This window comes from Eubalaena glacialis, chromosome X, assembly GCF_028564815.1.
Source record: "Eubalaena glacialis isolate mEubGla1 chromosome X, mEubGla1.1.hap2.+ XY, whole genome shotgun sequence".
NCBI classification, from domain to species: Eukaryota; Metazoa; Chordata; class Mammalia; order Artiodactyla; family Balaenidae; genus Eubalaena; species Eubalaena glacialis.
The window spans coordinates 87,874,370-87,946,458 of NC_083736.1; the positions used below are offsets into that span (position 1 = coordinate 87,874,370).

At 34.7% G+C, this 72,089-nt stretch overlaps 1 pseudogene; it reads right to left on the reverse strand.

Annotated features, from left to right (window-relative positions):
- Nucleotides 1-13,049: 13,049 nt before the first annotated feature.
- On the reverse strand, nt 13,050-16,484 carry LOC133081838 (vigilin-like; annotated as a pseudogene).
- Between the last annotated feature and the right edge of the window lie 55,605 nt (nt 16,485-72,089).

Genomic DNA, 72,089 nt, shown 5'->3' on the forward strand with positions numbered 1-72,089 from the left:
TCTTTATCCATTCACCTGTTGATGGACACTTTGATTTGCTTCCATGTCTTGGCTATTATAAGTAGTGCTGCTATGAATATTGGGGCATTGGAGTGCATGTATCTTTTCAAATTACAGTTTTTGCCTTTTCCAGATATATGCCCGGGAATGAGATTGCTGGATCATATAGTAGCTTTATGTTTAGTTTTTTAAGGAGCTTCAATACTGTTTTCCATAGTGGCTCTACCAATTTACATTTCCATCAACAATATAGGAGGGGCCCCTTTTCTCCACACCCTCTCCAGCATTTATTATTTGTAGACTTTTTGATGATAGCCATCCTGACTGATGTGAGGTGATATCTCATTGTAGCTTTGACTTACATTTTTCTAATAAATAGCAATGTTGAGCATATTTTCATGTGTCTGTTGGCCATCTGTATGTCTTCTTTGAAGAAATGTCTATTTAAGTCTTCTGCCCATTTTTTGAGAGGGTTGTTTGTTGTTTTGATATTGAGTTGTATGAGCTGTTTGTATATTTTGGAAATTAGCTCATTGTTGGTTGCATTGTTTGCAAATATTTTCTCCCAGTCCATAGATTGTCTTTTTGTTTTGTTTAAGGTTTCTTTTGCTGTGCAAAAGCTTTTAAGTTTGATTAGGTCCTATATTTAAATTTTTGTTTTTATTTCTTTTGCCTGAGATTGGTCTAAGAAAATATTGCTATGATTTATTTCAGAAAATGTTCTCTTCTAGGGGTTTTATGGTGTCATGTCTTATATTTAGGTCTTTAAACCATTTTGAATTCATTTTTGCATATGATGTTTGGGATTGTTCTAATTTCACTGATTTACATGAGGCTCTCCAGCTTTCCCAACACCACTTGCTGAAGAGACTCTCTTTTCTTCTTTGTATATTTTTGCCTGCTTTGTCAGAGATTAATTGACCATAGCTGTATGGGGTTATTTCTGGGCTTTCTATTCTGTTCCATTGATCTATATGTCTATTTTTGTGCCAGTGCCATGCTGTTTTGATTACTGTAGATTTGAGTATTGTCTGAAGTCTGAGAGGGGGTCTGGTGACATCTTGATTACCTTTTCCTTCTATAAGAAATCACATTGACCTACTACATCAATGATATTAAGCTGATTGGATCTCATGGGGAAGAAATAGCAACTGCCCAGGACTTATTGGTAAGACATTTGCATGTCAGATGATAAGACATTAACCTGACAAAAACTCAGACCCTTCTGCATCAGTAAAATTTCTAGTGGTCTAGAAGTATGGGCCATGTTGAGATATCCCTTCTAAGGTAAAGGATAAGGTGTTGCATCTGGTTCTTGTTACAATCAAAAGAAAGGCACAATGACATATGGGCCTTTCTGGATTTGGGGACAATATATTCCTAATTAGGGTGTGCTTTCCTAGAAGCTATTAGTTTCGAGTGGGGCCCCAAAATAAGAGAAGGCTCTGCAACTGGTACAGGATGCTGTGCAAGCTGCTGTGCCACTTGTGCCATATGATTTATGAGACTCAAAGTTGCTTGATATTTCGGTAGCAGATAGATATGCTCTTTTTAGCCTTTGGCAGGTCCCTATTGGCGTCACACAACAGGTCCTTGGGATTTTGAAGAAAAGTCCTCCAATCCTCTCCAAATAACTACTCTACTTTTGAGAAACAGCCTTCGGTTTTCTACTGGGCCTTAGTAGAGACTAAATGCTTAACAATGGGACATCAATTTACCATGCAATCTGAGCTTCCATCTTGTAGTAGGTGTTATCCATCTCACCAAGCCATGAATTTTGGTATGCAGAGCAATGTTTCATGGTATAGACTTAATATTTGTGCCCCCCAACCCAAATTCATATGTTGAAACCTAGTGATGGTATTAGGAGGCAAGGCCTTTGGGAGGTGCTTAGGTCATGAAGGTAGAGTTCTAATAAATGGGATTAGTAATCTTATAAAAGAAATCCCACAGAGCTCCCTATCCTCCTTCCACCATGGGAGGTTACAGTGAGAAGATGGCTATCTATGAGGTAGCAGACCCTCATCAAATCCCAAATCTGCCAGCACCTTGATATTGGATTTCTCAGCCTCCAGAACTTGGAGAAATAAATTTCTGTTGTTTATAAGCTACCTAATTTATGGTATTTTTGTTATAGCAGCCCAAATGTATTAAGACAGAAATTGGTACCAATAAGTATGGTACTATTGTAACAAACACCTAAAATGGGGAAGTGGCTTTGGAACTGGATAATGGGTAGAGGCTGGAAGAATTTTGATGTGAATGCTAGAAAAGGCCTACTTTTCTGTGAATGGCCTGTAAGGGCAATTTTGATGAGAGTTGAGAAAGAAAAGAGGAGAGCTATAGAGAAAGCCTCAAGCTTCTTTGAGAATACATGTTGTTTATTGCTCTGATATGATTTCAGATCCATTTGTTATGACTTAAGTGAAGTTGTTTTAATTTACTTGTTTATGACAAAGACAAAAAAAAGGGTCATTTTTAGAAGTAAAGTTGCACTGATATAAGAATGAAGTAAGTTGTGTCAGGATGTCAGCATCTCATGTCTTCTCGATAAAAACTTAATAGCTCAGTTGCTGAGGGGCCCAGCTAGGGGCTTATCGATAAGAACATGTGGAGAAGCAATAGTTATTGCAAGGAGACATTAGAATAAATACTGAGAATTTGTTAGTAATATCTGAGAGTGTTCGTCTGGGCAAAAGCTACCCTTTGCTGATCTAGCTCTCTGAAGCTCTTGAGGAACTTGCTCCTGCCATGGCCAGGCTACACTTGGTTGATAGTGGTGATAAACCATGCAGCAGTCTCAGGAAGAGAAGGAACATCTATTCCTGTCTTGGAGAGGCACTCCATGCAGGCAGTGGAGAAAGCCAGGCAATGGTCCCTGGAGTGATAACCCTCAGAACAAGGGACTTTTATTTTTGCTCTGGCAGGTAAATGTCAGCTGTTGTTGGCAAAGCTGTCTTTCCTGAGAATCTAAAGCTTGTAATAAAGGTATACCTTGAACTTAATTTGGACCTTATTTCCATCATCTCACGTTGCCTGGAACAATAGTGTAGTTAATTTGTCATTTGTTTGGAGTATGTTTATTAGTTTATTGGTTTATTAAAATACATGACCCTGTATGTTATTGGCTTGTGAAATTTCCACAGTGAACCTATGTTAAATAAACTATTGGCAAAGACAATTTCAGTGTCTGAGCATATTTGCCACCCCCAAAACAAAACAATACCTAAGTTGTTGTGAATACAATGTTGGTAAGAATATGAATGGCAAAGGCCATTCTGATGAGGTCTCAGATGGAGATAAGAAACATGTTATTGGAAACATGAGAAAACGCAATCCCTGTTTTAAAGTGGCAAAGAACTTGGCTAAACTGTGTTCATGTTTTGAAGAGTCAGCCTTTGTTTCATTAATTTTCTCCATCATTTTCCTGTTTTTATTTTCATTTATGTTTATTCTTAGCATTATTTTTAAATTTATCATCTTGCTTTCATTTATCTTGCTCTTATGTTTATAGTTTCTTGATGAAGGAATTTAGATGATTGATTTCAGAACTTTCCTCTTTCTAAAGCAAGTATTTTGGACTATAAATTTCCTTCTCAATACGTGTTGTCGTGCTCCATATTTTGATATGTTGCATTTCCATTTCATTTAGTTCTATATTCTTGTTTTTCTCCTCTGAAACATTCTCTTTGACCCATATATTGTTTAGAAGTGTACTGTTTAATTTCCAATTGTTTGTAGACTTTCTTGTTATCCTTCTGTTATTTATTTCTATATTGATTCCAATGGGGTCAGAAAATATGTGCTGTATGACATCATTTTCAAAAAAATTATTGAGCTATGTTTTCTGTCCCAAGATAAGTTGGATCTTAGTGAAGGTTCCACGGGCAACTGAAAAAATATTCTACTCTGATTGGGTGCGGTATTCTATATATGCTAATTACCTCATATTGCTTGATTTTGTTCTGTTGTTTTACATTCTTGTTCATTTTCTGTCTAGGAATTCTACAAGTTACTTTTGAATTCAACAAGTATAATTGTGTATTTTTCTCTTTTTTTCTGAGGTCTACTGTATCTATTATTAACAGAGCCATTTCTGATAAGTTTCAGTTAATGTTTGTATAACACATCTGTTTTCATCTTTTTACTTTCAACCTACCTATACCATTGTATTTGAAGTGAGTTTTTTTTAGACAGCTTTTTGAGGGATCATTTTTTAAATATTTATTCTGTCAATGTTTGTCTTTAATTGGTGTATTGAGACTATTACATGTAAGGTCATTATTGCTACATTATGGCTTAAATATGTCATCTTATTATTTCTTTTCTATTTCGGTCTTCCCCTTCTCTTTCCTCTGTTTCTCATTTCTTGCCTTCCTGTGGATTGCTTGTACTCTGTTTTTGTGATTCCATCTTGATTTACATGCAGTATTTTTGAGTATATCATGTTATTTATATTTTTCTTAGTGGTTGTTCTAGTCATTACAGAATAAATATATAACATCACAGTTTACTGGTATCGACATTTTATCACTTTGAACCAAATCTAAATACTTTGCTTTAATTAATTACCTTTGTTCTTACCACATTTTAAATATAATTGTCTTATTTCCTGTGTGTACATTAAGCACTACATCACATGGTGTTATAATTTTTACCTCAACCATCAAATATGATATAATGAACTCATGAGAAGGATACTCTATTATATTGCTCCTGCTTTTAAACATCCCAGCATTCTTAAGTTTCATTTTTTCAATACTTTTTGTTTAGATAACTTTACCTATTAGTTATTGTTTTTTTTTTTTCTTTTTTTGGCCTTGCGGTATGTGAGATCTTAGTTCCCCAGCCAGGCATCAAATCCGTGTCCCTTGCAGTGGAAGTGCAGAATCCTAACCACTGGACCGCCAGGGAATTCCCATTAGTTATTCTTTAAGATTAAGTTTACCAGTAGTGAATTTTCTCAATTTTCCTTTGTCTGAGAATGTCCTTTATGCTTTCTGGTGAAAACGATTATATTAGGAAATTAGAAAGCCACTACCTTTTTCTGCTGTGCTGGAGTCAGGTGATGTGGAAAATCTGCTAACCTCTATGACTCTTGGTAAACATGAGGAGCTATTTGGGGAACAGATTTTCAATTGGTGTTCAGCTGGAGTATGATGGGTATCATTTAAAAGCTTTTATGTTCTGTTAGACCACCCTTTCCCCTATCTTTTGGTTAGGGAGAGTAGGCTTTTCTCTTAGTGTTTCTTGTCTGTGATTATTGATGGTTTGGGTTACAGATTTCTGCAGTATGCGGTCCAAGATATATGATATGTTTGTATACGATATAGTTTATATGATGAAACATGAAGTATGCATAAAGTAAATCTGCTGCACACTGAAGTACAATGCTTATTTCAAGGAACAGCACTTGTGTGATTGTTTTAGTTGCAACCTGAATAAGCCATTTTTTTCATGGCTACAAATTTTACTTGAAAAAATGAGTAACAGACAAGCTACATTTATTGATACTTTGGTATCTAGTATAAAATTTCTTAAAAATTAATGAAGGGAGCCTGCCAATCAAAGAAAACTACATGCATCATTTGTTACTAATAATAAAAGATTTCAGCTTTTAAGTAAAAATTGGAATTTTGGAAAATGTATACCTGCCAGTAGGAGCTTGACATCTCTCTATTACTAAAGTTTTTTTAATGATGAGATCAATGGTGATATCAATAAATACAATGTTAAAAATATACACTGAAATGTGTCAATAAATGGAAGTCCTGCATGACTTAGAGGACTGTTTTCCAAATTACTAATGCATGATGTTACGAATTCTTGCATGGTAAAAATTTCATTCAAAGTGCAAGAGGGTCCAATATACTTTAATTTAACAAAGTAAGAAGAGTTTATTGATAGTTTCACATTGCAACTAACTTTTAAGAAATGATCACTTGTTGAGTTGTGGTATTGTATCTAAGATTAACCACAATTAGGCAATCGAAATACTCTTCTCCGTTTCCACTATATTTCTGTATGAGGCCAAGTTTTCTTCATATCAGTCCATTGTAATAACATATCAGAATAGATTACAGAATACAGAATCAGGTATGAGAATCCACCTGTCTTTTATTAAGCTAAATATTCAAAAGACTTACCAAAAATGTCTTAGACAAAATATTTGCAAATCAGAAGTTTATGTTAAATAACTGTGGCAAGTACAAGTTCAGAATCAACTTCAATTTTCAACAAAGATCATGAATTGCTTTGGGGAGATGCAACAGCAGCAAATCAAAGCTGTAAGCCTACTTTTCCAATGGCTCAGAAACTCCCAGGATAAATATCCACTTTCCCTTCTTTTTTGGGGGGAGGGTGCTTTTACATCCTATGCCTGAGGATTCTTTACTTGCTTGCCTATCGAATCTACGCCCAGCTCCCACATGTTGAAGCACCTGAGTACAGCAACAAATCATCTGAGGTGGATATCCTTTGTCCACAATTTACCCACATATTTCCACCTACTGGCATCTCCCTGTTTATTATCTACAAATAAACCACTGAAAGGCTAGGCTTGACCTTATAATTTCAAAATCTTTAGAATTCTGTGATTAAGTAGGTCTTTTGGGGGACAGATGATCTTAGCCCATACTCTAAAACATATTTGTGTACCCATCCCAACCTCCGATTTCAAGCTGCATCCACATTTCTATCCATATCACCTCTATAGTCAAGGAGAATTAACACCAACTACACAATCCATCTTTGGGAACATAGACCCTATGAAGTGGACAAATGAATTCTGAGGTGTTGGGTACCCAGAGTATAATCTAGTATATGAAGTAGTGGGTGTGTGTTGCTGTGTGTGCGTATATAAGCAGTCTCTTTGTCTTGCAAGATCCTTGCCAAGTGAAGAGAGCTGTCCATGGACGAGTCACAAAACAGGGTCTTTAGGACAGTGCTTCTCAAATTATCTATAGTTAAGGATAAGTTTCTTTCTTTTCCCCAATATGTCACAAACCAATAATTTTGGAAAATACAATAAAAGTGAAAGAGTAAAAAAGACTAAAAAGACATAGAGAGTTTACATCCATAATGAGAGCGTAAGGAGCTCAGTAGACCCACTCCCTAATTAAATAAGCATAACTGCTGAAAATTAGCAAAAATAAAACAAAAACAAAACAGACTAAAACAAAAGTATAAACACTTAAAGCATCTTGAAATTATTGTAAACACATACAGAAAATAAAAGAAAACATTTATTCAAGAAAATCACTTAATCTCAGTAAGATCAGGAGGAATCTATGGCACTTGAGCCACAAAACACTCCCTCCCCTTCTATCAGCTTGATGGAAACTGAACTCCAGATTGCTGAGGCTAAGAAGATAGGGCTTCCTTTACCCTCAGCTCTCAACAAAGGTATTTGGTATCTCACCAGGAGAAGCAGGCCACAGGCATTTCTTATTCTCTCCAAATGTGAGTTGAAGCAGTTAAATTCCTGGTGAGTGCAGCCAAGAAGTTTGAGGTTCCCTTCTCCTACTCCTTTCCTACTAGCAAGATAAAAGTTATATCCCAGGAATCATGTATATCATTATTTGTTATGGCTGAATAATATACAGACCTCAAATTTTCTTTATCCATTTATACACTGATGGGCACTTAGGTTGTTTCCATATCTTTGCTATTGTAAATAATGCTTAAATAAACTTAGGGGTACATATATCATTTCATGTTTGTGTTTTTGCTTTCTTGGGATAAATACCCATAAGTGGAATCACTGGATGATATGGTAGTTCTAATTTTAGTTTTTTGAGGAATCTCCATACTGTTTTCCATAGTAGCTGCACCAATTGGCATTCTCACCAATGGTGCACAAGTGTTCCTTTTTCTCCACATCTTTGCTAGTAAGTTCAACATCTGTGTTTCCTCAGAGTCACCTTATATTAATGACTTTATTTTCTGTGTATGGGCCATACTTTCCTATTTCTTTTCTTGTCTTATCATTTTGCAAAAACTAGATGTTTTAAGTAATATAGTTACAACTATGGAAATCAGATTCTATTCCTTCTGGAGTTTGTTTTTGTTACTGCTGTTGTTGTTGTTGTTGTTGCTCTTATGAGTGGTCATTTGAAGACACAACCTTATAGAAGAAAATGAACAAAAGCTATGAGGTGATCATTTATTTTTCTGCCCATCAGTGGATAGAACAATATTCTATCTCTAAATGAAAAATAGTCAATTCCTCTGTACTATGGCGTACTAGTGATATTCTAGCATTAAACTGTGAGTACTCACTTCTAGGTAGACATCTTTAGATGCACTCCCTAACCATTCTTAGTTTAAGGTTAGAAGAGGATCTAAAAAATCTACTATGATCCATTTCTCTCCTGTATCAAAGAAAGGTCCAAGAAACAAAGGAAACTAGTCATTAGAACTCACTTTTAAACATGTTGGTCAATGGATTGATACCAGTAGAGAGGCATGTCCTTATCAATGAAATGTTATTAGCAGGATGTCCTTGGTTTGAAAAACAGTTAATGGTAAATAATCCCAGAATGTATGAATTTTTGAGGAATTAATCCTTGTAAAATAGTATAGAATCTCTCTAACTATCTGAGTATAAAATGCAGGTGGTTCATAACCTAAAATGCTCTGGGCTGTGTGAGGTCACTGATAACCTTACTTATAGCACTGTCCTTTGAACTCAGACCAAAAACACATCTGTTGTGGGAAGCAAATATCTCAGGAATTTATCTCAATGTTCCAGACTATTTTCCTCTTTTTATGGGCCTGTTGATTGCTGGGATCCTTGAAATTATTCATAAAGCTTCATATTACATAAGCGTGCTTATTCAAGTAAGGCTGAGTTGGTAATCTTATCCTGTGAGTTATTTCAAGGACCAAGAAGGGAACTAAAGGGACAAGTTTTGAATTCGTTTCACTTGTCCACTATCTCTTGGGTGGAAAATAATCAAGTAATTAGAATATGAGCTTCAAAGATATGTCACAACGTGGGCTTGCTGATCTTGTCTGGCTCTTGATGAAACGTCAAAAATGTTCAAAAAATAAAGAAAAGGCAGAATTATTAGTTTTCATAAAGTCCTTTGGGGCTCAAGATACAGAAGCATCATCATCTCCAGTTCAGGAAACTGTTAATTGTGATTCTCCAGATGAAACAAATTTGAAATAGGGGGAATTCTTCCTAGTGATTTCACAGACCTATGATTTTCCTTAGCATATGGCAATGGACTAAATCATAAAACTGAAAATATCTGCTCAGAGGAGATAGTGAAGGCTATGTTACTAAGCTGAGACTATATTCCTATAGTACTGGAGTGGCAGATATGTTGGGCTCAAAAGGAACAAGAAAGTTTGTATAAGGAAAGTTGTTCAAATTAGACTTGGGCTACAACCACTGCAACTATATGAACTGTACCTGAAGTAAAAAATGTCTCAAATGACAAAATCTGGGATGTACACAATTTGCTAAGGTAAATATATTTCCCAAGATATGGTGATTTTATAATGTCAAAGCTATCCTCACACTTACTCATGGAGAAGCTACAACCAAGATTTTTCTCTCTCTACTTTCTATTACTCAAGTACTACTGAGCATCTGTTATAGAATTTGACTTTATTAATTACTAATCTTGTGAAATTATATGATTTCATCCATGCTTTCTTCTGGAACTTTCACGTTTGATTTTATGTTTTACGTTTTTTCCACTTAAAGTTTCTAAAATTGTTTGGAATGAGGAAAAGATAATTTTATTGTTTTCCATATGACTTTTCAGACATCCAAGCTGTAGTGGGTTGAATGGTGACCACCCCCCCATAAGGCATCCTTTCATTCTCACCCTTGGAGTTTGTGAATATAACCTTATTTGGGAAAAGGATCTTTGCAGATATAATAGAGGTTCTCAAGATAAGATTATCCTCAATTACCTTGGTGTGACTAAATCCAATGACTAGTGTCCTTATAAGAAAAAAAGGGGGGAGGACAGACACATACAATAGAAAGGAGATGTGAAGATGGAGTCAGAGCTTGGAATGATGGGTCTAAAAGCCAAAGAACATTAAGGATTGCCAACCATTACCAAAATCTAGAAAAGCCAAGGAACAAAGTATCCCCTAGAGCATTGTGAGGGAATATAGGCCTGCCAACACATTGATTCCAGACTTCTAGTGTCTAGAACTGTGAGAGAATAAATTTCTGTTATTTCAGACCACGAAGTTTGTAGTACTTTTTTACAGAAGCCCTGGGAAAATATAAAACTACAAATGAATGAGATAATTTCCAGAAACATAAAACATCAAATTTGACCCAAGTAGGAAAAAAAACTCAATAGACCAAATGAACATGATAGAAAATACAGAACTTTCCCTTAAGAATCTATGAGGCCTAGATGGTTTCAGAGAGTTCATTCTATGAACGTCTAGAGTGTAAATAATCCAATTCTACTTAAAATATTTCAGAACATAGAAAAAGAGGGAAAACATCCAAATTTAACTTTCAAGTGTATTTAATCTTTGGAGTTTTATTTATTTTTGGAAATTTTATGAGAAGTTTATTTTTGAATTTGTGTTTATTTCTATAATGCTGGTTTTGTTTTTATTGTTATTGCTATTGTCTTTACATAATTTATTTTTATTTTATATTTTTTCCCCTTAAAACTCACTGGCCTTTTTTTTTTTTAACATCTTTATTGGAGTATAATTGCTTTACAATGGTGTGTTAGTTTCTGCTTTATAACAAAGTGAATCAGCTATACATATACATATATCCCCATATCTCTTCCTTCTCTTAATATTCCATCTAATCTCATTGCAGATACTCTGATGGTTTTGTTGAATAACATGGCTAAACATATTTAAAAATAAAATATAGAAGAGGAAATTATTTATTTAACCTTGGCGTAAATTTAATTAATGCATCAATCTGACTCATTTCAGTGCCCAATAGTGGCAAAATCTAAATTAACATCCAGTGGTTCTAGTGATCAATTGTTGATATTGGGGATGGAGCTCATAAGGGTAAAACATAAATATCTGGTATGTTGCTAGTAATGTTTTCCAAGGATGGATAAACATAACTCAGATTCACCTGAAGAATAATGGTTAAGCTTAATGTGTTAGGACAAAAAGCTAGGGTACATGTCTATCTATAATCATAAAAGACATTGACTCAGTGGCATAAAATCAATATTATGCTAAAATAATGTCTACCAGGTCAGGCTAGTAACACCAGTTGTTGATGAAGATGTGGACCCCCAGGAACTCATATACTTCTTGTACAAAGAAAATTTGGTAAAGCTTAGTTAAATTGCATATACATATATCCTAACCTAGGTGTGTATGTCCGTTACCTTGACCGTAGCATCCTTCCTCCCCAACCTGCTATCTAGGCCCACCTTTGTAAGAAGAGCAGCTTGGCATGATGAAGCAAGTGATGGTATCAGAATTTTCACATTGTCATGCAAAGTCTTTAATTCTAAATGCCAAAGCAAAAACAAAACAAAAAATTGAGATATTAAATGTTCGGTAACACTAGACATTTGCGGTGTTTTGGAAAGGCAATATGCACGTATACAGAAGCTTGAGACTATTTAAAAGAAAGTGAGCCACTCCTTAAAATTTGGTCATCATCATTGATATTAAGGTCTGTCTCCATTTCCCCTCCCTTGACAAACCCTCATATCCCATATAAGGGTGTTTTTCAGATCAATTCATCTAACTATAGCTGCATCAGACCCAGAGAGCATTTGGCTATAGAAAGTTTACTGGAAAATCATCTTAGAGTGAACACCTGTTGGGGAATGAACAAAGCAGAATTGGGCAGAACGTTTAATGTTGATGCAGTCCCAACAAAGGAGTCATCTGAGCTCACAGTGAGCGCTAGACTTAAGATGGCCAAGCAGAATTGTCCTAAAATGAGGAAACAGTGCTGGGTTGACTACTCATTGGATTGATGCTACCCCTGGGAAGGAGACATGCCTTGGGCAAGGTGGCTCACTTCAGATGAGGAAAATGCTGGTGGTGGGTAGATGTAAACACTAGACATCGGCTGTTTACAGCAGCATCTGAATGAGTAGTAAGTGCTTCTATCCCACAGGGAGGATCTTATTGGTGACCCACAGAATTCACTAAAATAACACTTGTTACCATTACCCTAAGGTTTTACCAGACTTAGTAGGTCACTGGAAAATAGATGAAAATACAGTCTCTTCTTGGGTTTGACATTTTTCCCCAAGGAAGCCTTTTGTAAAGTATGTCTGGGGAATGAAAAAAAAATCATGGAAGTCTCAATTTACCAAATTGCAATTAGAAACATCATCTGAAAAACCAAAGCAATTCTAAGTAACCTGATAATTTTTTTACATTCCTTGGCCTTTCATATCCCTTCTAACATCACTGCTATGTTAATTTTGATATGCAATCACTCCAACACCACAGCCAGCACCTAATCATGATATCCAAAGTTTATTTTTCTTTCTATTCTATAAGCCACACTAAATGAACATTTTGGTTGTTGGCAAAGAATCTGTTTGCACTCTACAAAAGAGAAGATCAGGAGTAATGCAAATAAGAATACATGAAAAAAAGGGTAAAAATAGCACAATCAGTTTTAGTTTTTGTGAAGTCAAATTTTACGCCTTGGGACGATGACACAGATGTAATCTCCTTGCCACATTATTGAGTTCTCATAATGAAAGTTAAGTGAACAATCACATGCTAAGCAGATCATGAAATTCAGGAAGCATATGGTAGTTGTTTAATATTTTAATGAAATACGTTTAAAACTTTAAAACAATGGAAAATTTGTCCCATAAATGAAATTTCAAAGGCAGATCCTGAGTGGAAATTAGACACTACATTGGTAATTACTGGACTCACACAGAATTGAGCACTTCACTTTCACTATAACATATTTTGGAGGATTTAAGGAGAGATGTATTGGAGTCAAAATATAAGAAATGTACATATGATCCAGAAGCTGGGTCTGTTTAGAGATAATTTTTGACATCTTTCAGTAAGCTTGCTGGAACAATTTCTGGGTTTGGTCATTATTTGCATCTCCAAGGGTGAGTCTTAGGGTCCACTTGAAGATCCAAGCTGGGAAAATCTTCAGAGCTGTTCATGTCAGGGATCTTTTGAATGGTGTTTGCAGTACAGGGAACATATTTTTTCTGCAAAACTCTTGGATGGAGTATAGACTAAATCACACAGAGTGACCTTCTTCATATGCTCCTTCTGTGACTCATGCTTTGGAACAACAGCCATAAAATATTCCTCAAGACTGAGGATGTGATCAATTGCTTTTGTGACTTTATTAGGGAGTCCAGTCACAGTGACGATGCTTGCATCTTGGACTCCTCTAGGAGGGAAAGAGATGTCGACCTGAAATTGATTCATGATTTTATGAATGGCTTTTCCACGGGATCCAATAATGTGGCCATGAACACGATTGTTTAGTGAAATTTGCTTAGTAACTGTTTTTTCAAACTTTTGCACCATTTCCATTATTGTTTCCCAAGCGGCTATGGTGTTATTTTTATATCCAATGATTGTGATTTTGTCTTGTATCTCATTGCTCCCTTTACTTGGAAAATAGATAGTAACTTTATGCTCTAAACAAATCTGAGCAATAGCTAACCCCTTTCAACCAATGATCTTGGGGTACTATTTGGGGTCTACTGTGAACTTGAGTCTGAAATTTCTTAATGATCGATCTTCTATTTCAGTTTGTAAAGCCTTGACTTGTTCTTGTAATCTAGCCTTGGCTTGTTCTACATTTGCAGCAAGGCCAGTGATGGAAATGATATCAGACTCTAATTCAAGTGCTGATACCTGTATATTAACTTCAAACTCATCCATTATCTTGCGTATCCCACTTCCTTTCTGACCAATGATGTAATGATGTAGATCAAAGGGCACATCTACTTCAGCAGTGACAGGAATTAAAGCCTTAAGGGCTTCCATGGCTGCTTCACACTTTTCCTTTTGGCCTGAGATAAATATGGTGTCACATTTTGTTGGGGAAATAGAAGCAGCTCCTGTAGTGCTCTTTTCCCTTTCTTCCTTATTTTCTAGAACAGCTGGCTGTTTATTGGTAAGTGAAATCTCCTCTCTATCTGGGAATTTGATTTGAACACTATAATCTCTAGCGATTTGTCTGATTCGAGAACACATTGGTCCCAAGAAAAAAATGATGGAACTTCTGGGGAATAACACATACTGTTGCGACTTCATTGTCCAAGTCCCCAATAATCTCTTGAGTATGTTTATTGACTGCTTCTACACAAGGCTTTGCTCCTTTGATTGTGACTTTGTTACTCTGTTTTCCTGAACATGAAAAGTTAATAATCACACCACCATACACTAGCTTTTTCTTGGCCATCTCCACATTTTGGTCAGGTCCCCTAATAATGACTCTTTGAAGTCCCGAGTTGTTTTTTGGAAAGTGGATATGGATACTTCCACATTCTTCCATGACTGCACCAATCAAACCGTCTTTAGAGTCAATAAAGGATTTGTGTAGATTGGACGGAATAGAAATTTCTAGTTCTGAAATATTGGCTATATCTTTCTGAAATGAAAGAATCAAATCACGAGCCACTTCACAGTTTGCTGGTTTTCCACTGATGACAATATTTTCTGAGTCGCTATTTGCTGATGAAAGATTAATTTTGGTGTTGCTTGCTGCACAGATTTCTTTGATGTTTGCACCTCCTTTTCCAATGATATTTTTGTGAAGCCTTTTGAAGATGGGAATAGTTATGGAATAGGTACTTTCTACAATGTCTGTCACCACATTCTCCAAATATTATGTGCATTTCTCTAATTAATTTTTTGGTCCTCTAAGTTGGACAATGTCACTTTTTTTTGTACTGGGTCAGGAAAAGTAATTAGAACCTCTGGAAATTTCTTACGGATGTCATGTATCCGTTCACCTTTCTGCCCAATGATTGCGTGGTGAAATCTTTGCTCAATGATTAAGTCTTTGTGCTTATTTTCTAAATGAGAAGCAATTTCAAGAAGTTCTTTCTTGGCCTGTTGGGCACCCTGAGATTCCCCCTCAATTCTGATCCAGTTATTCTTTTCATTTTCAGGTGAGATTAGCACAGAAACTTTATTCCTTTCTTTAATCCCATTTATGATAACACCTTTCTTCCCTGTCAGGAGTTTGTGAAACTTATAGTCAACATTAATCTCTGCATAATCCATCCTGTTAATTAGATCTTTTACTATGACCTCAATTTGTTCTTTAGCATAATTAACATCTTCTGTCAGCCCTTCTATTGTAATTTTATTTTCTCCAGTAAAATTTATGCGAACTTTTGGCATGTTCTGAGTAATTGTAGATATATTACGACCTTTCTTACCAATAACAAATCTGGGAAGCCAGGAAAGTACAGAGATAGAGGAAAGAGTGTAAACTTTGGTATTTGAGTAGGCTTCAGTAAATGCCTTCCTTAAACTTTCAAGCTTACATTGATATGTCACAGAATCTGACATGCTCTGTGAGGGTGAGATCTCTATTGAAACTCCAGTTCTTTCCAGGATCTCCTGGACGGAATTATTCTGGGGACCTATGTACACTTGTGCTGCAACTTCCTCTCCACATCTATGGATGTGGTTTTCTCTGTAGTATTGTCAAAAATCTTCTTTACACAAGCCTGATCCTGATCTAGTTGTTGCTTTTTTCCAGGAGAGCTTATTTGTGTCTGATTGGCACTAGATGGTGAGATGTGGATGTGGTCCTCCGTTTCCTGTAGGATTCTGTCAAAAGTTTTATTGCATGGTCCAGCAATGAAAGGATGAAATGCTTTTCCCACATCTAACCTTTCTTCAGCACACTTGTCTTGTTCAGTAGACATAAGTAAGACTTCATGTGGAGCCTTTTTCATGATCTCTTTGGTGCCAACAGTATTGATCCAGGTGCTGTGGTTAACTGGGCATAAGGTCTGAATGTTGGTTGCAGCTTTTTGTTCTAGGTCTTGCAGTTTTTTGCCAGTCTTGCCTACAGCAAAGCAAAGATGTTCTTTGGGAATGGAAGCTGTAGTTAAAACTTGTTTCTTAAAACATGCTAAAATCTCCTTCTGAGCTTCCATGACAGATTCTGGCTTACCAGAGACTATAATGTAGAGGACTTGGTTTTTGACAAAAGTTATTTCTAGGTTGGCACCAGTTCTTTGCGTGATGTCTAGATAGAATTTTGCTTGTGTACCTTCCTCAAACAGATTCACATATTGTTTCTCCTCCAGAGGCACATAAAAACCTTGAGTGATGACTGATGTCATGATAAGTTGACTATTATTGCTTGAGGATGCAGCAGGCTCCTGAGCATTTTCCAACCAACTTGTTTTCTCTAGGAGTTCAGTGAATTTATCTTTGGAGGTTGGAGTGTCAAGATCCTCTTCTGAATTTAAAGCAGTAACATCATTATCTTTTTGAATGTGCCTACTTGGGTGCTCAGTTAAATTTTCTTTGGAATTCATAGTTGATTTTTAGTTATTTAGAGGTGTTGCAGCTACATAGTCAGTAGCCAGAAAATTCTTCATGTAGCTGCCTTTTTGCATATTACTGTGTGGGAAAAATAAATATTTTAAAGATGTAATTCCTTTCCAAATTAATCTATAAACTCAAATCAATAAAAATTGAAATCCTAATATTTATAGAACTCGAAAAAATGTCCAAGGTTCATCTATTCTACTGTTATGAGAGTACCAAGATAAGGTTCAAATTATAGGGACTGTGAGGAAACAGCCACCATTTTGTTAAAGAAGAGAAATATATCTTTTGATTATTCTTATCAGAGTCATCTCAAACCTCATTTTGCCTAAGCCAGTGCCATCATTTTTTGACCTTTAGCACTATTGGCTGCAAATTATTTTTGGAAAAATATAATTCTCTAGTCTTCAATAATACCATATTTACAGGGTTTCCTTATTTTCTTAACAGCTTTTTGAAGAATAAATTATATACTATAAAATTCACATAGTCTGTGCATACAATTTAATGATTTTTAGTTAATTTACAGTGCTGTACAGCCATCACAACAACCCAGGCTAAGAACATTTCCATCATCCGAAAGAGCTTCCTCATGCTCATTTGCAGGTAATCCTGTTTCCACACCCAGGCAAAACTAATTTATTTATTTTTCCTCTATAAACTTGCATTTTCTGGACATTAAATAAAAATATTATACAGTATAAGAGGGTCTTTTGTACCTTGATTCTTTGCCTTTACAATCCGCTTTTCGGATTCAACCATATTATAGCATATATCAGTAGTATATTCCTTTTAATTGCTCAAAAATGTTTCAATTTTATTTACTTTTACCTTAATGACTGTTGTAACTCAATCTTCTTTCCTGGCTCCAAGACCTCCAATGGGACTCTATATACCCAAGTGTTACAGGATGCTCTTTTGGACTCCTTTCTTTGTCTATATTTTTTCCATATGTGATGTAATTTACAGTCATAACATTGAATATCATTGACAGACTGATGATCTTCAAATCTACTACTTCAACCCTGAAATGCAATGTGTATATGCATAAACCTTCTTCATATCATCACTTGAATGTCTAATAGTCCTTTCAAATGTAATATATCAAGTGAACTCTTGATTTTGTCCCCAGACTTACTCCTCTTGGAATATTCTGAAACTAAGAAAATGTCCCTGGGCTTTCTCCTATTTCTCAGGTCAAGTACTTGGCATCATCTTTGACTTCTCACTTTCTCTCGCATAACACATGTAAAGTAAGAGCATTCCTGTTAATCTAAGTCTGACCTATTCTCATCATTTCCAATCTATATTCCTAGTTTAAGCCAGCATGTCAATACTGTAACAAGTATTGAATTGCTATACCACTCCTACTCTTGGCTTCTTATGACCTATTTTCTACAAAACATTCAAATAAGAGGTGATGTCAGCATCATTGTGGTATAAAACATTCTTCTTTTTGTCTCCCTTTTTAAACAATGAATTAAACATTCATCCATGAACAAAAACACCTTTGTGGGAGTTGTGGGATCCAGCACAGTATACCAAGGGATATGGAAGGAGTCTCACCCACCTGTGCATCTGGTAGGAGGTAGACAGATATCAGTATGGGTTGTGGAACTAGAAGAGCCAGGAAACCTGCCCCAACCCCTCTCACCACAGTCAAAAAAAAAAAAAAAAAAAAAACCATGGAGAGTACTGACCTGGTCAGATACCCACAGATGAGAGAGATTTTGCAAAAGTCCAGGCTTCCTGGGGTGGAAATTCCAACATGTCATTGGAGCAAAAAACAAAAAAATCTTGTTTGGTCACAGTGGAGATGGTATCAGGAATTTTCCCAGTGCCACCCTCCCCAAGGCAACACTGCACAGGGCTGAAATATCTGGCAGCTGTAACCTCTCCTGTGAAAAAAAAGGAGATCACACAGTGCTCAGCTATCCCACTAGTGCAGGATGCTGCTGGAGAAACTCATTTCTTTCCAGCAGAACTCAGAGTACTAAGGCAGAATCTCCATGGTTGGGAGGAGGAAGAATATTGGGAAAAAGTCAGTGAATATCAAAGTGCATTAAAGTGACATGGTTCCTGCTGACTGTGCTCAGGACTTTAGCAGGAAGTTCACCCAGGAGACTCTGGGAGTACCTGTCCTGAAGATCTCCTCAACAAGTTTGTAGGCATCCCTAATACTGCGAATGCTAAACTCACACCTCTTCCCACTCTGGCCGCATGCTCCCAAGTGCAATGGTGAAAGCAAGTCTGGTAAAATGTGCTATCAGAAAAACAGACCAGGATTGTGGACAAGGGAGAAACCACAAACTTGAGCTATAACACTACCTTCTGGGAAATAAGAGAGGTTTCTCAGGAACAAGAAAATAAAGGACACATATCATCACCGAAAGATAACAATAAATCTCCAATAACTGATCTCAATGGCAGATTTTTGCAATTTAGCTGATAAAGAATTCAAAATAGCTGTTTTGAAGAAACCCAGTGAGCTACAAGAAAACTCAGAAAGACAATTCAATGAAATCAGGGAAAAAAATACATAAACAAAATATTTACTGAAGACATAGAAAATGTAATAAGAACCAAACAGAAATTGTGGAGCCAAAGAATTCAATGAATTAAATGAGAAATGCAATAGAGAGCATCTGCATCAGAGTAAAGCAAATGGAAGAAAGAATTGAAAGAATGGAAGTGAGCTAAAGGACAGGAATTTTGAAACAACCCAGTCAAAGTTGAGCAACAACAAAAATGAATGGGGAAAGAACAACAACAAAAGCCTAAGTAATCTATGTGATTCCATCAAGAGACAATAATTAGAATAATCAGGATCCCAAAAGGAGAAGAGAGGGAGAAAGGGGCAGAAACTTTATTTAAAGAAATAATAGCTGAGAACTTCCCAAACTCGGAGTGAGACTTGAAAGTCCAAGTTGACAAAGTTAATAGATAATTCTATTACCTCAGTGCAATAGTATGTTCTCCAAGACACATTAGATGAAACTGAAAAATCAAAGATAGAGAAACCTAAAAGGAGCCAGGTGGGGGAAAATTGTAACTCTTTAAAAAGAAACCTCCATTAGGCAATCAGCAGATTTCTCAGCAGAAACCCTACAGGCCAGGGGAGAGTGTAATAACATGTTTAAAGTGTTGAATGAAAAATTTGCAAACCAAGAATATTCTATCTGGTAAAGTTATCCTTCAGATATGAAGGAGAAATGAAGACTTTTCTTGCCAAATATCTGAGAGCATTTATCACGGCAAGACCTGCCTTTGAAGAAATGCTAAAAGGATTTCTATAAGCTTAAATGAAATGACACTACTCAGTGACATGAAAACACTTGAAAGTATACAACACATTGGTAAAGGTAAATATACAGTCACACTGAGAAAACTGCAACTCTTAATAGGATTGTGTGTTAACCACTTAACTATAATATAAAAGTTAAAGGAGAAGACTATTAAAAATAATTATAGCTACTATAATTTGTTAACAAATATGCAATATAAAAGGAGGTAAATTGTGACATCAAATATAAAAGACAGGGAGTAAAAGAACGAAGTTTTTGTAAGTGATCAAAATTAAGTTGCTATCACCTTGAAATGGACTGTTTTCTCTATGAAATATTTTATGTAAGTCTCATGGTAACTACAAAGCAAAATCTTAGTGTAAATGAACAAAAGATAAAGAAAAGGGAAACAGAGCATACTAATATGAAAATCACCATTTTACAGAGGTGGGCAGAAACAGAAGGAAAAAGAAACAATGGATACAAAACATCCAGAAAGCAATTGATGGCATTGGTAAGTCCTTACATATCAATAATTTCTCTTAGTGTAAATGGGTATAATTTAACAATCAAAAGCCACAGAATGGCTGGCTAGATTTTTTCTTTAAAGCAAGAGCACATTGTATGCTGCTTACCAGATACTGACTTTGACTCTAAAGATGCTATGTGAGACAAGTCAGACAGAGAAAGACAGATACTATATGATCTCACTTATATGTGGAAACTTAAGCTGAATTTGTAAAAACAGAGTACAATATTTGTTACTAGAGGCTGGGGGTGGAGGAATTGGGGATCTGTTGTTTAAGGGTACAAACTTGGAACTAGTAGATAAATAAACCCTGGAGATCTAATGCACAGCATAGTGATTATAGGCAATACTGTATTATAAACTCCATAGTTCCTAAGAGACTATATCTTACTTGTTCCCACCACAAAAAAATGATAATTACATGACATGTTAGAGGTGTTAGCTAACATCACTGTGGCAATTATATTGCAATATACAAATGTATCAAATCAACATGTTGATCACCCAAATGATACATAATGTTATATGTCAATTATATCTCAATAAAAAAGTTTAAAAAATGATAAATGACAGTCAAAAAGTTGATAAAGCATGAATAAACTCATACTCTTGTCCTTAATACTGTTTAGTGGGTTCCCACTGCAATTAGAATAAAATAAAAATATTAAGTAAAACTATATGAAATTACCAATACTTGATTATTTGTTTCTATGAAAAGACATTTTATCTAATTCTTTTTTGGCCTTTTAAATCCTTTAGGACACGATCCCTTTCAACCTCAATTGTCTCATCTACCAGTCATTTTTCTACTATGTTACTGCTACATTGGTCCCTCTGTTGCTTGGCCATGTCTTGTGCAATTATTCTTCAAAGCCTTACCATTTGCTAGTTCATCCATTTGCAAATCTCCTATTTCAGAGTCTCCTGTACTTTCCTCCTCTTATCATTCATTTCAAACATCATCTTAACTCAAATATTATCTCCTAAAAGACAACTTCTCTGCCTGACCTAACTAAATAAACTCTTCACTCTATCACTTTGCTCTTTTCTTTACTATTTTATTTACTTCAGTGACACAGTTAGGGTCTATCGCTATTCTTCCTAATACACACACACACATACATACACACACATTAGGATGTAAGTTCCTTGATTTCAAGAATTTGCTTGTTCATTGCTGCATTTTCATTGCCTAGCAGGGTGTGTGTCATGCTCCAAGAACTAAAAAATATGTTTTATGGCTAATAATTCAAATGACAAGCAGAAAAAAAAAACAGAATAAAGTACAGCAAAAGCATATTCTATTGAACATAAAAAGGCACTTAAAAATCAATACAGGAGTGCCTTCAAGATGACAGAGGAGTAAGACGTGGAGATCACTTCCTCCCAACAAAGACATCAAAAATACATCTACATGTGGAACAACTCCTACAGAACACCTACTGAACGCTGGCAGAAGACCTCAGACTTCCCAAAACGCAAGAAACGCCCCACGTACCTGGGTAGGGCAAACGAAAAAACAGAGACAAAAGAATAGGGACAGGACCTGCACATCAGGGAGGGAGCTGTGAAGGAGGAAAAGTTTCCACACACTAGGAAACCCTTTCACTGGGGGGTGGGTGAGTGGGAAGCTTCGGAGCCACGGAGGAGAGCGCAGCAACAGGGCCACAGAGAGCAAAGCGGAGAGATTCCCACACAGAGGATCAGTGCCAACCAGCACTCACCAGCCTGAGAGGCTTGTCTGCTCACCTGGTGGGGCGGGGGACGGGGGGCAGCAGTTGGGAGCTGAGGCTTGGGCTTTGGAGGTCAGATCCCAGGGAGAACACTGGGGTTGGCTGCATGAACACACTCTGAAAGGGGGCTAGTGCACCACAGCTAACCAGAAGGGAGTCCAGGGAAAACATTTGGAACTGCCTAAGAGGCAAGAGACCAATGTTTTAGGATGCGTGAGGAGAGGAGATTCAGAGCACCACCTAAACGAGCTTCAGAGATGGGTGCGAGTCATGGCTATCAGCGCGAACACCAGAGACAGGCGTGAAATGCTGAGGCTGCTGCTGCAGTCACGAAGAATCTTGTGTGCAAGCACAAGTCACTATCCACACCTACCCTCCTGGGAGCCTGTGCAGCCTGCCACTGCCAGCGTACTGCGATCCAGGGACAACTTCTCCAAGAGAACACACAGCACACCTCAGGCTGTTGCAACATCATGGGAGCATCTGCCGCCACAGGCTCGCCCTGCGTTCCGTACCTCTCCCTCCCCCCAGCCTGAGTGAGCCAGAGCCCCTTAATCAGTCGCTCCTTTAAACCCCTCCTGTATGGTCAAAGAACAGACACCAGAGGGTGACCTTCATGCAGAGGCAGGGCCAAATCCAAAGCTGAACCCCAGGAGCTGTGTGAACAAAGAAGAGAAAGGGAAATTTCTTCATGAAGCCTCAGGAGCAGTGGATTAAACCCCCACAATCAGCCTGATGTACCCTGCATCTGTGGAACACCTGAATAGACAACGAATCATGCCAAAATTGAGACCGTGCACTTTGGGAACCACTGTAGACTTTGGGTTTGCTGTATGCGACTGACTAGTTTCTGATTTTTATGTTTATCTTAGTAAAGTTTTTAGCACGTGTTATCATTGGCAGATTTGTTTATTGGTTTGGTTGCTCTCTTTTTATTACTTTTATTTTAATAATATTTTTTAAATTTTTTATTTTAATAACTATTTTATTTTATTTATTTTCTTTCTTTCTTTTCTTTCCCCCTTTTCTTCTGAGCCATGTGGCTGACAGGGTCTTGGTGCTCTGGCCAGGTGTCAGGTCTGAGTCTCTAAGGTGGGAGAGCTGAGTTCAAGGCATTGGTCCACCAGAGACCTCCCAGCCCTTCATAATATCAATTGATGAGAGCTCTCCCAGACATCTCCATCTCAACGCTAAGACCCAGCTCCACTCAACGACCAGCAAGCTACAGTGCTGGACACCCTATGCCAAACAACTAGCAAGACAGGAACACAACACCACCCATTAGCAGAGAGGCTGCCTAAAATCATAATAAGGTCACAGACACCTGAAAACACACAAATGGATGCGGTCCTGCCCACCAGAAAGAAAAGATCCAGCCTCATCCACCAGAACACAGGCACCAGTCCCCTCTACCAGGAAGCCTACACAACCCACTGAACCAATCTTACCTACTGCAGGCAGACAGCATAAACAACAGGAACTACGAACCTGCAGCCTGCGAAAAGGAGACCCCAAGCACAGTAAGTTAAGCAAAATGAGTAGACAGAGAAATACACAGCAGATGAAGGAGCAAGGTAAAAACCCACCAGACAAAACAAATGAAGAGGAAATAAGCAGTCTACCTGAAAAAGAATTCAGAGTAATGATAGTAAAGATGATCCAAAATCTTGGAAATAGAATAGAGAAAAATACAAGAAATGTTTAACAAGGACCTAGAAGAAATAAAGAGCAAACAAACAGTGATGAAATTAAACATTAAATAAACAAACAATAAATGGAATTAAAAATTCTCTAGAAGGAATCAATAGCAGAATAACTGAGGCAGAAGAACGGGTAAGTGACCTCGAAGATAAAATAGTGGAAATAACTACTGCAGAGCAGAATAAAGAAAAAATAATTAAAAGAATTGAGGACAGTCTCAGAGACTTCTGGGACAACATTAAATGCACCAACATTCGAATTATAGGGGTCCCAGAAGAAGAAGAGAAAAAGAAAGGGACTGAGAAAATATTTGAAGGGATTATAGTTGAAAACTTCCCTAATATGGGTAAGGAAATAGTCAATCAAGTCTGGGACGCACAGAGAGCCCCATACAGGATAAACCCAAGGAGAAACACGTCAAGATACATATTACTCAAACTATCAAAAATTAAATACAAAGAAAAAATATTAAAAGCAGCAAGGGAAAAACAACAAATAACATACAAGGGAATCCCCATAAGGTTAGCAGCTGATCTTTCAGCAGAAACTCTGCAAGCCAGAAGGGAGTGGCAGGGCATATTTAAAGTGATGAAAGGGAAAAACCTACAACCAAGATTACTCTACCCAGCACGGATCTCAATCAAATTTGACGGAGAAATTAAAACCTTTACAGACAATCGAAAGCTAAGAGAATTCAACACCACCAAACCAGTGGTGGTTTGAATGGATAAAGAAGATGTGGCCCATATATACAATGGAATATTACTCAGCCATAAAAAGAAACAAAATTGAGTTATTTGTAGTGAGGTGGATGGACCTAGAGTCTGTCATACAGAGTGAAGTAAGTCAGAAAGAGATAAACAAATACCATATGCTAACACATATACATGGAATCTAAAAAAAAAAAAAATGGTTATGAAGAACCTAGGGGCAGGACAGGAATGAAGATGCAGACATAGAGAATGGACTTGAGGACACAGGGAGGGGGAAGGGTAAGGTGGGACGAAGTGAGAGAGTGGCATGGACTTATATATACTACCCAATGTAAAATAGATAGCTGGTGGGAAGCAGCCACATAGCACAGGGAGATCAGTTCGGTGCTTTGTGACCACGTAGAGGGCTGGGATAGGGAGGGTGGGAGGGAGATGCAAGAGGAAGGGGATATGGGGATATATGTATACATATAGCTGATTCACTTTGTTACACAGCCCAAACTAACACACCATTGTAAAGCAACTATATTCCAATAAAGATGTTAAAAAAAAAAATAGAGGGATTGGGTTTCTCAGACAGAAGTGAATCATATTTGCAAGTGATGGTGAAATTAGATGAGTGGTTGAAAATGTAAGAAAGCTCAATAGAGGCAAATACACACTACTATATATATAATAGATATCTAATAAGGACCTACTGTAGAGAACAGGGAACTCTTCTCAATACTCTGTAATGACTTATATGGGAAAAGAATCTAAAAAAGTGGATATATATATATGTATAACCAATTCACTTTGCTGTACAGCAGAAACTAACAAAACGTTGTAAATCAACTATACTCCAATAAAAATTTAAAAAAAAAGAAAAACTGAAATTATGACCTCATGTTATGCTTTATCCTGGCATCTTGGACAATAAATAAAAAATGATATAGATAAAAAGAGAAATCAATACAACAATACAGCAGGAAAATAAATGCCTTATGTAAACAAAAGAGAAAATGTGAATGACCAAGAGAAAAAATTAATTCAGTTTCTCTAATACTTATGAAAACACAAATAAAATATCCATAATATTACCATTTTCATAATATTAGCAAATATTAAAAAGTTTAACCACAATAAGTTAGGACTAGGACAATTCTTACTCTCAATTAGTGTATTTATTTTGCTGCTGACCTGTACCAAACAATTCTTGGAACTGTACTGGTCAATGAACCACCCTTTAATTAGCATTGGACTAGGATGTGGGGGATGGGCATGCTACTAATGCAAATGTCAATTGTTAGAAGCAGCTTTTGGAGCATTTGTCAATATATAACATTGATAAATTGTGCACACCCTTTACTCCAGGGTCAAATTTCTAAGAGAAACACATGCCTATATCTATCACGGAACATTTTTCAGGATCCTCATAACAGAACTGCCCCATTAATAAACAATTTAAGACCAAAGCCATAACCATAAATTAAAAAGATGCTTACATATTTGTGATATATTAATCCATTCAATGGAATACTGAATATGTGATTAGATAAAAGAAATTAACATGTACCCATATGTATAGATATCAATAACAAAAATAAGTTAAATATGTTTAATATTTTTATAGCATCATACCGGCTCTATATTTAAAATCACATCTAAATCTTTAATGATGCTATATATTGTGAATATTGGGTATGTGTATTTTGCTTGTGCATAGTAAAGTCTTTAGAATATATGTATAAGGATATGTTTAACTAATGGATTTAGGCTCAGGGATAGGATTCAATGGTACTACACTTTTAATATATCAAATTGTGCTTTAATCAATTGAAGTTTCTGTCTATATCAATACTTAATTAGAAGTTTTTGCACTCAGAACTTTATGAAGAAGATGTAAATATTAATAATAAATAACTGGGGTTCATACCTTTTTTTGATGTCTCTTACCTTTCATTATATATGTTCATAAAAAGTGAGCTATAACTAATGGACTTACCCAGGGTTGTAAAATGTTATTCGTTAAAAATTTTCAGTTAGAAGAATAATCTCTCTGTTAGTGTGACTTTCCTGATATGTGTCTCAGGCTGCTCTCCTTTCATACAGAGTCTCGAAAATCCCATATCAAGAAAATGTACAGTTTAGGTTTTAATATAAATATAAATGTTTTGAAATGAATGAAATGATAGGATATCAAAATATACTGGATGTAGTTAAAAACGTAAAAGTAAATTTATACCCATAAATGCCTAAAATAGAAAAGAAAATCCAAATCAGTGATATGGCTTCCATCTTAAGAAACTAAAAAGAAAAAAAACATAAACTAAAGGGAAAAAAGCAAACAATAAAGGGTACAAATACTTTAAAGAGAAAACAGAAAAACAATACTGAAAATCAACAAAATCAAGAGTTTGTAAAAAAATCAACAAAACTTATAAACCTCTAGTCATACTGATCATTCTTAAAAAAGGTACAAATTACTAATATCAACCATGAAAAAGGGGACATCACAAGAGAATCTTCATTAGTTAAAAAAATAACAAGATAATATTTTAAAACTCTCCTTTTTAAGGCAATGATATTTAAAATATGCCTGGAAGAAGAATACTTCCACAAGATGTTCCTAGTTATACCAGAAAACAAATCATTGACTAAATAAATTTAGAAAATAAATAGGTTAACAAAATTAAACAAGTAGTGTTTTCTTCAGGTCTTTTCAAACATACAAGAAAAATATATAGTGAACACAATTTCCCAACTTATTGGACACATTATACTGTAAGTTATCTAAAATCCTATTGAAAAGAGTTGGAAAATAATTATTTTAAGAAATTACCATGAATGAAAATATATGTGAGTGGAGGGGAGGAGGCTACTCCAAGTTCTGTATTTTCCTTAACAGAAAATATACCTCCAAATAATAAATATTTTCTCATAGTTAAAGCACTGACTATAAACATGATACAGTTATTTAGAAAGCTATTAAGTGGACAGAGGTATTTCTATTCAATTTTGTAAATATTAACCATGTTTGAGTCATTCTGCCAAGAGTAATCAAGATTTTTTTAAACATGCTTTCATGCAAAAATAAGTTTTGAGAAGAACAACAAAAACAAAAAGATATCTTTAAAAAATGTTTAATATATTCTCTTATCTTATGTTCTCTACAAGTCCAGTAATCTTCACTGTCTCTTTGGTTGGTAAATTTCTAAAAGTACAAACTTACCTTACACGTTGCCTAAATAATTTTTTTAACATCTTTATTGGAGTATAATTGCTTTACAATGGTGTGTTAGTTTCTGCTTTATAACAAAGTGAATCAGCTATACATATACATATATCCCCATATCTCCTCCCTCTTGCATCTTCCTCCCATCCTCCCTATCCCACTCCTCTAGGTGGTCACAAAGCACCGAGCTGATCTCCCTGTGCTATGCGGCTGCTTCATACTAGCTATCTATTTTACATTTGGTAGTGTGTATATGTCCATGCCACTCTCTCACTTCGTCCCAGCTTACCCTTCCCCCTCCCCATATCCTCAAGTCCATTCTCTACGTCTGCGTCTTTATTCCTGTCCTGTCCCTAGGTTCTTCAGAACCTTTTTTTTTTTTTTTTAGATTCTATATATATGTGTTAGCATATGGTATTTATTTTTCTCTTTCTGACTTACTTCACTCTGTATGACAGTCTCTAGGTCCATCCACCTCACAGCAAATAACTCAATTTCGTTTCTTTTTATGGTGAAGTAATATTCCATTGTATATATGTGCCACGTCTTCTTTATCCATTCATCTATCGATGGACACTTAGGTTGCTTCCATATCCTGCCTATTGTAAATAGTGCTGCAATGAACATTGTGGTACATGACTCTTTTTGAATTATGGTTTTCTCAGGGTATATGCCCAGTAGTGGGATTGCTGGGTCATATGGTAGTTTGCCTAAATAATTTGAGATGACAATTTCTTGCAACTGCTAATTTGCCTGGTTATGAATGAAAAAGCTGAGGGCAAAAATTTTAGACTTCCATTTCTCAAAACCTGCAATGATCTGTACTTAAAACACAGCATTCCCTATTAAAAGCCATAATTGACAGGACATTGGAATGTAGTTTATTTATATGAGATTTTAAGACCAAAGAAAAGATCTCTCCTCCAAATTAGAAATTTAGATACTCAGACTCTTTTATGCAATAATATTGTCAGAAAAGTTCAAAAGGATTTTCTTTGATATGTTCTCAAAATAAATGGGTCAACTATTACTAAGAATTGATAAATACCTTAATAAAAAATTACAGTACAAAAAAAATTATAGTACAATATGTGTCCAAGCAGAGACTAATGTATATTATCAGTAGAATTTCTAAATAGAATTTGAATTGTTTAATGAAAGGTTTATTTACTCCCAAATTCAGCAGCCTTTTTTTTTTAATATTCTGCTTTGACCATAAACCTGTTGAAATGTAAAAAGTAAGAGCTTTTTAGTTTTTATTGACGGGTTTTGGCACTAAGAATAAAAGATACACACACTCATACCACACACACACAGACACACACACAATACCCTCAGAAAGTCTTACAAATATTTTAAAACCTGGCAATCTGACAGTTACAAAAATGGCTTAATGATTGCATCAGAAAGTGCTGAATAAATATGGATTGTTGTTTTAAGTGATTTTATAATGAAAAGACATTGGTCTGTCTGTTGAATTTTAAATTTCACCATCAATATATTGCCGTGCATTACTACAAACACCCTCACGTGTGCATGTGTGTGTGAGAGTGTGTGTATTTGTATATGTTTTACCTGTAAATGGTGAATTATTAGACTGATGTAAGTTATCGCTAAAGCACTATGCATCTGAACACTGTTCGGGCAATCTGTGCAAAATGTTGGGCAACTATGTGACAGAAAATATTAAACCCAACCAAGTTAACTTAAGATATACTCTACTCAACTTGTAAATAAAAATTGTAACTCTAAAAGGAAAGAGAAAATAGGTTATAAAATGCTTGTGGGAAAATAGACCATATAAAAGATGAATTATGAAGAGGGATAAAAAAAAGTTGGCATAAACAGAAGTTGCTAAAAAAATATTGTCATCCATCATCATCAGACAAATATTAAAACACAATCCAGTAGAAGTTTCCTGCAAAAATCCAAAAAGGAACAAATATAACTGCAGAGGGTGAATTAGCAGACTGGTCTGAGCAGGCTTTAAACCACTGTACATGCAAGGGGTGCCAAGGCAATTTAGACAGAATTTTGATGGACTTTGTGATCTAACATAAAGCTCAGCCAAGGTGGAAACATGTCCATAGTGGTGATAACGTCCATACTAGCATATTAAAGTTACACTGCACTCAAGTAATAGATGAAAGTTAAATAACTATATATGTAGACATATAATTTATATTTATATACATTAATATATACATGATATTAAAATTTAAAAATACATAATATTAGTATAATTAGTAATTATAGGTTTAAAGGCATGGTGATCCTAAATTCATAAATAAGTTGTGAGAATAGATTATAAATATGTACCAGAAGAAGGCTAATTAGAACATGGCAATATATAGATGCATCTGACACACTTTCAAAAATCAGGAATGAAGAAAAAAGTGTGACCTGCCAAGGCTGAATTGTCAGACTTATGTGAGATGGCACTCTCATTTTGCATCAGTAGTTTACCTGGGCGGCTTTGAATTTTGAGGGACTCTATGACCTTACATTGAAAAATTCAACCAGTTTGGCCATACGCCTAGAGTACTAGATATTATGAGTACTATTGTGAGGCTAAGATATTGAATATATATACAAGTGATAGTTATAAATTCAAAGACATAACCAAAGAGAGGAAAATGTATACAGACATTATGGTTTAAAATATATGGTGATTAAAGGGATAAGAAGAGAATAATTTGCAAAGAGTGATAATAGAGTGACAATGGCCAATAACGGAGGGTGCTGAAAAATAGATCATTACAATTAGAATTTTAAAGATAGAAAAGTAAAACATCCAGAACTAAAAATATAAACCAAACAAATATCACATGATATATCAGAATAATATTAAAGGAAAGAAACCAATATTTACAAATAATTTTGTAGAACTTTCAAAGGACAAGAATAAAGTTAGAAATCAAAAAAAAAAAATCCAGGAAAGGTAAAATTGTATTACCTGGAAAGGGTGAATAATCAGACTGATCTAAGTTGGCTCTATAACACTGTGCACAAGAAGGCTGCCAAAGCAATCTAGAACTTTGAGGGACTGACATCACAATGAAAATACCAACCAAGATGTCCACATGCTCACAGTACTAGGATTGGCCTAGGCTAGGATATTAAATATATATAAATATGGTATATATATGGTATAAATAAAAATATAAAAACAAAAAGAGAAAGCAAGGCACAGAAACATTATGGTATAAAATATATGATTAAAGAGATAAAAAATGAATGATTTAGAAGGAGCAATAATAGAGTGACAAGCAGATATAAGGAAGGCTGCTGAAAAATAGACCATTACAACTACATTTTAAAAAATCCCAGAACTGAAGATGTAAATCAAACAAATACCACGCTATATAATAATAAAGAAAGGAAGTCAATATCTAGACATAATCTAGTAGACCTTGAAAAGATCAAAGGTAAAGTTAGAAACACACAAAATCCAGAAAAGATAAAAAATAAATTACCTGGAAAAGGTAAATTATCAGACTAGCCTAATTTGGCTCTGAAATATTATGTACACAAGGGTTGCCATGATGACTTAGAATTTTGAGGGAGTTTCTTATCTCACAATCAAAAAGCCAGTCAAGATAGCCACGTGTTCACAGTGCTAGGTTTGACCTAGGTTAGGATATCAAAGGTATACACAAGTGATAGATATAAATTCAAGGACAAAACCTAAAAAGAAAAAAAACAAAAAAGTACGCAGACACTGTGCTATAAAATATATGGTGATTAAAGAGATACAAAATTAATAATTTGGAAGGAGTGACAACAGAATAACAAACATATATATGGGAGGGAGATATCTGAGGAAGACCACTACAATTTCACATTTTTAAAATAAGAAAAATAATTCCAGAAAATGTAAGTCAAACAAAAATTACAACCACATATCAGAGTAATCATAAAGGAAAGATGTCAATATCTATTTATAATCTGATTGAACTTTTGAAAGTCAAAGATAAAGTAAAATCCAAAAAACTCTAGAGAAGGTAAAATATATATTACTTGAGAAGGCTGAATTATCAGACTGCTCTATGATGGCTCTGAAGCACTCTGTACATGAAGGTTACCAGGACAGCACAGACAGCATTATGAGGGACTTTGTGACATCACGGTTTTAAAAAACAGCCAACCTGGCCACATCCACACAGTGCTGGATAGGCTTAAACTAGGACATTAAAGGTACACTCCACTCAACTGCAGGTTGAAAATTGAACATTAAAAAAATGCAGGTTTATGGCATAAAAGTTTTGATGGTGAAGGATATCAGAAAAGATTAACTTAACAGGACTGATAATATAGTCAAAATTCACAGTGATGCTGCCTAAAATTGGATTATTACAAATAGATTAGGAAAAATACTCAGAAAATCTTTTTTGTCAAAGCTGAACACATGAACCAACTTAAAATTTTACCATATAAAAGGTTGATAATAATTACCATTATGAGTAATAGTGAAAGCAGGGCAACATCTACAGAAAGTCAGGCAAAATGTTCGATGGCAAAGATAAAAAGAGAGACACACCAATATCCAGAAAAGGAAAAAATACTACCTGTAAAGGATGAATTGTTAGACGGGTTGGCAATTTCTCTGAAAGTGTAATCCCAAAACTATCTGGGAATTTATGGAGAATTTTGAGCAATTCTGTGACATAAAAGTGTAATACCCAATGAAGTTATGTTAGCATACTGAAAGATATACTCCACTCACCTAATAAATGAACATTTTTAAAATTAAAAATATGAGAATTATTTTTATGAAAGGATTGATGGTGAAAGAGATGAAAAAATATAAATTATATGAACAGATAATATAGTCACCATACAGATAAGTGTGATAAAAAAGAAAAATTTTTCATAGCTGAAAGAATGTCTGAATTTTAAGATAATCTCACAATTTAAATGAATAATATTAAAGAATCCAAGACTGAGAGTGATTATGGTGAAAGTTTCAAATATCAACAGTGTCTTTTTGTCTTTGGCTTTTGGCAATTTGATTACAATGTATCTCAGTGTAGATTACCTTACATTCATCTTATTGGTCTTTTGAAATTCATGGCACTGGATTTCATTTCCCAAGCTATATTTATGAACTATCAGCCAGTATTCCTTTTTTAAATTTCATTATTTGGTAATTAATTAATTTTTATTGAAGTATAGTTGATTTACATAATATTATATTAGTTTCATGTGTATAACAAAGTGATTAAAATTTTATTCATTATACTCCATTTAAAGTTATTATAAAATATTGCTTATATTCCCTGTTCTGTATAATATATATTATAACTTATTTATTTTATACATAGTAGTTTGTACCTCTTAATCCCCTAGTCCTATCTTGCCTCTCCTCCCTTCCTTCACTCCACTGGTAGCCACTAGTTTGTTCTCTCTATGTGTGAGTCTGTTTCTGTTTTGTTGTATTCATTCATTTGTTTTATATTTTAGATTTTATATTCCTTTATATTTAGATATAAAGGACAATATACAGTGTGTGTCTTTATCTATCTGAATTACTTTACTAAGCATAATACCCTCAAGGTGCATCATGTTGTTGCAAATGGCAAAATTTTATTCTTTTTATGGCTGAGTAGTATTCCATATATATGTATATAGTATTCCACATATGTATGTATATGTGTATGTATATATATATGTGTATATATATATATATATATATATATATAGTATTATATGTATATCCATCATATCTTCTTCATCCATTTATCTGTTGATGGACAGTTAGGTTGCTTCCATATCTTGACTATTGTAAATAATGCTGCTATGGATATTAGGGTACATGTATCTTTTTGAAATAGTGTTTTCATTTTCTTTGCATATATTCCCAGGAGTGGAATTGCTGGATCATATGCTAGTTCTATTTTCAGTTTTTTGAAGAACCGCCTTACTATTTTCCATAATGCCTGCACCAATTTACACTCCTACCAATAGTGTACAAGTGTTCCTTTTTCTCCACATCATTGCCAACATTTGCTATTTGTGGTCTTTTTGATGATAGCCATTCTGACAAGTATGAGGTGATATCTCACTGTGATTCTGATTTGTATTTCCCTCATGATTAGTGTCGTTGAGCAACTTTCATGTGCCTGTTGGCCATCTGTATGTCTTCTTTGGAAAAATATCTATTCAGGGCTTCTGCTCATTTTTAACCTGGTGGTTTGTTATTTTGATATTGAGTTGTACAAGCTGTTTATATATTTTGGATATTAACCCCTATTCATCATATGATTTGCAAATATTTTCTCCCATTCAGTAGGTTGGTTTTTCATTTTGTCCATAGTTTCCTTTGTTGTGCAAAAGCTTTTAAGTTTAATTAAGTCCATTCTGTTTACTTTTGCTTTTGTTTACTTTGCCTTGAGACATATCAAAAAAAATATTGTTACAATTTATGTATTCTGCATATATTTTCTTCTACAAATTTTATTGTTTCTGGTATTACATTAAGGCCTTTAATCCATTTTGAGTTTATTTTTGTATATTGCATGAGAAAATGTTCTAATTTCATTTTTTTACTTGTGGCTGTCCAGCTTTCCCTGCACCACTTATTGAAGAGACTGGTTTTCCTCATTTTATTTTATATTCTTGCTTCTTTTGTCATAGATTGATTGATCATAAGTGCGTGGGTTTATTTCTGGGCTCTCTATGGTAAATTTGTGGTAATATGTTAGACTGCACCAAAAAACTGATATAATGTTATATTAATGTCATAATAAATATTTACAAGATTGAATCTTATTTATACATATATATATATAATTTACAAAATACAAAGTATAATTTTATATGCCTTTTTTTCTTTTAAATAAGTCTACATTTTATTTTATTGTTTTATTTTCTCTTTTGCTGGGCACCTCTCTGCCATTCTTCTCTATTAATCTATAGTAACTCCATCCAACCCAACAGGTGGAATTCTAATTCATTATTTTTAAAGTATAATATTGCATAATATTGCACAATATAGATATAAAATAATATATTCAGCTATTCCTTTGTTCTTGAGTACTTGTTTTCTTTTGGGTTTTTTTGCCACCATGAACAATACTGCAATGAATATATTTATACATACATCCATACATTCTATTATTTTATTTCCATTTGCTGGTTTCCAAAACATGGGATTGTTGGGTCTATTTGCTACTATTGTATACATTCTACATTCAAAAATAAAATATACTTACAGGCTTTTAAACTATCTTAATGTTTTTGTTATATTAATGTTATTCAGGCTTCTTACACTGAACGGGAGAGCTTTCTGTCATATTTTTTGTCCTTTTGCCAGAATACTATTAATAACATTGGGGTTATTTTATCTTTAAAGATTAGGTAACACTATATGTGGAACTCATTTGATTTTCATGTATTTTTCAGTGGCAGATATTAAAATTCCTTTTAAATTTATTTTATGGTAATGTGTGTAAACAAATGTTTCACAATACTATAATGTATGCTTGAAAGTTGCTAAGAGAGTAAATCTTAAATGTTCTCACTACACATACACACACAAATGTTAACTATGTCAGGTAATTTATGTATTAACTAACCTTACTGTGGTAATCATTTTTCAATATATATGTATATCAAATCATCACACTATATACCTTAAATTTACACAATGTTATATGTTAAATATATCTCAATAAAGCTGGGAAAAAATTAAAATATAAAACAGAGAAAGAAATGTTTCACATCTCCTTGGCTAAATTTTGGAAATTTATATTCAGCTAGGAAGTATTCTGTTTTCTCTAGATTTCCTAGTTTATTTATACATCATAGTAGCATGTGGTATTTTCTTGTCATTGTTTCTGTCTTTCCAGGTAAATGTGTTATGGATTTTTTTTATTGCTCACTCTTGTATGTTTTGCTCTCTTTTTCCCTTGATCAGGATCATAAGGTACTCAACTGTATTTTTAAATGGATGAATGAGTATCCCCTCTCATCTAGAAGATACCTCATCACAATTGACACCCAGAAAAGTAATAATTCCAGTTGTCAAAGCTGCCAAATTAGCTCCAATGTATAATAACTGTGAATATCATAAGATGGAAAATAACATTTCTGATTCCATACTTAGAACTACATAGTTTTCATGAGACGTTCTTATTGGAAGCTTTTTTTCCCACTTTCTCTTAACTTTATATGAGTACCTATTAGAAATATTGAAGGTATTGTCTTCTGCTCCTTCGAAATTATAACAGGTTTACAAAAAGAAACTGGGCATATCAGGAATCAATGGATTATGTAGTATGCAGTTATTACTAAACAATTTGTCACATACAAAGAAATAATAGTGATAAATAAATGGAAAGCAAAGAATTAACCAATCTTTTGTCAGCTCACATAATATTTTAAACCATTTCAAATTCTAAAGGAAAAAATTTGATTTCTAAAATTTGTTCTTTAAAAATAGTTTCAAGAAAAATATTACTAAAAAATTCAATTAAATGAAGTCCCATGTATAGCAATTGTAGTTATGAGAAGGGAAGTTTGCTTATTTCTTCACAAGGGAATGCTTAGTATATCTAGGATTTAGGAACTTGGATAAGACCTAACAACCAAAAACGCTTTCAAAGATGTGATAATTTCCTTTTTCTTAACATGTCTCTTGGTGAATCCTAAGATAAATCGACTTTTTCTTTTTGACTGCTATTTTGTAAGATTGATAAATTTCAAGTTTAGGGTCAAATAATACCACTAAGTCATTTTTGTATTACCAGTAAAGGAAGGTAATGTATTGGAATCAGACTCAGACAAACTTGTTATATAATCTTGGCTCAGTTACTAACTTGCTAAGAGACCTTAGACAAGATTTCATATAGATAGATAGATAGATAGATAGATACAATTTAATCAAAAAGCTTCAGAAGGTTGCTCTGAGGATTACATGTGAAACATATAACAAAATACCTGGCACATATTAGAGACTAAAATACTCTTTTTTAATAATTTCCTTCTTTTCACAGTTGGTTTCCAAGAATGATGAGGATATGACCATTGGTAATTTTTGCATGATTTCCATTCGTTCTTGAAACTCTGTGGTACTACTACATGTATCAGTCTTCTTGGATCTGCTGATTCAGGTCAGTCACTTCGAACAAAATTAAAATATAAGTTAAAATCTTATCATTCCTACTTCCTATATCATATGTTAAAGAATGAAGAGATCATCACTCACTATCTGAAAATGAAACAAAGCTGAATTTATTGCTTACTGTGGCAAGGGAGAGATACGCTCATCATATATCTCCAAGCAGAGCAGATACTTGATATTATATAGGGCTTTTGGAAAGCATGGAGTACAAAAATTGATGGAAAATCAGAAATGTGATTAGCTTGTCATCATCTGTAGAAATGTGCTTACTCGGGTGAAACTCTTATTGATTGGTTGACATTCCAAGACGTATTTATCAGAATGAAGCTGTCTCTGACTGACTGACTTTCAGAAGAAAGAAACACACACTGATTAGTTGCCTTAGAGAAGTGTGTCCACTCTAAGCACAGATACAAATTAAAAATAAGAGGCTTAATTCTCCCTGTTGAAAGTAGAGAAAGACTTCAGCCCCCTTCCTTTTTTTTCAGAAGTTATTTCTCCGTCCTTTTCAAATGTATGTAAATCTTCATAATGATTAAATAAGCCTCATGCCTGTCTCTCATCTCAGGAATATTTCCTCAAGGACCTGGGAATCATCTTTTTGAAATGCAAGCATCAAGGGAATAGTGCACCTATCTCTCAGTTCCTGGGGAAGAGTAAGAGCCTGTCTTTAGTGGGTGCCTTCCTCCAATTTGCAATGGTAAGTTTGTTTCTCCTCTGGATAAATCCAGCACAGGGGATCTCCCCATTTACCATGATAAAGTTAAGTAAAACTATGTGTGCCACAAGATGTCGTCAAGTCCTCTTACTTGAGAACTAGTTACTGTCTACAGTATTTTGAAAACATGTATGTAAGAGGTTGTACACGCTTGGCTGTATAAGCAAGCACTGAGGTTCATTTCTGTCTTTGCAATCCCTTAGGGATTGCCTGTGTTGCACATCACATTCTGGTTCAATGCTTATTCAATAATAAAACTGTTGGGAGAAGGTTTTGTTTGTAATTATATTGCCCTGACACCACTGAGGTAGAGTTTTTGTTAACTTTTGAACATATGTAAAACCAGCTCTGTTACTTACTTGTTTACATGACTACAGAATAATCTGACTTTTCCTAAATTTGTGGAAATTCTAAACTTCTCACGTGTTTTCTATTAGCCCTATATAGCATAGTAGGCATTACAGTTTAATCACTCTGGGTAGAAATATAATCCCACCAATTAAGCATACAATTATTAATCCAAACTTCATGGGTTTGACTTCCAGCCTATCACTTACTAGCTATGTGACTGTGGGCAAATTACTTTCCTCTCTATGTACCAGTTTCTTTATGTGTAAAATATAGATACTAATAGTACATTCTGTATAGGGTTAATATGTTACTAAATATAACATAGTTATGTTAATTAATTTTTATAATTAAATTATTTTTAAAATATATAATTTATAAAATTATTTATAATTTAATTATAATAATATTTTATTTTTAAAAGTCTCTGACACATATAAGGAGTATATATTGTGTTTATTAAATTTAGACTATTCTTACACTATATATTTCTTAAAATCAGAATGTACAATTGATTATTTTTATACCCCAATAACATCTAATACTAATAAAAGCTTTACTTTATTTATAGTACAAGTATACTTTAAGCTTGGTCCTTCCTGATTCTCCATCTAGTATGACATGGAGTACAGAGTATAGATAACATGAAGTGTAATCACTCAAAATTGTTTACTATAAATGAATAAGTATTTATTTACAAATAGCAGAATAGTTCAGAAGCAATAAAATGATGACAGGACCAGGTAGACACTGATGATATATTAATATATCCAAAGAAGTTCTCTATCAGACTCCATGGAGGTGTAAAAATCTATTGCAAAGGGAAATTTTTATGAAAATCATATGTAGTTTTGGCATTGGGAATAATGAACAGTTCTATAAGAAGCAATGTTGCAAAATGGAAAGAGCTATGATTTCAGTTTTAAGTTGAACCTGGGTTCAAGTGTAAGCTATACTGTGAATTAGCTGTTACCTAGAGCAATTCATTGACCCTTTCTGAGTTCCCCATTGTGAAATGGGAATAATAACATTTACAACTTATAGAATTATTAAAATTGAATTATATAATTTTTTGAAGTGCTTTGTACATGGAAAACACATGGCAGCTTATAGCCATTGTTATTATGAGCATTAGTTGTAGTAACTAGAAGTTGTAGTAATAGTAGTAGTTGTAGAAGTAGTAGTACTAGTAATAGTAGTAGTTGTAGTAGTATTTTGTTTGTCTGCTATTTTGGCATCCTTTGCCCCTTTTGCAGGGGCTACCATTGCACTTCAGGCAGTTGGTGCCCTTCCATCTGTATCAGAAAAATCTATTTGCATTTTAGAGGCATTTCCAATTAAACTCTTTCTGTTTAGATGGCAGACCGCAAAAGGTGAGTGGAAAGATATTTTTTTTTGTTTAAGTGTGTGTGTGTCTGCAGATTTTAGTTCCTGAAATAATATTCCATTAGCAGCGCCCTATTAGCAAGGCTAACGTTGCCTACATAGAGTTTATTTGCAGCTTACCACATTCATCTTCTAACTAACCCAATGATCTGATGCAATTAGACATTGCAAGTTTAATTGGTAAATAGCACCATTACACTACTCTCAAAATGAATCAATATGTTCATTTTTTAAAAAATTTTATTCAACCAAACATGTTTTTCAAAATTACAGAATTAATGCATATTCAGTACGGAAAAATTAGAAAATGCACAGATTTATAAGGAAGAAAATACCAGAAAATACACAAATTTCATGACTCAAAGAAATTCACCATTAAAATTTGAATACATATCATTTCAGACTATTTTTCATGCATGTACTTATATACTTTTTCTTATAATGGCCTATATATTTTTAATTACTTAATGCTTTTTATGAGAAGAATTATACTTTCCCAGCAGCTTTCTTAGTAGCTAAGTATTTCTTTACATAAATGTATCACAATTTACTTAGGCAATCTCATATTATTAATCATTGCCTCACTTGATCCAAAATATTGAGTATTATGTGTATGTGTGTGTTTCTGTTATAACTTGCATCTGATTGAATAATTGTCAATTTTAAATACACGGATTAAGTCACATAAAAAGTTAAAAAGTTACCAGTTACTTTTTAAAAAACAGTACTTTTGTTTCATGTAGCAGAAAAATAAAAGGAAAAAGTCTTTAAGTAGTGGTAAAACCTATATTTTTGTAGGTTAAGTTCATGAAAAGTTAGGGCTAGAGAGTGTGTGAAAGAAATTTGGATAATTTATATATATGTGCATCTTTCAATTTTTCATCTTAGATCTCAGTATCAAATGGCAGGTGCTTTTTTCATTGAAATGAAAAGAAAGTATTTTCTGTAACAGTGACAAATCTATTTAATTCTCATAGAAAGGAAGAATCATGTTTTATTGCCATCATGAATATTAAAAGTGCTGAATAATCTACCACCTAGGAAAACTGAAGTGGATACATGCTCCCATCACTTATAATTTTTATTTCTTTTAACCAAAATGAAAGAAAAGAAGCAGTTTTACTAAAATAAAAATAACAAACCCAAATAGCTTTTAGAAATGAATATCAGTATGCTAACTTTGAAATTTTTGAACTTTCCTCACGAAGCATTAATTTTGTTTTAGTTTAAATTACTGACTAATGAAATTTGGTTGGGCTTTCTTGACATGTATAAACTGTATTTCTTTGAAATTTATTTATACTTTAAATTGAATTATTTTTAGTAGTCAGTAATTGGTTAGCATTTCTTTTCCCAAATAACAGGCTCTATTATAACTGGTCCCTTCTCATCTTCCATCCCTCAAACATGCCTTATTCTAAAGCTGCTCAGGCTGCTTTAGCCTTTGTGCCTTTCTTTTTAAGATACCAAAACATTTGGATGACAGTTGCTAATATTCAGTCAAAAACCCAGATGCTCTGATTATATTTTTGCAGATGTTTATTGAGAGGAAAACAAAAGTGTCTGCTTCTCCATAAGAAGAAAGGATACACATTTGATTGCATCATTATTAGAATGTGCTCACAAATGGGCAGAGGCATTGTACTGAAACAAACCCAGGCAGGGCTTTCTGTCAAGAGGATCTATAATCAATCAGTCTCTCTCTCTCTCTCTCTCACTCTTTCCCTCTCTCTCTCTCTGCCCGCTTAAGTGTGCTCACCATTATTTTGTGCTCCTGTATAATATGGCTCACCGGAAGATAGCAAGAGTCCAAGCTTTTGATTTACACTTAGAGTAAACAGAATAGAATTCCTACTGCAATCTTAAGCCTAAACTGCTTTGGGTTGGGTGATGGGTGATACTGTGGACTGCCCTAGGTAAGAATGACAATGTACCTTATTTCTCATTGGCCCTATGCCACATTTTAACATATATATTCAGAGATCTCTCAGAGAAGCAGGATTATTTGAGCACAGTTTTTCACATGACTGTCATCACATCTTAATACTCTCACAACATTACCCTAAATTGTGACAGCTAGCAAGATGTAGATATAATATACAGATCACTGATTTTTATTTTACCCATTACCACGATAATATAATATCATATGACTGTAGACTAAAATTTGTATGAGAAAATTTTCAGTTTATAAAATGTATATATTTTAAAATATAAATTCAACAGAAAAATCACTTTGTATTTTTTAAAATAAAGCAGATCTTACTATGAAGTAGTGTTTAATAATATATGATTATCACCATATAAATATCTTTTAATCAAGATGTTAATAATAAATAACTTCATTCTGGGCTGAATGAGTCAGCAATGATGGATCCTTATTTTAAAAGCAGATTTAGAAAGAAAAAGTAAATATGAGAACATTTAAAATGAGAAATTATTATCATATAAAGTTCAAAATCCATTAGAATCAGGTGATTTTACCATCATACATGTGTTCATATATGAAGAGATACATAGCTAAAGAGATATGATAAGCATGGAAATGGTAGAATGGTTACCTGAAGCTTGTTAATTTCCTTTTAGTTAAAATGCTGAGGCTTCTTTGAATAAGAAATCTTTTCTTAGTTAAATTCAAATGCTTCTGGTTTTGGCTTGAACTGTGAGTGCCTCAGAACCAGTTTATTTGGTTCTAGCTTTATTCAATTGTGATAGAAGCCTATATAATAAGCAGCACAATATAACACTATTTATTCTTGTTTGTTTTCAGCCCTTTACATTAGTAACATAAAATATTTTCCTCAAAATTTATTTTCTGCAATGTGTTCTTTCTTTGATGCATTACTCACCTCAAACAATAATAAATTACTTATTTTCGTCAGTACGAATTCTACTTGCAGATGATCACCTACTAGCTCAGTATATTCATAACAATTCTTACCTCAATAATGCCTCTGATCTCCTTTTTTTCTCATTTACACTCTCTATTCACTAAATCAGACATTAACGACCACTCACTTAAGACTATAGAAGAGTATCTTAAGTAATCTTGCTGTTTATAGGATTTCCTCAGTCCAATAAATCTATACAGTGCCACCAACGTATGCTTCTAAAACAACAATCAAATCATATTGCTCAAAAATATTCAGTAGCTTTCTCCTTACCTTCCTGTGTGTGCATGTGTGTATATACACATACATACATGTCCATTTTATACTTTGGAGGGAAGAAAAAGATTGAATATTTTTAGGCATTTTTATCATGCTTTGGTTGAAAACACTTATTCTCCGAAAAAAACTTCCAAGCACAAAACTGCAGTTAAGGTCCTTCTTTGTCCACTGTACGGTGGGGAATAAACTAAGGAAATATTCACAGTATTGTTCCTAATGTAACCTGTTCCAGAATGTCAATCTTTTTAAGAAGTCTGAAGATGATTAATATAAAATCAGCCTTGAATGTTTAGATAACTGCTCATAATTTGCCTACATTTTTTTCTAATGTTTTTCTTCCTTATTTAGTTACAAATTTTGTCTGCTTTATCTAATAATCAGTTTGCCAGAGATCATGCTATGCCCCAAATGTACGCTTCTGCCTTTGAAATATGATTACTCAGGGGTGTGTTTTTGTCTCATTAAAATTATGGCATTTTCCCTTGAGTATTCTTTTAAACTAAGAAATTTAAACAGGTAACTTTATAATAACACTTTCTATTGTTTATAAAACCTTCAGAATTATATCAGGACTGAAACTGACTTGAGTGTGTACCAAACAGCACTGTGAGTTGGTTTCAATTTAGATTAAGTTTCTTTAGAGTTTAGTGAGAACTTGAGCAGGTTTAAAGTGAGTTTTTATTATATTCTCTTTTAGCCATGCTAAATGTTTTTAAAAAATCCATTATTGTGCTATGGCATTATTTAAGCTATTCCTATTTTTCTGATCTGCCAAATAAAATATGTGCCTGTGTAGTGATTTCTAAGGAGAAACAGCTCCATCTAAAGGCTATTTTGAGTCATCTCAACTTTCTTTTTCATTTTCAAGTTTTCAGAAATCTATAGCAAAAAATGGTATTACTGGTAGAAATGAAAACCCTTATAACTTTAATATAAAACCATATTTAGCATATATACTTAAACATCATATATATATATATATGATTAATTAAACAAGGAGGCCATTAGACTGTGGTCCTGATGCTGTGGCAGCCTATGTAAGCAAACCAAAATCTAAGCCTGTAAACAATTAAAGGTTAAAAATTGAAACTTAGGGACAACCAATTAGGCTTTAAACTATAGCCAAACAATAATTTCCTTACCTTGCTTCCACCTTTTCTCTGTAAAAGTCTTTCCCTGAGTTCCTGTCCAGGGACACTCCTAATCAATTCCGGTTTGGTGCTGCCCAACTCAAATAGATTTTTGCTCAACTAAGCTCTTAAAGTTTTTAATATGCCTCAGTTTATCTTTCAACCGTCTTGGTGTCAGAAGAGAGAACTGAAGGAGATCCCCTGTGATCCCAAGGAGCAACAATCAACCAGGCAAAGGTAACCCACTGAGCCCCTTGATCTCACTGCTTTCTTGCTGCCTCTGGAGGCCACTGGTAAGTCCCTCTAGGATGCTAGTTCTGCAGCTTTTGTGTTATGGGCTTTATTTGAGCATTTCTTCTTCTGGACTGGCTCCAGATACCAGCCGGAGTTGGACTGGATTCCACTTAGAAACTGCGCTGGGTCCAGGGTTGGACTGGGTCTGTCTCAAACTGGACCAGGTTCAGTGTGAAGCTTCAAATGAATAAAACTTTGTTTTAAGGCTGAACAAATAGCTTAACCTTACAAAAGGAAATCTTGAATTACAGTAGCTGCAGTGGAGAACTTTTCACCTAGATAAGCTTATCCACTTACAAGGTGCCCTAGAGAAAAAGGGGTCTCAGCCAACCACTCACCCATGTAAAGGGTAGAGGAAAAATTATTTTTTCTCCTCTACAGTTTCTGATGATCAAAATGAGACCTGCTGGGATGCCCCACTTTCTCCAGAGCCTGCAGATGGTATACTGAGAAAACTGGCAGAAGCCAGCCAAGAGTGAGAATTCTTATCAGAGTCAGCTATCCTTGATCTCTATCTGTGGTGCACAGTCTAGAGAGGAAGGTAAAGTTTCATTTTGTCCCTTCCTTTCCAAATTCAGATTGGCAGGGGAAAAAAATTTGTAAGAATTAGAACTTTGATTGTGACTCCTGAGTTTGCTTTTGGGTATCCATTGGTTATTGATCCTTTCTCTCCCAGAGACAGCTATTGCCTTCTTGTCTATCTCATTTTGTGTTCTAAGAATTTGTCTTGGCAACTGTCAGGTTGGGAGCCCCCAAAATATGGCTAGAGAGAAATATGGGTTGCACTCCACTTGCAGCTAGGGTCCTGCTGATCTCAGGTGACGTTGGCCTGCAGTGGCTTGAAGCAGGATTTGGATTCCCCAGCCAGAGATTGAAGTCAGGTCACAGCAGTGAGAGCACTGAATCTTAGCCACTAGACCACGAGAGCTAGTAGCCTGTGACAAGGCCCTGGCCCGTCGTCTTTGTAGAAATGAATTTCCACAAAGAGATGGAAAGTAGTGAAAGAAGTAAAGTGTTTATTAGGAGAAAAAAGAGTACGTGTGAATAGGCACACAGGGCAGGCTCAGAGAGAGAGTCGCACCCTCGTGGTAGTTTGAATCAATGGTATGGGGCATTTCTTCTGGGTTTCCTCTGCCAATTATCTTGCTTTGCCTGGCTCTGAGTCCATATTTGGTTAATCTCAGGGTCCTCCCCTGTGTGCGTGCGCATCTCTTAGCCAAGATGGATTCTAGTGCAGAGACCTATGATAGGTTGACATCACTTACTATGGGGTGGCGCGCCCTCCCTTTTTGGCCCCTGAGGAGCCTTTCTGCGCATGTGTAGTCAGGAAGGTCTCCTTGACCTCGAGAATGAGAAATACGTGGTCTCTTTGTTGTTGTTGTTGTTGTTGTTGTTGTTGAGGTATAGTTGTTTTACAATGTTGTGTTAGTTTCTACTGTACAGCGAAGTGGAGTTCCCTGTGCTATACAGCAGGTTCTTATTAGTTATCTATTTTATACATATTAGTGTCTATATGTCAATCCCAATCTCCCAATTCATCCCACCACCACCACCCCCGCTTTCCCCCCTTGGTGTCCATACGTTTGTTCTCTATATCTGTGTCTCTATTTTTGCCTTGCAAGCCAGTTCATCTGTACCATTTTTCTAGATTCCACATATATGCGTTAATATACAATATTTGTTTTTCTCTTTCTGACTTACTTCACTCTGTATAACAGTCTCTAGGTCCATCACGTCTCTACAAATGACCCAATTTTGTTCCTTTTTATGGCTGAGTAATATTCCATTTTATATATGTACCACATCTTCTTTATTCAGTCATCTGTCAATGGACATTTAGGTTGCTTCAGTGGACATTTAGGTTGCTTCCATGACCTGGCTAAATAGTACTGCAGTGAACACTGGGGTGCATGTGTCTTTTGAATTATGGTTTTCTCTGGGTATGTATGCCCAGTAGTGGGATTGCTGGGTCATATGGTAATTCTATTTTTAGATTTTTAAGGAACATCCATACTGTTCTCCATAGTGGCTGTATCAATTTACAGTCTATGTGGTCTCTTTATCTTTTACCTGGGCAGGGCTCAGCTCCTCCTAGCTCCTGCTATTATCTTCATCTTGGAGTATCTATCCACAGGGGACAAACTCCAACGGCTCAGCCTGGGGCCCATCTATCTCCTGTCTCACTACCAATTATTGCCAGCTCTCTTTCATTCTTTTGGTTATTTTTGAGAGTAGCCCTGGATTCTGGGAGGGTAGTATCCTTTTGGTACACTTCTTGTGGTTGTTAAATATTGCCAGGAACATTTACTGTTTGTCCCAGCCAAAACTTGGCAAGACACTTGAAAGGATTTTTTTTTTTTTTTAAGTCAGAAATTGGCCCAATTGGAAGCTGATATTAAGAGTTTGGAAAACAAACAAAAAAAAAGAGTCTGAGAGGAATTTTTTTTTAAAGTCTTCTCTCTTAAACTAAAATGAAACTATGTACCGAGAGGGAAAGAAAAACATTCTGAAGCTGTTGCGGAAGGATTTGCTAAAACATTCCAAAGACACACAGATCCAAATCCAGAACTTAGGAATCTTTTGTTTTTCAGTTTAGTTGAACATCTTCTCCCTCTCATAAAGAAGTAAACTGAAGGTAATATAAGTAAATGGGTGGGTCAGCCTCATCATATCATTCAACCCAATTCTATGAGGAATTAAAAACAACTGTATTTGTCTTACAGATCAAGTATTTGCAAGAAAAGAAATGCAGCTCTAGAGACAATCCAACGTCCACCTATCATTTTTAATCAATCCCCAAACTTCCTCTATTCATCTCAAAAAGCTCACAGATATTGTAAAATATCTGGATTTAGGAAACAAAAGCACTTTTTGGAGAAACTTACATTCTTACTCTGTGCTTTTGAGAGGTATATATCTGACCTGGTCTTCTTTCAGAACTCAGAGCCAAATCTTAAAATGAAAACTTCAGAGAGGGAATTCTTAGAAAATAAGAAGCTATTTGGAAATTAGTTAAATAAAAACTCAACACTCTTTTCCACAAATATTAGTAAAAAGTTTGGCATCTGAGCAAGTAAACTTAACTTATTCCATCTACCAGAAATGTGATTTGGACCTAACTGTTCTTTTACAAACCAGTGAGATTTGCATTGATGTACCTGTCTCATGGCTAAAATTTAAAAATGAAAGCTGTAAGATCTCTGTTTGCATTTGTATGCATGTTTATGTATGTTATAGATGTGTGACATTTTTTACCTTCGGATGGTATGCCAAAATTAATTTGTGAAGAGCTTTATTTAATTGGTTTAAAGAAAAATAAGCATTTATATAAATTAAGTATACTCTCAGAAATGTAGAAACTAACCCAGATGTTTTTCAAGTTCACATGATCTACGATAATCTTTGCTACATAAAAGCTAGCTTGTCTGTTGTCTAATTAAAATAGGCATATCTTCAGAATTATTAATATCAAATATAATGCAGACATACAACTTTATTCTATCTGGGTGTGCTAGTCATAAGTTTGTGTTATCTCTTACAAAATGTGACAGCAAGAAAGGTTAAAACATTGAAACTTAAGGACAACCAATCACAAACAGCCAAGTAGGCTTTATGCTATAGCCAATCAATAATTTTCTTACTTTACTTCTGCCTTTTTTCTATAAAAGTCTCTCCCTGAGCTCCTGTTTGGTGAGTTCTCCTAACCACTTCCGGTTTGTCATTGCCTGGTTCAAATCAAATTTTGCTCAAATAAACTCTTAAAATTTTTAATATGCTCCAGTTTGTCTTTTAATACTATATCTCCTGAATATGTTTGCTATCTTATATTTGACTAGACAGAAACTAGACTGCATTTTCTAAAGTTTCATATGTCTCAAGCAAAAATTGATATGGATTACATTTTGTGCTGAGTTTGAGATAGTTTTTGGCTTTTGAGAAAAATTCAAGTCTCTTGTAATTTAAATTAATTTTGGCATTAGTGAAGGGATTATCACACTAGAATTGGATGTACATTATAAGTGACATTTTATATAAAAGTGGTGATAGTACTGATATCATTTGTATTTCTGGGAGCAAAGATTTCAAGTCATCCAATACCAGTTAGTAATTAAGTCAACCACAATAACTGAACTACAGAATGATCAGACCAGAGATTTACTGATTAACAGATGATTCAGATTAAACTACTCAAATGTCAGGTGTTCGAAATCCCTACCAGCTTATGTTGTTTTGGTCCTGGCTAAAGTAAAGGCTTAGGCAAAGCCACAACTCCTGGCCTTTAGGTATTTTCATAGAGAGCAACCCACAATGAAATAAAATATATAATAAGTCCATGTTCAAAGGAAAAACTATTCCACTAATATGGTATTCACAATTTATATGATATATGCAGGCAATCAAAAATACATCAGTGGTCCCCACTTCCAATTTCCTTCTACCTAAAGAGTTATGTAGCTTTACCACCAAAATGTGTGCTTGTGCCCATTTCTGCTGCTGTGTCTTTAGATTCTGCCAGCAGACAATTGAAATCTGAGGCTATTTTTATCTAAGAGATAAACTTGAGGTTGTAACCCTCTTGGTTCAATTTCTTTCAAGACTTCAAATTAAATAAAGATAAAATCACCCTAGCATAGTATGCATAGCCCTCTGGTCTCTGCCTGCATAACCAACCTCATTTTCTTCTCTTTCATCACTTATATTCTACTCACACTAAACTACATGCAGTTTCCCTAAAAAGAAATGCCTACTTGTGACTCCTTGCCATTGCACTACTATTTGTTCTGCCTGGAATGCTCTTCCCATGCATATCTGCTTGCAAAACTTATACCCATTCTTTAAGTCTAAGAACAATAGGTAAAGCTCCAGTTTTCTCATCTGTAAAGTCTAAATATTGCTAAATACTTCTCATATTGCTCTGGAAATAAATGAGATATTGTAAAAGTACCATTCAGCAAAGTACTGACAAAAGGCAAATGCTCAAAAATTATAGTTTAACATTTGATTCTGTAAATTTTTAGATTAATTCAATATCTAATCTTAAAAAAATAAAAGTTGGATGATGACTTCCTATTGCAGAAACTCAGTGAAAAATATATAATTAGGAAATTTTTCAACTAATTTCATTATTTTGTGTTCAATTTGTCTGATACCTGTCTCTTTCATGTATAACAGAACTAGTGATTAAACTTTTTCCAAATAAGAAAAGAAAAGGTATTCTTGAGATACCTTAACATAACCAGGTTATGTTTGAGGGAACAGATAGAATTTCTGATTTCAAAATTGCCCTCTACTTTGTAGTTGATTAACCAGATAATTTCCTAAACCCTCAGCTGATGTGATCCAATGTGAGAAGCACATGATATTGATATATTTTTAAATACAAACAGGAGGATATCCTCACAGAAGAAATACATGTGATTTGATCTGAAGGCTGCTACACAAAACAGTTTCAGTTGGCATCTTCATTGAGTTAAACCATTATATATAACCACCATTATACTTCCTAAGAGGTTGTGCTACCATCTCTACAGCTGGTTAGTGACAAAGATTATGTCATTGTTCAAATTCTTCTCAGGGTCCCTTGAACTCTTTTTCAATTAGGCCTGACTTTTGGGCTTATGTGTTCTTCTCTGCATTGTCCAATTTTATCAAGAATTCTGTCTGAGTTTAGCCATAATACCCTATCCTCCATATCTGATCACCCTTGATATCAGTTGAGTTCCTCACCCTTCACTATCCTCCTGGTGATGTGTGATCACCCTGGCCTGCCTTCAGCAACAATCCTTTAAGTCGGTTTAGCCAGATTCCCCCCTTACCCCTGATGTAATTCTTAGTAGTTTTTCACCCACTGACCCCACCCTGCTTTCTGGCTATTGATACTCATCTACCCATGCTGTATTCAGAGTTGAGCCCAATCTCTCTCCTCCACTGCAAAATGCCATCACAGTGATCCTTATACTTATCGTGATTGTCCTCCCCTCCCTGAACAAAAAGTCTTCTTTCTACCATGCTTTAAAAAGTGTCATTTAATTTTTTTTCTCTAACGGTATGAATACAGACATGCACGATAATCTGTATGTACATCACTTTTGATGAACCTAAGCAGAAGTCCCACTCAAGAATGTGGCAACAGCGAAGGTATATAGCCCACACCTCAGAGTTTAATGGAATAATCTTGTCACTGCTTAAGACTGGTTCAGAAATAATAAAAATCATTTTTAAATAATAAAAGGAAGAAACTGACACATTTGAAGAGAAAAACATTTTAAATTAATAAGGTTGATCGTTTCAATGGTAAAAGTTTATTACAGGTTTGGTTTCATGGGAAGCAGACTCTTGAGAGTTGAGTGTGCAGGAAGCTCTCTGCAGAGCTGAGACAATCTCTGACTGGGCTAACAGATGAAAGTTATTCATATATACTGGAATTGAACAATTAAATATATGAATGACAGATGTCGGGATCCAGGTTTCTCACTGTTTGTTAGAGTGGGAGGTTACATATAAGCAAGGGACGAAATATCAGAATTGTTAACATTCTACCTCAGTAGAAATCAGTTTTATCACCTAAAGTTCAGTCGTTATGTGCATTTTTCTTTGCCCTTTAGACTTAAAGACCCAACTCATTTCTAAAGTTACGTTGTCAGCAGCTTTTTTGCTCCAGACTTCAGTGAGGATATTTCATACATTTATAAGGCAGTTAGATTGTTTTGTCACATTCTGCATTCCATCCTGGAATTCCCCAGGAATCCTTGCCAACACTTATAATTTTTTTTTTTAATTATAATAGCCATCCTAATGTGTGTGAAGTAGTAACACATTGTGATTTTGACTTGCATTTCCCTAATAGTTAGTGATGTTGAGCATCTTTTCATGAGTTTATTGGTCATTTGTTATCTTCTTTAGAGAAATATCTATTCAGGTTATTTGCTCATTCTTAATTGGATTGCTTGTTTTTTGGGGGTTGAGTCATAACTGTTCTTTATATATTCTGGATATTAATTCCTTGTCATACATATGACTTGCAAATATTTTTTCCTTTCTGTGAGTTGCATTTTCCCTCTTTTGGCAGTCCACATTGATGTGCAAAATTTTTAATTTTATGAATCAAATTTATCTATTTTTCATATTTTGCCTGTGCTTAATGTCACATCCATGAAATCACTGCCAAATACAATGCCATGGGAGACATGCTCTACATATTCTTCTAAGAGTTTTATAATTTTAGTACTTATGTTTAGGTCTTGAATCCATTTTTAATTAATTTTCACATATGCTCTAAAGTAAGGGTCCAACTCTATTCTTTGCATGTTGATACCCAATTTTCCCAGCACCATTTGCTTCAAAGATTGTCCTTTCTCCTTTCTCCCTTTAATGTTATTGGCACCCTTGTCAAAATTCAGTTGACTATACATACAATGGTTTATTTCTGGGCTCTCTATTCTATTCCATTGGTCTATATTCTGTCTTATTTTTTATTGAAGTATAATTGGCATACAATATTATATTAGTTTCAGGTGTATAATATAATGATTTGATATTTGTATATATTGTGAAATGATCACCACAGTAAGTCTACTTAATATCCATCACCACACATAGTTACAGAATTTTATTTCTTGTGATGAGAATTTTTAAGATCTACTGTCTTAGCAACTTTAAAACATACAATGCAGTATTATTATTGGAGTACTATTGTCTCCATTCTGTACAATACATCCTCATGACTTATTTATATTAGAACTGGAAGTTTGTACCTTTTGACTTCCTTTACCCATTTCGCCCACACACAACCCCCACCTCTGGCAATCACAAATTAGTTCTGTTTCTACAAGCTTTGTTGTTGTCACTGGTAGATTCCACACATAAGTAAGATTATATGGTACTTGCCTTTCTCTTTCTGACACATTTAACTTAGCATAATGTCCTCAGAGTTCTTCCATGATGTCACAAATGGCAAAATTTCATTCTTTTTTATGGCTGAATATTTCCTTATATCTATCTATATAGATAGATATAGTGTATTGGTTTTATAACCTGCAACTTTACTGAATTCATTTATATATTCTACCAGTTTTCTTGTGGTTTCTTTAGGGATGTAGATAGATAGATAGATAGATAGATAGATAGATAGATAGATAGATAGATAGATAGATAGATAGAATGTATCTGTAGATATTTTATTTCTCATGACAAATTTTATTTTTCTTCTCATGCTTACTGAGTGAATACTGTATTTCAGTCACTAGACTATACATATTTAATTTTCAAAGTTACTCTTTAAATGTACACCTACTTAATAAATATGGAATGTATCTTAAATAATTTTCCCAGTCACACAGAAAGTTGCAATATTTTATTTTCTCCCTTTATTTAACAGTTTTCAAAATATTGAGGTAATTACCCAACATCCTCCAAATTCTGATCTGCAAATATCATTTCCCACTAAAAATAAATTGGGATTCCTTGGAGAAATTGATAATTTCAGGTCTGGATTAGGAAATGTAGATGGAGTAGATGATACACCTGGAACATCTTGTCATACAATTTATCTAAATAGCTATCTTATATTCTGTTATAGCATCCTGAATGTACTGAGACAGAATTGGTACTGAGAAGTGGGACGCTGCGGTAACAAATTCCTAAAATGTGAAAGCAGCTTTGGAACTGGGTAGTGGTAGAAGCTGTAAGAGTTTTGAGGTGCATGCTAGAAAAGCCTACATTTCTGTGAACAGATAGTTAAAGGTGATTCTGATGAGAGCTCCGAAAGAAAAGAGGAGAGCTGTAGAGAAAGCCCCAAACTTCTTAGGGAATAGCTAAGTAATCCTGAACAGAATGTTGGTAGAAATATGGATGGTACAGGCTATTCTGATGAGGTCCCAGGTGGAAATGAGAAACATGTTATTGGAAACTACAGGAAAGATGATCTTGGTTATAAACTGGGAAAGAAACCTGGCTGAATTCTTTTAATGTTCTAGTGTTTTTGAAATGTAGGACTTGTGATTGATGAAATTGAATATTCAGCTGAAGCTATTTTTATGGAAAGTAATGAAGGTGTGGCTTGGCTCCTCCTGACTGCTTACAGTAAAATGTGAAAAGAGAAAAATGACATAAAGGTGGTACTGTTAAGCAAAATAGAAGCAAAACTTAAAGATTTGCAAAACTCTCAGCCTATCCATATTGCAAAAAATGGTAAGATGTGGCCAAGCAACCATAAGGAGATTAGGATGAATCAGCCATCTCAATAGAAGCCAAGAGCTATTTTTCAAGACAATGGAAGAATGACCCTGAAGGCAATTCAGAGATCATCAGGGTTGCCAATCACCTGACAGGCCCAGAGTGCCAGGGCTAGGGGACAGAGATTTTGTAAGATGGGCCAACTGTGTCCACCTGGGGGTCATTTGACTGCACTGCCTAATGTTGCATCACATTGAAAGCTCCACTCCCCCACACGCTGGTACTATGCTCCTTAGTTGCCCCAGGTGCAACTCCAGTGGGTCCCAGTGTGGTGTGAGCCACGGTGGCCACCCCACCAAAGAGCACAGGCAGCAATCTTTGATGGTTTCCATGTGGTGCCATCTCTGCTGGTGCACAGAATGCACAGGCCTGGAGGTTATGGCTGCCTCTAATTAGACTTCAAAGGATGTGGCTGCCTGATAAAGTCATGGGCCCAGGACTCCAGCTTGGAAGAGACACTTCAGTGGTTTCATTGAGCCAAGGGGGTGATGTTGCTACCCCAGTGGACCTGGAAGGCAGAACATCAAGCCAAAGAGGATTATTCTTGAGCTTTAAAAGTTAATGTTGTTTGCCCTGTTAGCTCTTAGACTTATATGGGACCTATCCTTCTTTTTCCTCTTTTCTTATTTCTCCCTTTTGGAAAGGTAATACCTATCCTATGCCTATTCCACAATTGTATTTTGAAAACACATAACTTTTTTGGTTTCCCAGCGGGAAGGGAATTTGCCTCAGAGTGAATCAAACATTGAGTCTCACCCATATCTGACTTAGATGATATTTAGAGGAGACTTTGGATTTAGATTTTTGAGTTCATGCTAAAACAAATTGAGACTTTCAGGGCTATTGAGATGGAATGATTGCATTTTGCATGTGAGAAGGACATGGATTTGGGGGAAACAGGGACAGAAAGTTATACACTGAGTATTTCATTAACCCAAAATTCATATATTGAAACTTAATCCCCAATGTGATGGCATTTGGAGGCAGGACCTTTGGGAGGTGATTAGGTCATGATTGCAGAGCCCACTTAAATGGGATTAATGCTCTCATAAAAAAGACTCCAAAGAGCTCCCTCACCCCTTAAATCATGTGAGAACACAGCAAGAAGATGGCTGTCTTCTTGCTGTGACAAGGAGTGAGCCTTCACGAGACACTGAATCTGCCAGTGACTTGATCCTGGACTTCTCAGCCTCCAGAACTGTAAAAATAAATTTCTGTTGTTTACCAGCCACCTAGTTTATGGCATTTTGTTATAGAAGCTGGAACAGACTAAGACATGGTATTATTAGTATCTCACATCTATATGGTCCAGGTAAAACTAAGAAATCAATATGAGTACATTAGTACTAACTAAACTTCAAACTTTATTTGGATTTTACCAATTTTTCCACTAATGTCCCATTTTAGGTCTAAGAACAAATTAAAAACAATTGTATTTAAATCTCATACCTCCTAAATTCTAATTAATTTTAGTATTACAAACCATTTAATCCAGACATCTAAAGGGCACAAATTTGCACTTTGATGGAAGAAAAGCAAAAGCAAATAAACACAATCAATGTATTTCCACCATATCTCCTCCACTTAGTACAAATCCATCACAGAACATTCTAAACTTCCAAAGCCTTGGACTATTTATTATGGAAGTAATTAAGAAAGTTTACACAAACTACAATATGCTGAGTTTTGATTATATTTAAACCTAACACTTCTTATGAAGACCAGAGTGTGTTCCTTAGCTAAAAAACAGGGAATGATTCTTTGAATTGGATTTTCTTCTACTAAGATTCAAGTTTGGCAGATCCTCTTGTTCTATTCCACATTATTCTTGTTCCATGATAGTTACCATTGGGATAGTTACAAGATACAGTTACAATTTGCAGAAAATCTTTGATTTCTACATCCATAATATCTTAAAGTTTATATTTTATTTTAAATGCAGCATATATTTTCTGATGTACTGTTAATTATGGAGGGTGAAGGGATGGAGCAGAGGCTTCCTCCAGTATGCTTCTTTCATACATGTTGTATAGGACCTTTCTTTACTTTGAAGTGTTGCCTAAAATTGGAACTGTATTGTTGTGTATTAATATTTCAGAGTAATTGCATTGTCTTTTAGTACTTATTGGTGTAAACTACCAAATTAAGAGCACTCTGCTGCCCTAAATTATTAATTTGTTTTTGTTTATTTAGAATAAGTGAATTCACTCTTTTCATATTTTTTCCATAATAATATGATAGTCAAAACCATTTCATGAATCAACTATGTTGCTTCAAGTAAATGAAGTAATTATAACTTGGTAAAACAATCAATGGATTCAGGAATTGTTTATTCAATTTAGTTCTAAAAGTGAATAAACCAATGAGATTACATCTAAAATAAATTTGAAAAGATGCTATGCAACCTTTATGCATAAGTATTTGAAAATCATTTTTTTAAATTTTCTATATCAAAATCACAGTTTTGACTTACTTCTGTATAGGTATTAAAATAATTGAATTGTAAATAATTTTTTATTGAATGAAAGATTTTAAAAATGTTTTAGTGCTTTAAAATTTCCAAAAGTTTCACACACTTGACTTCATATAAACCCATGATAACACTTTTTTCCCCCACCCCTATACTGCCCACCCCCACAAGTGGTAACCACTAGTTTGTTCTTTTTATCTGTGAGTCTGCTTCTTTTTCTAAAAAAATATTTTAATTTTATTTAATTTATTTTTTTATACAGCAGGTTCTTATTAGTCATCAATTTTATACACATCAGTATATACATGTCAATCCCAATCGCCCAATTCAGCACACCACCATCCCCACTCCCCTGTAGCTTTCCCCCCTTGGGGTCCATACATTTGTTATCCACATCTGTGTCTCAACTTCTGCCCTGCAAACCAGTTCATCTGTACTATTTTTCTAGGTTCCACATACATGCGTTAATATACGATATTTGTTTTTCTCTTTCTGACTTACTTCACTCTGTATGACAGTCTCTAGATCCATACACGTCTCAATAAATGACTCAATTTCGTTCCTTTTTTATGGCTGAATAATATCCCATTGCATATATGTACCACAACTTCTTTATCCATTCGTCTGTCGATGGGCATTTAGGTTGCTTCCATGACCTGGCTATTGTAAATAGTGCTGCAATGAACATTGGGGTGCATGTGTCTTTTTGAATTATGGTTTTCTCTGGGTATATGCCCGGTAGTGGGATTGCTGGGTCATTTGGTAATTCTATTTTTAGTTTTTTAAGGAACCTCCATACTGTTCTCTACAGTGGCTGTATCAATTTATATTCCCACGAACAGTGCAAGAGGGTTCCCTTTTATCCACACCCTCTCCGGCATTTGTTGTTTGTAGATTTTCTGATGATGCCCATTCTAACTGGTGTGAGGTGAGACCTCACTGTAGTTTTGATTTGCATTTCTCTAATAATTAGTGATGTTGAGCAGCTTTTCATGTGCTTCTTGGCCATCTGTATGTCTTCTTTGGAGAAATGTCTATTTAGGTCTTCTGCCCATTTTTGGATTGGGTTGTTTGCTTCTTTAATACTGAGCTGCATGAGCTGTTTTTATATTTTGGAGATTAATCCTTTGCCAGTTGATTCATTTGCAAATATTTTCTCCCATTCTGAGGGTTGTCTTTTCGTCTTGTTTATGGTTTCCTTTGCTGTGCAAAAGCTTTGAAGTTTCATTAGCTCCCATTTGTTTATTTTTGTTTTTATTTCCATTACTCTAGGAGGTGGGTCAAAAAAGATCTTGCTGTGATTTATGTCAAAGAGTGTTCTTCCTATGTTTTCCTCTAAGAGTATTATAGTGTCCAGTCTTACATTTAGGTCTCTAATCCATTTTGAGCTTATTTTTGTGTATGGTGTTAGGGAGTGTTCTAATTTCATTCTTTTACATGTGGCTGTCCAGTTTTCCCAGCACCATTTATTGAAGAGGCTGTCTTTTCTCCATTGTATATCCTTGTCTCCTTTGTCATAGATATAGTTGACCATAGGTGCGTGGGTTTATCTCTGGGCTTTCTATCTTGTTCCATTGATCTATGTTTCTGTTTTTGTGCCAGTACCATATTGTCTTGATTACTGTAGCTTTGTAGTATAGTCTGAAGTCAGGGAGTCTGATTCCTCCAACTCCGTTTTTTTCCCTCAAGACTGCTTTGGCTATTCGGGGTCTTTTGTGTCTCCATACAAATTTTAAGATTATTTTTTCTAGTTCAGTAAAAAATGCCATTGGTAATTTGATAGGGATTGCATTAAATCTGTAGATTGCTTTGGGTAGTATAGTCATTTTCACAATATTGATTCTTCCAATCCAAGAACATGGTATACCTCTCCATCTGTTGGTATCATCTTTAATTTCTTTCATCAGTGTCTTATAGTTTTCTGCATACAGGTCTTTTGTACCTAGGTAGGTTTATTCCTAGATATTTTATTCTTTTTGTTGCAATGGTAAATGGGAGCATTACCTTAATTTATCTTTCAGGTTTTTCATCATTAGTGTATAGGAATGCAAGAGATTTCTGTGCATTAATTTTGTATCCTGCAACTTTACCAAGTTCATTGATTAGCTCTAGTAGTTTTCTGGTGGCATCAGTAGGATTCTCTATGTATGGTATCATGTCATCTGCAAACAGTGACAGTTTTACTTCTTCTTTTCCAATTTGTATTCCTTTTATTTCTTTTTGTTCTCTGATTGCTGTGGCTAGGACTTCCAAAACTATGTTGAATAATAGTGGTGAGAGTGGACATCCTTGTCTCGTTCCTGATCTTAGAGGAAATGCTTTCAGTTTTTCATCACTGAGAATGATGTTTGCTGTGGGTTTGTCGTATATGGCCTTTATTATGTTGAGGTAGGTCCCCCCATGCCCACTTTCTGGAGAGTTTTTATCATAAATGGGTGTTGAATTTTGTCAAAAGCTTTTTCTGCATCTACTGAGATGATCATATGGTTTTTAATCTTGAATTTGTTAATATGGTGTATCACATTGATTGATTTGCCTATATTGAAGAATCCTTGCATCCCTGGGATAAATCCCACTTGATCATGTGTTGTTGGATTCTGTTTGCTAGTATTTTGTTGAGGATTTTTGCATCTATATTCATCAGTGATACTGGTCTGTAATTTTCTTTTTTTGTAGTATCTTTGTCTGGTTTTGGTATCAGGGTGATGGTGGCTTCATAGAATGAATTTGGGAGTGTTCCTTCCTCTGCAATTTTTTGGAAGAGTTTGAGAAGGATGGGTGTTAGTTCTTCTCTAAATGTTTGATAGAATTCAACTGTGAAGCCATCTGGTCCTGGACTTTTGTTTGTTGGAAGATTTTTAACCACAGTTTCAATTTCATTACTTGTGATTGGTCTGTTCATATTTTCTATTTCTTCCTGGTTCAGTCTTGGAAGGTTATACCTTTCTAAGAATTTGTCCATTTCTTCCAGGTTGTCCATTTTATTGGCATAGAGTTACTTGTAGTAGTCTCAGGACGCTTTGTATTTCTGCGGTGTCTGTTGTAACTTCTCCTTTTTCATTTCTAATTTTATTGATTTGAGTCCTCGCCCTCTTTTTCTTGATGAGTCTGGCTAATGGTTTATCAATTTTGTTTATCTTCTCAAAGAACCAGCTTTTAGTTTTATTGATCTTTGCTATTGTTTTCTTTGTTTCTATTTCATTTATTTCTGCTCTGATCTTTATGATTTCTTTCCTTCTACTAGCTTTGGGTTTTGTTTGTTCTTCTTTATTTAGTTCCATTAGGTGTAAGGTTAGATTGTTTATTTGAGATTTTTCTGGTTCTTGAGGTAGGCTTGGATAGCTATAAACTTCCCTCTTAGAACTGCTTTTGCTGCATCGCATAGGTTTTGGATCATCGGGGTTTCATTGTCATTTCTCTCTAGGTATTTTTTGATTTCCTCTTTAATTTCTTCAGTGATCTCTTGGTTATTTAGTAACGTATTGTTTAGCCTCCATGTGTTTGTGTTTTTTACATTTTTTTCCCTGTAATTAATTTCTAATCTCATAGCATTGTGGTCAGAAAAGATGCTTGATATGATTTCAATTTTCTTAAATTTACTGAGGCTGATTTGTGACTCAAGACGTGATCTATCCTGGAGAATGTTCCATGTGCACTTGAGAAGAAAGTGTAATCTGCTGTTTTTGGATGGAATGTCCTATAAATATCAATTAAATCTATCTGGTCTATTGTGTCATTTAAAGTTTCTGTTTCCTTATTTATTTTCATTTTGGATGATCTGTCCATTGGTGTAAGTGAGGTGTTAAAGTCCCCCACTATTATAGTGTTATTGTTGATTTCCTCTTCTATAACTGTTAGCAGTTGCCTTATGTTTTGAGGTGCTCCTATGTTGGGTGCATATATATTTATAATTGTTATATCTTCTCCTTGTTTTGATCCCTTGATCATTATGTGGTGTACTTCCTTGTCTTTTGTGACTTTCTTTAAAGTCTATTTTTTCTAATATGAGTATTGCTACCCCAGGTTTCTTTTGATTTCCTTTTGCATGGAATATCTTTTTCCATCCCCTCACTTTCAGTCTGTATGTGTCCCTAGGTCTGAAGTGGGTCTCTTGTAGACAGCATATAGATGGGTCTTGTTTTTGTATCCATTCAGCCATTCTATGTCTTTTGGTTGGAGCATTTAATCCATTCACGTTTAAGGTAATTATCGATATCTATGTTCCTATGACCATTTTCTTAATTGTTTTGGGTTTGTTTTTGTAGGTTCTTTTCTTCTTTTGTGTTTCCCACTTAGAGAAATTCCTTTAGAATTTGTTGTAAAGCTGGTTTGGTGGTGCTGAATTCTCTTAGCTTTTGCTTGTCTGTAAAGCTTTTGATTTCTCCATCGAATCTGAATAAGATCCTTGCCAGGTAGAGTAATCTTGGTTGTAGGTTCTTCCCTTTCATCACTTTAAGTATATCATGCCACTCCCTTCTGGCTTGTAGAGTTTCTGCTGAGAAATCAGCTGTTAACCTTATGGGAGTTCCCTTGTATGTTATTTGTCATTTTTCCCTTGCTGCTTTCAATAATTTTTCTTTGTCTTTAATTTTTGCCAATTTGATTACTATGTGTCTCAGAGTGTTTCTCCTTGGGTTTATCCTGAGTGGAACTCGCTGCTCTTCCTGGACTTGGGTCACTCTTTCCTTTCCCATGTTAGGGAATTTTCGACTATAATCTCTTCAAATATTTTCTCTGGTCCTTTCTCTCTCTCTTCTCCTTCTGGGACCCTATGATATGAATGTTGTTGCATTTAATGTTGTCCCAGAGGTCTCTTAGGCTGTCTTCATTTCCTTTCATTCTTTTTTCTTTATTCTGTTCCGCAGCAGTGAATTCCATCATTTTGTCTTTCAGGTCACTCATCCATTCTTCTGCCTCAGTTATTCTGCTATTGATTCCTTCTAGTGTAGTTTTCATTTCAGTTATTGTATTGTTCATCTCTGTTTGTTTGTTCTTTAATTCTTCTAGGTCTTTGTTAAACATTTCTTGCATCTTCTCGATCTTTGCCTCCATTCTTTCCCCGAGGTCCTGGATCATCTTCACTATCATTATTCTGAATTCTTTTTCTGGAAGGTTGTGTATCTCCACTTCATTTAGTTGTTTTTCTGGGTTTTATCTTTTTCCTTCATATGGTACATAGCTCTGCGCCTTTTCATCTTGTCTTTCTTTCTGTGAATGTGGTTTTTGTTCCACAGGCTGCAGGGTTGTAGTTCTTCTTGCTTCTGCTGTCTGCCCTCTGGTGGATGAGGCTATCTAAGAGGCTTGTGTCGAAAATCATTTTAATGAAGAAAATAAACATACCTCTTGGTGTTTTTCAAGGTGAACCAAAATCAAAGATAGTAATAAACTACTGAATTTTAAATGCATGAATTTCTTTTCCCTACATCACAAAACAAACTGGTACCTTAAAGAACAAAAGAGAAAACTAATGTTTAAAATATTAATTGAAAATAAATATACATATAACATGTAAATAATTAGTATGCACAGTCTTGAATTCTTGTCATCTGAATCAGCAGTAATGCAAGAACTGGATTGACATCAAAATCTGAAATTCAAAAGTTATAACATGAGCTAAAGGGTAAAAACCTCTAAAGTCTTTTGAAGGCATTTCAGCTGAAACACTGACAGTGTGACTGATTATTCTCTCCTGACCTATGACAATAAATACATAAAAAGGAAAAATTGTGTGATAAGTAAATGTTTTGAACTTGTAGGCAACTTGAGTCCTTTTGAAAAATTGGTGTGTTTGATAAACATTTAAACTTTTAGAGCTCCAGTGTTTAGAAATGAACCTACTAAAAACTAAGAAATAGTTTCCAGTTTCTACTAAAGTTACACATACACACATTTTCTTTTGACCAATGCTAAGTTGCCAATGTCAACTTTTACTACAGTTGGGAAGAAATTGGACCATTTAACATGATCATGAGAATGTGCTTCTTAAGTGGTAACCCGAATCAAATTTAGTTAGGATTGGAATGATCAAATTGCTGCTGGAATGGAAAGTCAATTTGATAACCATGCAACCTCATGGCAAGATAAGAAATTTTTAATCGTGAATTACAAATATTTATTTATTCTAAAATTTAATACTCCTATTTTAAGAATATAAAAAATGAAACTCTATGAAACGAATATACTTTGCAGATAGAATATTTAAAATTTACTTCATGAAATATAATTTACAGATATCTGGACAATCTCCTATAAAGTGAATGTAGATAACTTACAAATAGAAAACCTCTAAGTCTAGTAAATAATCTTTAATTGATTTAAGTCACATTTCTTTTATATAATTTTACCTTTTGATTCTGTTGACCTAGATCAAAACAAAACAAAACAAAATATAACAAGAAAGCAAACACACAGCAAAACTAAAACAACTATCACAAGTTACTCCTACTACTTCTGCTTAAATCCAATTTCTATCCAATTTACCAGCTGGCACTATGATATCATTGTAGATTTAAATTTCAATTCCATAGGTCATTATTTCAAAAAGTTTGCTCTTTTCTGATGTTTTTGCCAATTGCACAAAGCATATAGCCTGTTATTGCCAATGTAGACCTGAAAATTTAACAGTGAGATTTACTCATTATCTGCAGGGAGTTATTCATAAAAGATGCACTTCTCCTGGTAGAATTTACTATGCATAAATTATTTTTCTTAATGATTTGTGACATTCTGAACAATATACCTTTTATTCAGGTGACAGAAATAATTATAGGGAAGTCATCTTTCAGAATTTACATTCATTTTAAAGGAAACTAGTTAATGATTTCAGTTCTCTGAAAATGTAAAGTGGAGCTGTAATGGGGAAAAACATCAAAAATAATTAAGATAAATGAGCTTCTGGATCACAGAAAGAAAATTTATTTTGTGAAGATGTTCTCATCTTATTTTAAAACTCTATTTATACATTCAGTCTAGAGTTGGAGTGCTAACCTGGTAATAAGTAGTGCAATAAATTTCCTGTTCATGTAAATAGTGTAATAAAATTGTTATTAGAAATAGAGGAATAATAAGTACAATGTGTCAGAATCCTGGCACCCAATTTAAGACCATGTAAACAATAACCTCCTAAATAATACAGGCACAAGACAATAGGAAAATAGGAAAAAGACTATAGCCTGTGAGATTTGTTTGGCAGTGCCTATAACTCATCCTACCAAATCACCCTTTAGCTCAGGTTATCCATGATCTAGTTATGTACTTCTTTTATAAAAAAATTACCACTTATCATATTATTAAGATTAAGTTCATTTTAGTTGTAAAAATAGAAGGGAGAAAATATAGCTTTAAAATATAGATTTTCAAAAAGAATGGTCAAAAATATCTTACTATTTTTGCCTTTTAAAGGGTGGCAAATGGTGGAAATTTATTCACCTCTCTCCAGCCTCCCTTATTGTTTCCATCAAAAGGAAAACAGACATATAATCTGAGAGTGATATTTTATCTAGAGAGCAAAAGAAGCCATTATCTCTAACTCTCAAAAATGCATGTCCTAGGCTCACCTAAGAACTTTTCCAGATTTTGGAAGTTTCTACATGCAGCCCTAAGCAGGGAGACCTCCCCAGGCCTGGACAGGGATCTGCTTAGATGGCGAGTCACACAAGTGGAAGCGGCCTTTCTCTGCTGCTCCCCCCATCCCAAATGTTAAGACGATTAGTGTAATAAGAGCCTGTGCTTGTATAGCACTTTGACATTCTTAGATGAAAAGTGCTACATTATGGTAAAATTTTATAACTGTAATGGAACTCAAGCAAATAGCATTGTCATAAATGGGTCTGGCTGCTGAAAAAAAAGCACGTTCTATAGCAATTAGAAGTGCACACTAAAAGCAGTGTCATTTGTAAATTTCAATATTTTTTCTGCACATTTTTCTTACTTAAAGAAATACTCTTTAGTTGATTATACGTGAGTCTACTGCATTCTGAGCCAGTCATACACAATCCCTCTCATTTACAGACATCATGACAATAGATTTAAGGTAATGTAAGAATTGAATGTCATAATCCATACCCTATTTCTGTATATCAGACCAAAAAATCTGATATCTGTGAAGGAGAGAAAAAGGGAGGGGGAAGGGCAAAAGGATAGAGGGAAAAGTTAAAGATCTTATTAGCAGCTGATGCCCTTTGTGGCAAAGCTTCTTCTTTTAAGCATATTGCCAGAGAGTCCGAACACAGGGTTAGTGAGGAACAGGATCTGATGAATGCTCCAGATGTTTAGAGATGCGTGAAAAAAAAAAAAGGATCTGGATGACAGGAGAAATAAGGATATAAGGGTGGTTATGGAGGGAAAATGAAGGATATTTCAACAAACAGAAAATGCATTTGTTCAGAATCTACTTTTATTGGCTATACAAATCTAAGATTAGGAATATATTGTTTTTCATGTTTTACAAAATTTAATATTGACCTGTTTCTAAGTGCCTCTTCACTGACCATGATATAAAGATTTTTTTTCTCAATATCTTCTCTCAGAGGAGAATGTGTTTTAGATATTGTAATTGTGAGTCATAGATTTGATAGTCAAGAGAGGTCTCAAGGTCGATGTGAGAAAAAAAATCAGAATCTTTATTATATATATAAGATATATAATCAAGGTAGGAATGTAAATTCTTCTAAGCAATCAATAAGAAAGTTAATATTATACATATTGTATAGGTAAATATATTGAGGCCCAGAGAATTAAGAAACTTATCAGATCAGCTTTACAAAGATGTTTTGAGGTTCAAATGAGTTAATGTAAGTAAAGTGCTTAAGACAATGTAAGCATTTGATCTATGGAAACTCTTATTACTTTTATTTTTGGTTAATACCCTACTCTGCCCCAATGCCTAGAATAAAACCTGGTATTAGAAAAGTAACATATATTTATTCATAATTTTTTATAATTTACATACCTCTTGAACTTAATAATGCTTTTTTGTATGTCTTTATTCAGAACCAAATCATAAAGTTAGTTAATCAGTTAGCTACAGATTTTATGAAGGAAGACGCGTTGATTGGCAACAAAGCAAATATGAATGATCTTTAAAATACCAAATGTGCAAGTGATAATGAAAATATTTTTGCAAAAAATATTAATATTCAAAAATATTTTGAGTATCATATCACATAGAAAAAATTGGATATCTAGGAAGAGAAACTTCAGTGGGAGATTATTTTATTGCATGTTATATTAGTTTAAGATTTTGTAAATTATTTCCATTAAGAACATCTAATAATGTTATTTTAATAATGTTCTAATAAGCTTTTCATCTAATAATTAATGAAAAGACTGATGCTTAAAAATTTGTATAATGGAATAACCATGCTGTTTTGCACCATCAAGTCAACTTTGAAGACGATTTATATTTTTTGTTTTTCATTCAACCACTCATCATTGTTCTGATCTCATGTTCCATTCTAAAAATCATTTTCATGATCTACCAATATAATTTATTCAACAAATAAATCAGATAAGTTTTAATAACACCTCCTAATGAGAATTTTTATGTGTCTCTATTCTTTGTACATGATATAAAAATGGATCATATTTTCAATTCATGCATTTGCTATCATAGGTTTCCACTATTTATGACTCATCTGGAAGTCTTTGTTAGAAAGAACTGGACATGAATAAATAAATTCAATATTTACAATATAGCCCGAATATGCTCTCCAATTCCAGAATATATATTATATTAAGTTAATAAAAGAGAATCCATGTTTAAATACCTTTCACAATGTGGCAATAATAATTTAAACTAACACTTTTAACATTATATAAAAATCTTAATTTTATTGTTATCTTAGGTTTTAGTACCCCAGATTAGCAAAACTATTTTAAACTGAACATATGTGGGGCACACTCAGTGATCCAATTCTTTGTAAAATAATGCTTATATGTCTGATGCTTACAATTATAGATATAAATTGTGAGAAAGTTTTAAAAACGCAGAAAGTATTTTTAAAAACATACATATTTCTGTCACTCAAGTATACTAACAGTTAATATTTTGTTTCAGTTTAAATTTTGGCCTCTTTATTTTTCATTTTAATTGGTATTACAGAATATATATAATTCTGTATCTTAATTACTCAACTAAATATTACCATGAGCACTTCAGTGTTATGAAATATGTTTTGAAAGGTTGAAGATTGTACAGTAGTGATTTGATAAAATATATACCTTATTGTTTTAATTACTGCCTTAATGTTGGATACTTAGGTTATATTCTCAATCATTTCATTAATTAACATCAATAACAGTAAAATTACTGAGCCAAGAAAACCACCATCTTAAGATTGTTTATATTGATAAATTATTTCTCAGAAAAGCTGTGTCAAATTATAGGCTCATTCAAAGTAACTTTTAAAAATCTAATTTCAGGAAGACATTAACAAATATAGGACATTATTATTTTTAGATCTTTATTTTCTCTAATTTACTAAAATGATATCTCAATTTAATGTTTATTTCTTTATTAATGAGGTTGAATATTTTCTTCCTATATATACTTGCTTCCTGTATTTCTTCTTCAGCAACTTATATTTGCATGTCCTATACACCTTTTTTATTTGTTGTTTATTATTTTAATTTAATTTAATTCCCAATATTCTCCTCTTCTATGTGGTCCCTATTGTATGTTACACAAACTTAGACAACTTGCTAGGAGATAGACTACCAAAGGTGTTTTTAGTCCATGGCTGCATCCATGTAGCATAGCCACAAGCCAAACCGAAAAACAAAATTCAAATATGCTAGTATGTAATGTATTTCCTACACTGAGAGGACCAAATTAACCTGGGGATAATATATAGGCAATGCCCAAAAGCCTTTCTGAGCATTCAAGTTAAATTAACCTTTTTATAAATGTGTCAGAGAATATTTGATATTCTCTAAAATTCATGCTTTTCCTTCCATAGTATAAAATTGTTGCTAGGAAGTAGTTTTTCAGCCAGGGACTATGTTTTCCAGTTTGTCTTACAGTTATATTTGGACATGAATTTTTGTTCTAACAAATAGAATGTGAGGGGAAGTGATGTGTGTCTCTTCTACGCCTGACGCATTAAATCACCCCATGTGAGAATACTTTTCTCCTTTGATGGTTAGATTTCTACTTGTAGGGCAACCTTGAAAACTATTTGTTAAAGATGAAAGATCCTCCATAAACCAGGGTCTAGAATAGCCACATGAAGAAGGGAACCCCTCCCCACAATCAGTAATACCAGCATCGGACTGTTATACAAGTAATAAATTAATTTCTATTTTGTTAATACACTGAAATGTGGTGGACTTTTATGATAATTAGTATCACTCTAGCTATTATAGTATATATTTCAAATTCTCCTTCAGATCTTTTTCTTTGTGTCACAAACATTTCTTAAGCTCCTCCCCAGATGTTTATGCTAGGTGAAGGTAACTAGAACCAGGTGTAGCTATGCCTTTACTTAGTCCTTGCTTTGCACTGTTTCAATATGAACAGATTCAAGTTAACAGGTTCACTTAAACACTAGCATCCCCCTTTACAAAAACATAATTCATATTTCAGTTACCATGACATACTAACCATGAGTAATTGCATAAAACACAAACTTTACTTCTGGTTCTTCAGGCCAAAAATTACTATATAAATTAAAGTTGTGTATCATGGTTAGTGACTAATATCACTTCTTTCAAAATGTGTCATTGATTTGTCACTGCATATCTGCTTTTCAATTCATGCACAGGAACAGAAAGCCACTTATGGTTGAAATGGTGTGTTAACTTCTACTTTTGATTGAAGGATGTCATTAAAAATCCCAGTGAGTTTTTGAAAGAAAACAGTAATTCCAAGAAGGTTAAAGAACATGTTACTGTCAGTGAAGGCTGGTTTTATCCTTTCAGAAGTCAACATGTATTGATTAATTTTAAGCTATTGGGTAAAGCTGCTAGCACAAATATGTATGCTGCTGTGAAATCTGCAACTAGATTCCAAGGGTTGGTTAAGATGTGTTATGATGATGATCAAATATTTAACATCGATTAGAAAAGTCTTTCATTGGAAGGCAAGAACTTATAAGATTGAAGACATAGAATTACAAAATAGCCATAAAGGTGTAAAAGAGAGAAAACTATTTTATTAGAGGGTGTTATAGACTAAATTGTGTCCCCTCAACTTTTAATGATAAAACTCTAATTCTCAGTACCTCAGAATGTACCTGCATTTGGATATAGAACTTTTAAAGTGATAATTAAATTGAAATGGGGCCTTTAGTATGGGCCCTAATCCAAACTGACTAGTGTCATAATAAGAAGAGATTAGGACACACACAGATAGTACAAGGATGGGCACTTAGAGAGAACAGGCCATGAAGAGAACACAGTGAGAAGGTGGCCATCTGCAAGCCAAGGAGAGAGGCCTCAGGAGAAACCAATCTCACTGACACCTTGATCTTGGAATTCCAGTCTCCAGAACTGTAAGAAAATACATTTCTGTTGTTTAAGCCACTCAATCGGTGGGGTTTTTGTTATGGCTGCTTGAGCAAACTAATGTAGAAGGCAGTGTAGAGGGTAAATTTAAATCAAAACTATGGTTATCTATTGGTCAGATAAATCATAGATTTCCATGTCCTCGTTTTCTGTTACTGAAAAATTATTGTGGATTTTTGATGTTATTATGTTTCCTTCAATTTTCATGATTCTTGAAGTTTTGCATTGCTTTTTTCACATTTGAAGTAGAAGTCACTTCCTCCAATTTTTACTAACTGCCTTCGGGGTAAAAATATCTTTCATCAGTCCTGCTATAGATTCCAAGGCATTCTCTGAACTTGCAAGGATACACCTGCTCCTTGCTCCCTCTTTTTTAAGAATTCTTAAGTTTGTATGTCTTCTCTTAATCCTACAGTGCACCACTATGGCTGCTAGTTGCCTCTCTTTTGTTTTCTTGAAGGTAATGCTACAGTTCATTTGTGGTTTCTCCCTTGCCTGTAGAGTCTGATTTGCTTTCTGTTTTCCACGTCTACTGGAGCTCAGTCTCACCAACACCCTCAGGATCATGCTCAGGGAGCCATCCATAGAGTGGAGGAAAGTGTGTGTTTGTCACGTAATGTGCTCAGTGTTTAACCACAGGTCTGTTGGGAAATCTGTAGGTAATGTTTCCCTGCAGCTTGTGGGCAGACTTACTGATGGAGTCCAGAGCATAGTCAGCAGGAACCCTGTAGTGCCCTCTGGGAATTTTATATGCCATGCTCCCAATCTCCTCCCTCCCTTAGCTGGGAAAGCCAGGCATTCAGTCACTGTCTATCCCTTTCCCCTGTGGGAGAAATCATGGGCTGTGTAGTTTAGCCTTAAGTTGTGCCTCTTTGGGGGAGGAATGATTCTGACAAAGTCAAGCTGTTTCTCTTGCTCAATCCAGACAAATTTTTTTTCTCTCGTGGAGTGGTGGAACTTCTTTCATGAAAACCTCGATATCCACAAAGGCTCTTTTGTCCATAGGTTATGGCCCAAGTCATTATTCTGCAAGCATTGCTGGACCATGCCCAATAAAGGCCAGAATGATTCAGTCTCCTGCAGGTTTCACAGTTGGTATGGAAGTCTGTATGCCTATTACCCAAAGCAACAGTGCATACATCTCCTCCTGGGTCCCTTGGCACATGATTCTAGGTCCCATACCTCCCACAGAGGCACCTCTGTTCATGGATAGATGCTAAATTTTTGTTGTTGAAGGGGGAGACAAAAATGAGGATGTCTTATGTCACCATGATGCTGATGACACTACTAAGACAGGCTTCTATTTATGCACGACTCTTACCACAGTCACATGGTTTCATGATATTGCCTCATTTTAATATCTGTTAGTGGAAGTTCTCCTTGTTAATTTCCTGCTGTAAAATTTTCTTGAATAATTTCACCTTGTATTCCTTCAGGTGTGTTTTTTATAATTGTTTCAAGATTATATAATTGGGTTTTGCTGGGACACTCAATAAATATGTGAGTATATTTAAAGGCTATGGATATATTTTAATACTAATATTTCCATTCTGAAACATATGTCTCTCCCATTATTCAAGTATTTGATGATACAAGCTTTTAAAAATTTCCATATACTTTGTGCACATTTGTGTTGTTTTTATAAAATATTTAATCTTTTTTTGCTGTAATCCTGTTCTCTAAATGTTTTGTTTACCTGTTGAGTCTTCAATGTCATCTTCTATTTATCTGAGTGAACACTGTGTTTCCTTTAACTGGGACTATGTACTCTTAGGCATGATAAAACAAAAGTAATTAATTAGTAAAGTGTTTTTGCAAATTTGTCAGTTGTTTGAATATTAAATTCTTCTTTAAACATAAGTATGTGTACAGATATTCATTTTTAATTGTAATTTTATTTTTTATGTAGTGCATTCAGAGCCAGAATGAATGAACATACCACGAATTTATCAAATATTCATTGAATAACTCTAATACACAAAACATTGTGCTACATATTGGTAGTACATTACCCAAATTTTATAAATTGCTGAAGGAAAATATACGTTCACGTAATTAACCCAATTATAGGTAATTTTTAATGCGTATTAATTATTTACCACCTATAAAGAACTCTGGTAAAATAAAGAAGAAAAACGTTAATTTTGAGTACCATTACTAGGAAAAGTTTTATGGAGCAGGAAGAATTTGAACTAGGCATTTGGATGACTTTTAAGATGAGGTCAATTCTCCTCATCTTAAAGTTGAAACTATTGGGTAAAATTTTAAGTAGATAAAGCTGGTCTTACAGAGCCTGCTTATAGAACAGTGAAACAGCTTATAGAACATTAAAATACAGCACAGATATCTTGGATTCAAAGGCAGTTTTCCATAACTATACTATGTTATGTCATGTTAAGGAAAACAAAGATAATGAAATCTGTTTTATAATAAACAATTGTCTGGTCTTTGTATCTGGTTCCTGGATGGGAGCTTCTACACTTTGGAATTTCCTTAGTGATAGGAATGTTTTTATTATTCATGGTGGGTCCCTCAAACCACACTTATGTTTATGCTAATAAAGACACGCATTCTGGGTTCCTGGATAGTTTCAGAATGGGTGCCAGCCATTCTGGAAAGACCAGCCATATCATTAGAGGATTGGGGCTTTGAACCATGTGACATAATTCCGACCACCCAAACTTCAGAAAGGAAAGGGGGGGTTATATATTGAGCACAGTTATGTGGCCAATGATTCAAGCAATAAATGCAATAAAACCCCAGTAAAAACTTTGGATACCGGAAGTTTGGTTTAACTTCCAATTTGTTAATACACGTCAGTGTGCCAGGAGGGTGAGGCATTCTGAGGACACAGAAACTTTGCATTTGGAACCTTCACAGGTTTCACTCTATGTGTCTTTTCATTTCACTAATCTTAATTTGTATTCTTTATAATAAGACTGTAATTGTCATTATAATGCTTTTCTGAGTTCTGTGATTCATTCCGGCAAGTTATCAAATCTGAGAGGGTAGTGAGAACTCTCAAACTTGTCGGAAGTTCAGAGAACCCGGGATCCCTGGAGCTTGTGGTTAGTATCTGAAGTGAGAGGAGTTCTGTGAAGGGCTGTGTATTTAACCTGTGAAATTTGGCCTAACTCCACGTAGCTCGTGTCAGAATCACATTGCAATACCTGTAATCAATAACCTCACATAATAAATAATAATCTAGAGCAAGATATCAAATGAACAACTGAAGCACTAACAAATAGGGATGGAGAGAAAATTAAAGAGAGTAAAATTGAAATAGTTATGAAACAGAGTCCCCCTAAAACCCAGTTCCTCTGCTGAGTTTATGATTAACCTCTCTATCCAAAACTTTATTCCCTTTCTTTTCCTGCACCTGTTCCTCTCAGGATTTAGAAGTATCAAAGAAAATGGGAGATTGAAACTGAACAGGAACCTGCGGGGCCCTCCTGGATGCAAAAGACCCTCTGTGCACCGCCCCCCCCATCTCTTGTTTGTAGAAAAAAGCTTTAGTCTCCTAGGCCTTCCTGAGTTCCAAAGAGAAGATTCAAACAGTTACTAATTAGGGAAGTGAGGGATGCAGAAACAAAAGAAGAGCAGTTAAGAAACAATAGTTCAGCAATAAAACAGAGTCCTAGCTACTCTTCAAGGGATATACATAATAATCTGATATATATCTTTGAATTGTTCTGCTGGAACTAAGGCCTCCACCCAAGTAGAGGATGGCAACTACCTGCTGAGATCCTACACTGATTGGAACCAGAAGGTTGATGATTGAGATTCCAGGAACACCACCCTATTACCACCAACTAATCAGAGAAAGTCATGCATCATGCAGCCCCACCCCAAATGTTGCTTTTAAAAACTCTTCCATGAAAACCATTGGGGAGTGCCGGTGTTTTGAGCAGGAGCCACATTTTCTCCTTGCTTGACTCTGCAATAAACCTTTCTCTGCTCCAAACTCTGACGTTTTGATTTGTTTGGCCTCACTGCGCATTGGGCATATGAGCAGGTTTGACAACAGTTATACCTGTATT